Here is a 68,967-nt window from a genome sequence, read left to right on the forward strand (position 1 = left end):
GCTCCCCTGGACGTGGGGCTCTGCTGCCTTCCCACTCTGCTACAGAGCAGATCTCCTGGGAGCCTTCTCAGGGTTCCTCAGGATGGAGAGGAAGCTTCCTTTTGCAGGAAGCTGCAGGAGGGGCTAGCAGGATGTCTAACCCCTGTGAGATCCCCACCAAAGCCCTACACCCGTGGGGGCTGGTACGGAGCCTGGAGGAGTTCCTGTGTAATCTGGTGTAGGTGAGCCTTCTTTGGCAGGGGGGTTGGACTAGATGATCTTTTGGGGTCCCTTCCAGCCCCTGGAATTCTGTGATTCTCTGCAGCTCAGTGGACTTCACCTTATTGTAGAATGGCTGTGAAACTCTGCCCTTCTGGGGGGAGCAGTGGGCAAAAAGGAGGAGGCTGGGGCTGAGTTAAGACGATGCTGTTTCAGCCCCTTGCTTGTGGTCTTCAAGAAAGAAACCTCCCCAGGCAATTGCTAGGTTCTTTAACAGCACAGAAAGCCAGGGAGCAGGCTGATTTCTACCCCCCTCCTCTGCCCTTTTCCCATCCTCCAGGATTTTTCCCCTGTGTCCACACAGAAAGTGAGGGAAGAGTTCTGCAGGTGTCGCCTTCCCCTTGTCCCCATCGTGGAGCCCAGCCCCGAGTGACAGACATGCCTGGGAAGCCTGCAGACTGCATGGGGGCACGTTCAGGACCAGGTGTTGGATGAGCCACTGGCCAGGAGGGACTTGGAGCCAACGAGCTGTGCTATCTTTAGCAGGCAGAAGAGAAGTGAGGACGACTACGGAGAAAAGAGGGACATCGCATTTTGGGTTTCTCGAGCCAGAAATGTGACCAAGTCCTCTGCCCTTTCCTCCCCTCCACCATCACCACCCCCTCCACTCTCCTCCCAGTAACCTCCAGCAGCTGTGGCACCTTGTGAGCAAAGGCCCCAGGGTTAGTAAAGCCCTTAAGCACAAACTGAATTATTGGGACAAGCTTAAGGGCTTTGCTGAATTTGGCCTACAGAGCTAGAGGGAAACCTGCAGAGCCAGCCTGGGCCAGCCTGGCTGGGAGGACTTTGAGCTTGGCTCTACCATGGCTCCTTCTTTCCTGGGGATCATAGAATTGTTAGGGCTGGGAGGGACCTCAAGGCTCAGCCAGCTCCAACCCCCTGCCATGGGCAGGGACACCTCACACCACAGCAGGTTGCTCACAGCCACCTCCAGCCTGGCTGCAAACACCTCCAGGCAGGAGGCTTCCACCACCTCCCTGGGCAGCCTGTGCCAGGCTCTCACCACCCTCATGGGGAACAACTTCTTCCTCACAGCCAATCTCAATCTCCCCACTTCTAGTTTTGCTCCATCCCCCCCAGTCCTATCCCTCCCTGACACCCTCACAAGTCCCTCCCCAGCTTTCTTGGAGCTCCCTGCAGATCCTGGAAGGTCACAAGAAGGTCTCCTCAGAGCCTTCTCCTCTCCAGCCTGCAGAGCCCCAACTCCCTCAGTCTGTCCTCACAGCAGAGCAGCTCCAGCCCTCTGCTCATCCTCATGGCCCTTCTCTGGACACCTTCCAGCACTTCCAGATCCTTCCTGGCACAGAGGCTCCAGAACTGGACACAGAGCTGCAGCTGTGGTCTCACCAGAGTGGAGTGGAGTGGAGTGGAGAATCACCTCCCTTGACCTGCTGTCTCTGCTTCTCTTCAATCAGCCCAGGTGAGTGTCAAATAAAACCAGAGGCAACACTGCACTGGCATATGGCCTGGAGCATATGGCTTGGAGGAGTCTGGCCCAGTGGGAGGTGTCCCTGCCCGTGGTGGAGCTGTTGGAACTAGATGATCTCTAAGGTACCTTCCAACTCATGCCATTCTATGGGTTTTATGAGTCCATATTCAATTCCCAGCCCCTTAGCAGCCCAGCTGGGTTTGTAGGATCAAAGCCCTCTGTTCTGCCAGCCACATGCATCCTTCTGGCTCCTTGACATAGGACACCAGCTCCACTTTCCCTCTCCGCTCCCAACCTGTCTCCCAACCAGGCGCACAGGGCAGGGCGGCTGCGCCTCCCGTGGCTTTTTCTTTCCAAGCACCATCTGGAAGTCACTGGGAAATGTGATTCTGTGTGGAAAGTGGCTGGAAAGTATGACACTGTGAGAGCCTAGGGCTTGGGGTTTTTTTCCAAGGAAATAAATAGACCATGCACTGAAAGCACAGAGAGGAGAGGGTTCGTGCCGGGGCAGGCGCAGGTGAGGCTGTGCAGGGCCAGCCTGCAGCTTGTCTCAGTGGTAGTCACTGCCTCTTAGGAAGCTGTTGGGCAGTTAGCTGTCTTAGCTGTTGCTGGGCAGCATGTAGGACATCCTCTGGTGGTGCTACAAAGATGATGAGTGGACTGGAACATCGATTTGGTCTCTGTAGTCTGGAAGTGCAAAGTCTGAGGGGGGATCCCATTTAAAGCATAGGTGTCAGGAGGATGGGGCCAGGCTTCTTGTGTTGTGGCCAGTGACAGGACAAGGAGCAACTGGCACAAACTTGAACAAGTTCTATCTAAACATGAGGAAGAACTTCTTTAGCTTAAGGGTGCTGGAGCACTGGAACAGGCTGCCCAGAGAGATGGTGGAGTCTCCATCTCTGGAGAGATTTCAAACCCAGCTGGATGTGTTCCTGTGTGACCTTCTCTAGCTGATCCTGCTTTGACACAGGGTTTGGACTAGATGCTCTCCAGAGGTCACTTCCAACCCTACCATTCAATGGTTCTGTGACTCTGTGCCACTACAAAGGTGGCAGTGTGGGTGGCAGTGGTTTCACCCTGTCCATGCCAAGTATTTGTAAGGAGGCTGTGAGAAATGAGGGAGCAACAGGACCTACTCCATCCTGCACAGGAGCTCCTACACCTGCAGGTACTGGGGTTGGGGAGAGACTAACTCACCCCTGGCCTCTTGGCTGAGGAGGAAGGGGGCTTTAATGTCCTGGGTGCTGGCTTGGTGGGGGGTCAGGAGAGCTGGAGTTTGAGGCATGATTGTGGCCATGGCCTGGATTCAACTATTTCAGAGGGTACCAGCTGGTCAAACCAAGCCCCAAATTTACATTTGTTAAAATAACTTCTTGCAACACATTAGGCTCGAGAGAAATGTTTCCATGGTTTTGTTTTTAAATTCCAAGTGGGAAGAGTTTATTTTTTCACTAGGAAACTTTCCCTGTAGGATTCGTGAGGCTGGCTGGGAGACAAGAGCCAAGCAAGCTCCACTCCCAAACGGGGCTGACCCCGGGGCTGACCCTCTGCTGGTCACGTCTCCTCCTGCAGCCTCATTTACCCCCCCTTGGCAGACAAGAAAGGGAGGTGGCAACACAGATGGCCCCGTGGCTATCATGTCACTAGCCCCTGTGGCTCTCTGGATCCAAACCTGGACGAGAGGTATGGTCACATTTGCATGGCTGAAGGCAAACACAATGAAAACCTGGGGGGGGGGAATAACATCTTCCCCCCAGCCCCTCCAGCAGCTTTATTTCTCTGGTTATGCACAAGGGCCTTCTGTGGGGATGGTGATGGTCTGTCCTTCACCAGCATGTTGCTCCTGCGAGGTTGCTGCCAATTCATCAGGTACAAAGGAACTGCTGCTCGCTCTTGTTTGTCTTCTGCTGGTTTATAGAGACTCATAAAATGAACTAAAGAACCCCAGCAAAACCAAACCAAACAACCCAAAGCCATGAGGGCTCATCGGGCTTCCATCAGCTCAGCACCCTGGAAATCAGCTCACTGCAGATGAGAGTCCAAGTGTGGCTGCTTCTGCTCCCAGGTGAAGACAGAGTAAGTGAAGCAGGGGTCTGGGGAGCAGGTGAGATGAGGAAGGGCAAGCAGGGCAGGCTGGGCTCCACTTATCAGCACTGGCTGAGAACCAAAGGGGAAACAAAAGACAATCTGAAGTGCTTGCATCTTGATCCCATCAGTGGAGCAGGGGAGGGGCAGCGTGCCCTCCCTTTCTAAGGACCCTATTAACACACCAATGGTTAATCACAGGAAGAAATCCCGTGGTGGCTTCCAGCCAAAGTGAGCAATAAAAGCACCGGCCCCCAGGCCTCCCAGCGGGAACTGGCCAGCAGCAGGGTTGATCTTCTCACCAAGTCACCGGGAAGTGAACCACACCCTTGGCACAGTCACATCCCAGGGACTTTTGCTCATTCCTCCCTCCAAAAGGCTGTTCTCCAGGTAGAACCTCGACTTTATCTGCCTATGCCAGCTGGGGTGGCACGGCAGGCATCCAGAGGAGATGGGTGGATCTTAGCTGCTTTTTCTCAGCAGTGACTCTGGGAGCCATGGAGCTTGGACAGAGGGGAGAGTGAGCCCCAGTCCTGGTCCCTAGATCTCTTTCAGGGACTGAGGTGTATCAAGAATTAAACAAGGAAGGGAAATCCTTGGCCCTCAAGCCCTGCCAGGTGGAGGAAGACATTCAGAGAGACAGCTTGGTGTGCCTGGTGCAAGAGGCACTTGCCTGGTGGGCCACGTGGGCTCTCTCTGGCTTTTATTCTGTACGGCCAAGAGCAGGAAATCCAAATCCACAGCAAGTCTGAGGGAGTCAGGCAGGCTTGCCCTGGTGAAACCAGCCCAGCACACTGAGCTATGGGCACAGCTCCTGCCCTTTCAGCTGGGCAGCAGGGCACTTGGGGAAGGCTGCAACAGTTTGAAAGGACCTCATGCTATGGATCAGTGACACCTGAAGTGTCACCCTGCTTTCCCTCCTCCCAAAGCATCCTCCCAGACCCTCCACACACCACCAGGCATCGACTTTAGGCCATTCAGTTTCCCAAAAGCCTTAGGGCAGAAATCAGCACAGCCAGCAAGGGCAGGCACCTGTGTGCAGACAATGCCCCAGGGCATGGAACTGGTTTGGTTGGAAGAGACCTTTGAGGATGAGTGAGGTGATCCTGCCCCTCTGTTCTGCTCTCATGAGACCCCTGGAGTCCTGCATCCAGTTCTGTTGCCCCCCACCATAAGAAGGACATAAAACTGTTAGAGCAGGTCCAGAGGAGGGCCACAAAGATGATCAGAGGGCTGGAGCAGCTCCCCTATGGGGACAGGCTGAGGGAGTTATGGATGTTCAGCCTGGAGAAGGCTCTGGGGGAGACCTTACAGCAGCTTCCAGTACCTGAAGGGAGCTACAGGAAAGCTGGGCAGGGACTTTTTACAAGGGCTTGTAGTGATAGGATGAGGGACAAAGGCTTTGAGCTGGACAAAGGGAGATTTAGACTGGACATTAAGAGGAAATTCTTTGCAGTGAGGGTGGTGAGACACTGGAACAGGTTAGCCAGGGAGGTTGTGGATGCCCCCTCCATGGAGGTGTGCAAGGCCAGGTTGGACAAGCCCTTGAGCAGCCTGATTTAGTGGAAGGTGTCTCTGCTCATGGCAGGGGGCTTGGAACTGGATGATCTTCAAGGTCCCTCCCAACCCAAACCATTCTGTACATCTGTGAATCACTGAGTCCAACCTTCCACCACAGACCACCACGGCCATCAAACCACATCCCAAAGTGCCCTGTTGTGTCTTGAACACCTCCAGGGGTGGTCACTCCACCACTGCCCTGGGAAGCCTGTTCCAGTGCCTGACCAATCTTTGCAGTAAAGATCTTTTTTCCTAATGTCACAGAATCACAGAGTGTTAGGGTCTGGAAGGGACCTCAAGAGATCATCCAGTCCAACCCCGCTGCCAGAGCAGGGTCACCTGGAGCAGGTCACACAGGAACACAGCCAGGCAGGTTTGGAATATCTCCAGAGAGGGAGACTCCACAGCCCCCCTGGGCAGCCTGCTCCAGTGTTCTGTCACCTCACAGTGAATTTCTTTTCCCTGCTGTTTCCATGGAAGTTCCTATGCTTCAACTTCCACCCATTGCCCTTGTGCTGGCATTGGGCATCGCCAAGCAGAGCCTGGCTCCAGCCTCATGTCCCTGTGGCCAAGGGAGAGGAATGCAGGGGAGACATTTCCCCATCACTTTGGAGACTTGGTTGTCTTCATACCTTTCTCCCTGGCTCCAACCTCATTGTCAGGAGGCCAGGTGGGAGCAGGAGGGCTGTGTGCACTGAGTCCACCCTGGGAAGGTGGGAGCCTTACTGGTGGCCCTTTGCAACGAGCTCACCCTCCCCCACCTGAATTTCCACGCATCTGCAGGGGCTAGCTCAGCTCCTTCTGATTCATTTTAATCTGGCACAAAGCAGCAGCTCGCTGAAGCCTGCTGTAAAACACCCCCAGAGGCTCCCATTATATAATATGAATCTAAGAAGATTAAATTACCCGGTCTGAGGAAACACAGCACGTATGGATGGACACACTGACACAGTCTGGAGTGGAGCTGGGGGCAAAGCTTCCCTGCAGGAATGCTGAACCTGCCTTTGCTGGCACTTCAAGCACAGACATGGACATGAGGTGAGCAGCAACCACAGGTTCCATGCCAGAAGGTGCAGCACAGCGACTGCAGGACGAGTTTGTAGCTTTGTGGCAGTTGGTCAGCTTTGCTGGGAAAGCCACAGCAGCAAGGAATGGGAAAGGACCTCTGGAGATCGTGGAGCCCAACTGCCCTGCCAAAGCAAGATCACCCAGGAGAGGTCACACAGGAGTGCATCCAGACAGGTCCTGAAAGTCTCCAGAGAAGGAGTCCCCACAGCCTCTCTGGGCAGCCTGCTCCAGTGCTCCAGCACCCTCCCTGTAAAGAAGTTTCTCCTCATGCTGAGGTGGAGTTTCCTGTGCTCTAGCTTCTACCTTTTGCCCCTTGTCCTGTCACTGGGCACCACCAAAAGCAGTCTGGCATCTTCTTTTTGACACTCAGCCTTAAGGTCTTTGTAAACCTTGGTCAAATCCCTTCTCAGCTTTCTCTTCTGCAGGCTAAACAGCCCCAGGGCTCAGCCTGTCTGCCTAAGGCAGATGTTCCAGTCCCTTCCTCATCTTTGTAGCCCTCCCTTGGACTCTCTCCAGTAATTCCCTGTCCCTCTTGAGCTGGGGAGCCTAGAACTGGAAAATGATGTTGCAGATGAGGCCTCACCAGGGCACAGTAGAGGGGGAGGAGAACCTCTCTTGACCTGCTGGACACTTCTGGTGCACACCAGGATGCCATTGGCCTCCTTGGCCGAAAGGGCACATTGCTGTCCCCCAGGACTCCAGGGCCATTTTCCATGGAGCTGCTTTCCAGCAGGCCAGCCCCATACCTGTGCTGGTGCAGGGGGCTATTCTTGCCCAGGTGTAGGACTCTGCACTTGTTGAATTCGATTTGGATTTCCTCTGCCCAGCTCTCCAGTCTGTTCAAGTCTCACTGAGTGGCAGCACAGCCACTCCTCCCAGTTTGGTATCATCAGCAAACTTGCTGAGGATGTACTCTGTCCCTTCATCCAGGTCCTTGATGAAGATGTCCAAGAGGTCTGAGAGAAGCATGGAGCAAGAGGTGGCACAAACCCAGTCCCTGTGCTAAACTTTACCTGCCAGCATTCAGCAAGGCTCTGCTCTCTAGGTGAGAAAGGAGGGGAATGCAGTCCCCAAAGCCACCAAGCATCTCACAGCAGCCTTACTGGGCCTGGCTTATCCTGTGGCCAAGAGCAGTGCCCAGCAGGCACCTGCTTGGGGGGCACAGCCTCGTCCTTTGGAGGCTGCATAAGCACCAGCATGCAAGGCTTCAGCTGGGTTTGGGGTGCCCAGGCTTTCTCCAGTCATTCAGTGTTGGTGGGGGAGGCAGGAGAGTGGCTTCCCCTCCCTCTTCACAGCAAGTTCTTCACAGTGTGACTGGCCCCTGGAATGTGCTGCCCAGGGAGATGGTGGGGTCAGTGTTCCTGGAGGTGTTTAAGAAGAGCCTGGATGAGGCACTTGGGGCCATGGTCTAGTTGATTAGTTAGGGTTGGGTGATTGGTTGGACTTGGTGATGTTGGAGGTCTCCTCCAACCTGGTTGATTGTGTGATCTGCCCAGGCAGCATCTGGATTCACCTTCTCCTGTACCTCCCTATTACTGTTTCACAGCCACTTTGCTAAACACAGCTCAGCCTCTTGAGGCTCCTCACTCTGCTTCTACTCCAGTTACAACTGCTGGGCACAGAAGGGACTGGGAGGCCACTGCCCCTTCCCTGGGCCACCAGTGTGCGTGCCATGTGCGTGCCATGTGCGAGGCCTCGGGCAGGACCAGCCCCAGGCCTCCATCAGCAGCAGGCAGGCTGACAGCCAGCCCCGGGCCGGGGCAGATGCTCGGGGGCGAGACGGCCGGGCGGAAGGACACGAGTCCTGCCCGCGCACCGGGCGCGGCGAGCCGAGCGGAGCGGAGCCGAGCCCCAGGACGCGCACCCCCGAGCCCCGCGCACCCCCCCCCCCGCCGCCCCGCGCACCCCCCCCCCCCGCCGCCCCGCGCACCCCCCCCCCCCGCTCCCCCCCCTCCGCCCCGCGCACCCCCCCCCCCCGCAGGCGGCGCAGGACGAAGCCATTCATGAAAATGGTGACGTCAGGCGGGGGGGCGAGGCCGGAGCCCGGCGCCGCCTCCCGGGGCCATTTAAGCGGCGCGGCGGCGGCGGCAGGCTTAGAGCGGGAGGAGGCGGCACTCAGAGAGGGAGGGGTAGGCAGCTTGGGGCAGCATCGCGACCGCGTCCCGCAGCAGCAGCAGCAGCATCCCCTGGTGCCGCTCTCCCTCCAACCCCCGAGGGCGCGGGGCAGCCTCCGCCGCGACTTCATGTCTGTCCTGTGTCCCCTGCCCTGGTGAGTGGGCGCTGCCCTGTCGGGCTGGGGCTTGGCGGAGGGGTTGGGCTGGGGGGGTGGGGCGCGGAACGTGGCCCCCGGACCGCTGCCGTGGTCGTGGCGGGGCTGGAGCGGAGCTCCCGTGTTATCTGTTGGGCTTCCAGGCGCCCGGGTGTGTGCCCCGGGAGGGGAGCCTCGGGACGTGGTTATGGGGAAGCGTGGCAGCGGCGGTGCCCGCGATGGAGGAGCTGTGGGAATTGGCTTTTCCCGAACTGGAAGTGCCCCCAGAGGTTGCAAAAGCAGCGCTGGACCCCGTGCCCTGCGCTCCGCCGCTGTGGCAGTCCCGGAAGGTGGCGAACAAGCCGGCTGCAGCTGAAGCACAGCAGTCTCCACACACACACGCGAGAGAAAACAAAAGAGATAAGACCAGTATGAAAAGCAGTAGTTCCCCAGGAGCTCTGCGTTTGTTCAGTCTTGTTTTCAATTATTTTTCCACTTTCCCCCCCTCAGAGGGCAGAGCTGGGGGATACTTCAACGTGAACCGGAGCTGCCGGTGCCTGTGGAGGTGTTCCTGAGCTGCGTCCTCTTGGGGAGCAAGTCCGGGAGCTGCTCTTAGGGACAGGGATGCAGCGCTGCGTTAACGAGGGCTTTTTTCCCATCCCTTTCCAAAGGGGGAGGGGGCAGGAAGGAAGGGACTAGAAATAGACCGCCGACAGCCTCTCCTGCTGGCTCCTCTTTCCCGGTGCTGCTTCAGCCTTGCCCAGCCCTCCTTGATCCCCTCACATCAGTTGAATGCTGTCCTTTGTTTCTAGCTCTGATTACCTGAGGTCAGCTGAGATGACTGAAGTGATGATGAACACCCCAGCTATGGAGGAGATTGGGCTAAGCCCCCGCAAGGACGGGCTCTCATATCAGGTAAGCGCTCTTGCTGGCTGCTTAGGCTTAATCCCTGATGGAATTGCCCGGGCTGGACTGCAAACTCGGGCTGAGGTACCTCTCCATAAGCTTGACCTAATAGCAGGTCTTGCTGTAGTGAGAACTACTCAACAGACTGGAATGCTTGCTTGGCAGGAGCTGCTTGTCTAAAATATCCCTGGGTATCGGACCGACTTGGCAGAGGGCTTGCTGGTGGAGGACTGAGCCCCTCACTCAGCACTCATGGGGGCTTAGTGGGAGATAGGGAGCTGAAAGAAGGGTCTGCACCACTCCCCAGGCTGAGAGGGCTCTTGATCTCTGTCACACAACATACAAGTGCCCTACCTAGAGGAGGGAGCTATTTATACCTCTCTTAGATTCTTTTTGATCTATTGCTTGGGTTTTCCCGACCAAAGGACCGGCTTGAGAGGGTTAACAGCCTTCTGTAAGATAGAGTGAGGCAGAGACAGTCTAAGCAAGCCTTGAAATGTTGGTGGAGATACCTCTCTGAAGGCATGGGATGCACTCATTCTGAAAGTTCTGGAAAATATGATTGGCTGTTAAACTCCAGATCAATGCTGGGGCAACAAGGTGGTCTTAGAAACTGGCTTGAGCCTTAATCCTCTCGCCTCAATATCCCTTTAGTTTTCTGGCTTACAGTTAATCAAAGGGCAAGTTGTGCATCTTAGCCTGCTAGGTTCACAGTTACTTACTCTTCCAGGAGACTTGTTGATGGGATTTAACAAGGTGCTGAGTGCAGGCAGATGACTGGCATCTGGTCTGTGCATGGAGTCCCAGCAGCAGACCCTGGTGCAGGGCTCTTCCTTTGCAGATGTTACACAACCTGCACCGAGGCAGCTGTTCCGAGTGTGCCCTCAGAGGAGGTGTGCTGTTGTGTGCTTATGTACTTTCATCCAGAAAAGAGGAGCTACAAGGCAGTAAACGTGCACTGGAGCATGAAAGCTGCTCAACTTCAGGCCAGAGCCTAAAGCTGAGGAGAGGGGAAGGGGGTGTGTGGATGCATTGCTGCTTCTGGGGGTCAGAATCCTGCATCCGGTCGGTGCAAGATGTTTGGTTTACCACCTGTGTGTGGAAATAGCTGTGCTGTGCTTCAGTGCCTGAGTTAGTGGAAAGCATGTGGCCTCTCTTTCCCCTCCTGTGGAGGTGGTGTGCAGCAAATAAGAGCAGTGGTTAAACCTGAAGCAATCCAGCTAGCCTGCACGAGATGTCTTTTAAGGGTCACCCTGTGGGAAGACTTAACCCAGCCCGGTCCAAGGCCTCTATTTACATCCCCAGTTTGTCCAGGGAGAAGCAGGATCTAGGTGCCCTGCTTGTTCTAACTGTTGCTTCAAGGAGGTTTATCCTTTTTTCCCCAAGTGCTAATGACCTTGATCAGTCTTTTTGGGCCAAGTGGGGAACAGGCCTGTTCAGTTTTGAGTACATCATCTGAACCTGAAGGTGTGAGTCATAAATGCTGACGACTCATATCTATGCAGGGCTTTTGCATCCTGGATATCTTCTCTCTAGCCATCTAGTGATGACTTTTTTGTTCTAATGCCTCCCAGGGCTTCACCTTGATGTAAGCCAAACTGGGGGCAGCAAGGGCTGGGATGTTGAAATGGAAGATCCTCCTGGGGCACTAGTGGTGTGTGGGCTGTGTATGAGGTCTGCCTCTAAATCAGGTTAATGAAAAGAGGATTGAGGAGCAGGCTTCAGCCTTCTTCCTCTGGCTACGGGGCAAAGAATGTCACAGTCTAGGTCAAAGTAAGCTGAAAGCATCCTTGAAGGGTTGAAAACTCAAGTTTAGACCAGCAAGGAGAAATCTGATGTGAATCACACCATGAACTCTTTGTTCCACCTCAGACTGGCACTTTGTGCTTCCTCTTGCTGATGCTATGTGGGGAATTGCGTGCTGGCTTGAGGGCTGTAGTGCAGTAACTCAGAGGCAGACAGGGCTAATGGAGCATGACTGCTCCTACACTGAGGCTCATTGTTGTGAGCTTCAGCATCTTCCTCCACTCATCAGCAGAGCCGAGCAGTCATGATGTGAGTGTACCAGCCCTTGGCTGGCTGTGAGAGGCAAAAAGAAAAGGGGAACCAGAACTGGGAGAGACAATCTCTTAATTTCTCTTGTTCTAGTGATGGAACTTGATTTATTCTACTGCAGAGATGGCCTCAAACTGTTCCCTTCTGGCTGTGTAGAGCTGGGGCTGCCTGCTAATTGGTCCATGGGATGCTAGCTGTTAGCTTGGGGGCTGTGCCTGCCTCTCTATGTGGACATGAAGCTGTGTGGACCAGAGGAGGTGGTACAGCAGCATTGCTGGAACTGTACAGCACATCAGTATTTGCTGCAGACAAGTGTCCTACCAACAGGACTGCTTCAAAAGATTTCTGTCTTTACTCAGTTTGCTTCCAAGGAAGCAAATAAACTCATGACTGAGTGTAAACTTCAGCAGTCCGATTCCTCTGTGCCGTGGAGTTCACTGAACTTCAGGGCTGCTGCCTGCCTTGCTGGAGGGAACTTGGCTTGTCAGCTTTCTCCTGCTGCCTTCTCCACCCCCCGTGCCTCTGCTCACCCCCTGGGGTGTCTGTCTAGCCCCCAGCTGAAGGTGTGCACCCTCCTGGTGAAGCTTCCTGGCCTCTGGTGGGCAGGCTGCCTTTGGTGGGCAGGCCACCCCTGCTGCCCTTGAAGAGATGATGTGAAAGCTCGGACTGCAGAAGTTGTGTTGGTGGTAGGGGAGCTGCCTGTGCTGGGTGAGTGATTTGTGCAGTTTCCCTGGGCAATGTGCTCCCTCAGCACAGAGGTGCCCTTGCCCAGTTAAGCACAAGTAAGCTCATGTGCTCATTTCAAAACCTTTCTACGCAAAGCAGCTTTTTCCTCCCGTGCTTACGAGCCGGAGCTGCTCTGAGCCTCCTGAAGATGGCTCAGCTGACAGGCTTGTGTTTTTCTTAAAAGGCCTGAGCAGAAGTGGAGGGTGAAATTCAGGCATGAATCTCACAACAGGGTGGCACAGACAAAACAGAAGATGCAGCTGAAGGGATGATGTCATGCTGGGTCTTGTGCCTGCAGTGAAGAGCTATTTCTGGATCTTTAATAGATGTCCCATAATTCCCATGGGACTTACTAAACAAAAAACTCATTTAAATGCAGCTGATGGCTCAAGATACCCCTGCTATGAACAGATGTGCCTTTGGAGGGCTTCGTGTTGCTTCCTGCCTGGCAGTCTCCTGTGAGCCAGTCCCTTTTCCACTGCCGCTCAGAGCTGATGTACTGCTTGCTGCTTTCCAGCCCCTGCATGTACCTGTTCTCATCAGCACCTGGCCAGCTTGTCCTCTGATGCCATCTCACAGCAGCATGAATGGTGCTACTGAAACCAAGGCTGAAGTAATGATTTCATGGGGAGCTTTTGTCAAAACAGTTCCTTGACCTGAATCCTGCCTTGCTTCTTGGAAGTGGAGTGGGGGCCTGAGTGCAACTGAAAATGCTTTGATGCCTCAAGTGCTTGTTCTGAGCAGACAGTGTCCTGAGTTGAGCGTGCTGCCTGGCTGCAGACCAGCTCTCTGGCCAGCTTGCTGACCCTGGAGGACCTTGGGCTACCTTTTAGGAGATTTGGCTTGTGGAGGCTGAGCTTGCCTCATGCCATCAGCTGGAGTTTGGTTGTCATGGGGAGCTTGAGCTCTTTAAGTCATGATCGCATCATGCTGGGATCTGTCTAGGTTAATCACAGCCACAGCTAGCTGTGAATCATGTCAGGCAGGCTGAGCCTGGGCAAACAGGCTTAATGCTGCCTCCAGTGACTGTCACAATCACAGAGTGGCTTGAGTCTGAAGGGACCTTGAAGACCATCTAGTTCCAACCCCCTGCTGTAGGCACAGACACCTCCCACTAGACCAGGTTGTCAAAGCCTCATCCAGCCTGTTCTTAAACACTTCCAGGGATGGGGTGTCCGCACCTTCTCTGGGCAACCTGTTCCAGTGTCTCGCCATCCTCACAGTAAAGAGCTTCTGCCTAATGATTCACAGCATACAGCTGGCTGGAGGAGACCTCCAAGATCATCCAGTCCAACCCTCGACGCATCACTGAAGGGTCAACACTAAACCATGGCCCTAGTGTCCAGCCTAAATCTGCCTTGCTCTGGTTTATATCCACTGTCCCTTGTCCCACCACCACATGCAGTCCCATGGGTCAGTTGTCCTGTTGGGATGTGTTTTGGGGAATGCAACACCTTCACCAGCACCAAGGAGCTGTGGTGCTTGGTGCTGAGTGCTTTGGGCTGCATCTGCTGCATTCTGCCAACTAAACTGCCAGACCAATATGTTACTGACCTGGGGCTGAGGGCAAAGGATGGAAACTGAGCTTCCTCTGTAGCTGTCTTGCTTGCTTATGAGGTGCTTCATGTCCATACAGCCTGCATTTGTGCAAGGGAAGTCCTGTGTCAGACCTGGCTCTTGCTGCTGCAGATCTTGAGACTGCAGAATGGTGGGAAGCAAGTTTAGGGCAAGTTGTTCACACAGCACATCTGCTGGATGGTTAGTGGGCAAGATTGATATGCTGAGCTAATGTGCATTCCAGGGTCTGGGACCTCAAATGAAGGCAGAAGCAGGATATGGGATAAACAGAGCCCAAACTAATCGTGCTTGCAGCTCTGCTGTGCAAAAAGTGGCTTCCCCTGAACCAAACCCAAGGTAGCAGCTAACTGGAACATCTCAGTGCATATTTTCCCTCCCTACCTGATGCCTTCCTACTCTGAATGGAAAGCTGTTATCATGTATGAAGTTCCCTTGCCATCATCCCCCAAAATAGGGCAATCTGTCTGTGCTTGGGGAGTTGTCATAGTTCAGAAACCTGAGTCACAGGCTGCTGTGTGCCATCCTGGCTCGAGCTGGGTTCCCAGTCATGCCCTCTGTGAGCAAATGTGTTAGCACTGCTGCTTAAAGCTGGCAAACCTCTCCAAGAGGACACCAGGAGAGGACTGAAGTATTCCTAAATAGAGCTTCCCAAGCTTTGCCCTGGCAGTGAAGTTTTGCTTAAAGACTTTAAATGCTGGTTTGGGGGGGTTGGAATATTGCCTTGATCCCTCTGGTGTGGAAGGAGGAGCGATCCATGTACCTCTGGGGGAGGACCTTGCACCTGAAGTGGTACTGCTCTCAGAGCAGCCTTTCCAGCCGTGTTGGTATTACCAGAGTGAAGCAAAACTTTCCACCAAACCACTAACTTAATTTGGAAAGCTCTCGTGGCCTTGGTCTCCCTGTCATACAACTGAAATAGTTTTCAGCCCCATGGGAGAGGAGAGAGGCATTTTAACTATGGGTGTTGGTATGGAGTGCAGATGTGGAAGTTGTTTTGAATTTGCAAGTGTCACTTGGATTATGGCAGTGCTGAGCTAATCCTCCTAATGGTCTGACATTTCTCTTGCTTTTGGTGCTGCTCTCTGAATGCTGAGAGGGGCATGAGCCCTCCCCAGGGCAATGAAGACTTTCCATTCTTGTTGCCAAGGCTTCATCCCAGGATGGCAGGGCTAGAGCATCTGAAACAGAGGCAAAACATCATCTTTCTAGAACCATTTCAAGCTTTTGTTCCAAGTCCTGCTTTTCACTGCCATTTCCAGCTGCAAGGCAAGAGTTTGGTTGGTTTGTCTGTGACTTGGATCAGTGCTTGAGGAGAGCAGCTCTCAAAATATAATCTGGAGAGGCCTGTGAAAACCAGCTGTGCTGAGTAGTGCAAGGAGTGACATGTTCTCTGTGGGGGGTTGAATGTCTCTCTCTGGGCCAGGAGCTGGGGCTCTGTGGAGCCAGTTGCAGCCCCTTACACTGCAGCACAAGGGGGAGGAAGTTCCCTTTGCATGGCTACTGAATTTGCTTTTAGGTAGCTTTCAAAACCTGCTGGTGGCTGCCACTTGTCCCCCATCAACTGAGCAGACCAGGCAGAAGCAGGCATCTGTTTCAGCTGTGTGTAAGGTGGGTCCCTCTGATAAAGAGGGGAGAGGAGCCAACTCCCTGCTGCTGGGCTCTTTGGGCGGTGGGCAAAGCAGAGCCTTCCCACGTGCCTGAGCTGGGTGATGTGAGCAGAAGGGCTTGCAGCAGGTACTTGCCAGGCATGCTGTCCTGACTGCTGTGCAAAGGGGTCTGGGCTGAGTAGCTGCACTCCTAATGGGAACCTTGCTGCAGGTTCTTTTAGAGTCTGGGGGTTTGGGTTGGGTTTTTGTCTTCTTCCCATTGTCTAAATCTGGAGTGGGACCAGGCTTGGACAATGTATGGGTGCAGCAAATGCAGAGAGTGGCACTGCTGGTGTGGGGCAGCAGGAACCCGGTGCTTATCTTTCCCACGAAGAGTCTGGCAGTGGAGCTGATTTGGGAGTGAGTGAGGAGGCTGCTTGGGGTTAACTTTTCCACCTGGCTTCCCCAGATGTGCAAACAGCCTTACCCTGGAACTCCTTTTCCTCCTTCCTCGGGTGCCTGCTGTGTCACCCTGCTCGTCACATGTGAAGGAAATCTGCCTTTGTGTATTTTTTCCACTGACTGTCCACACCCCTTGAAAGTGCAGTTGCAACATCTTGCTTCATGCTGCCTCAACGATTAAAAAGCATGACTTAGTGGAAAAAATCCTGACCTTCTTGGGCTTGGCCTGTCCTGCAGCTGTTTGGAGATAAGATTGTGCTAGGGTGGATTTTTTTTGGGGTCATTACTCTATTATTATTTAAAGAAGAAAAGCTGCCCCCCACATCTCAGGGAGATTTGTTTGTAAGGAAATGACTGCTGCTTGGGTTCTGGAAAATAGCTTGGCAGGCTGTTTTCAGAGAAGTGGCTCCAATTTGACCTGATGTGCTTCCAGTGCTAGCAGCCAAAGGTTAGTTTAATTATTATGCTGCTATTTTTCTTGCACAGGAGGCTATTTCCATGAAATTATCAGCTTATGTAACCTCCTGAACCACACTGCCTGCTGCTTGCTTTTTCCCCTTGCAGCCTTCTAAACCATGTAATGCCAAGGGGGTATCTTGGGTGTTTTTTTCCCCCCTGTCATGGGTTTAGATAAGGAGCTGAGGCTGAGGAGCCACCAGCTCTACTTCCAGTAAAGCACCACGTGTCTGAAACTGCCATTGTTGGGCCATGCAGAAGCCACAAAAACTCCCAAGAAGCAGTTGCTGGGAGTGACTAATAGCAAACAGCTCACACTGCAGTGTCTGCCTGCAGGGATGTGCTCAAAGGCCTCGCTTGCTCTTCTGCACCACTGGCCCCAGCACCAGATGGATGAGTGCAAACAGCCCCTGCCTTGTTTGCCTTCAGTTGCTTTGCCTGGCTTAGCATGAAGTAGCGACAGTCTCAAGCTGTGCAGGGGGAAGTTTAGGCTTGGTCTTAGCAAGAAGTTCTTCCCAGCAAGAGAGACTGGCCATTGGGATGTGCTGCCTGGGGAGGTGGTGGGGTTGTGTCCCCCCCACCCCCGGGAGGTGTTTAAGAAAAGCCTGAATGAGGCACTTAGTGCCATGGTCGAGCTGATTAGACAGGGTTGGGTGATTGGTTGGACTGGATGATCTTGGAGGTCTCTTCCAACCTGATTCATTCTGTGCTTCTGTGGCTTTCTCGGGTTGGTGACCTGGCTGCCCCAAAGCTCTGGATGTGAGGGAGAAATCTCTTCAAATCACAGAATGCTTTGGATTGGAAGGGACCTTTAAAGCTTGTCTAGTCTAACTTCCCTGTGCTGGGCAGGGACATTGCAACTACATCAGGTTGCTCAAAGCCCAGTCCAGCCTTGGATGTTTCCAGGGATGGGGCTTCTACCACCTCCCTGGGTAACCTGCTCCCAGTGCTTCATCATGACCATTGTAAAACATTTCTTCCTTGTACCTGGCTTAATCTCTCCTCTTTCAGTTTAAAGCCCCCACCCCTTGTTCTATCACAACAGGCCCTGCTAAAGCTGTGCTCATCTTTCTTAGAGGCCCCATTACAAGGGCTTAATGCTGTAGTTAAGAGTTACTAGGCTGAAGAACAAGTTGGAAAGGTGTTCCACTTTGGCATTTGGGCCAGGGCTTCCCAGTGGGTTGGGTACCTGCATGATTGGCATGAGGAGAGTGATGCTTTTGAGCAACCTGGTCTAGTGGGAGGTGTCCTGGTCCATGGCAGGGGGGTTGAAACAAGATGGTCTTTAAATGTCCCTTCCAACTCAAGCCATTCTGTGGTTAATGCTCAGGGCTCCTGGGTGAGGAACCTGCTTCTGTGACTGGAACCACAAGTATCAAAGCAGATCAGATCTTGCTGTCAAACTGAGGCACCCATGGGCAGTGTGCCTCTTGGAGGCTGGCAGTGCTGCTCCCTGCAAGGATGCTCTCAGGGCCCCCTTGAGTGCAGCTGGTGTTCCAGAAGCAGTGCCTGGCTCCTCACCTCTTCCCCAGCCTTGAGGGGAAAATGCATCTCGTTGTTACCATCTTTGGGGTGTTTACATGCAACTGCCACGTGAGATGAGACACCCTGATAAGAGTGCTTGAAAGAAGCAAGTGGTAACTGTTTAATCTTCTGGTTACCAGCCAGGGGACCTGATGTGGCAACTGATTCTTGTCACCCAGCAGCTCTTGTCTGCATGAGCTGGGGTTCGATGCTCTTCCCCTAGCAGGGCATCCCTATAGGTGGCAGCAACCTGCTCACCTAGCAGTGGAGTCAGGCCAAGCTCCTGCTAACCCTGCACTGGCACCTTCCCCTGCAGCCATGCCTTTGCCTCAGCTGCCAGCAGGATCAAAGTGTGCATCCCAGTGGCCCCGGCCCTACTGTGGTGTGTGAGCTTGTGCATCCACAAGGCAAGCTAGGAGTGGGAGGGAAGGGGTGAGGAGCTGCTCTGAGCACCTTTAGGGGACTGGAGATAAGGAGTCCTCCTGTTCCTTGTGTGAGGGATATGATGAATAATTGCTGACTATGCCAGAGGTGTCTCCAGGCCCAAAGCAATAGAGCCTAGTGTCCAACCTTTCCATCAAATGAGTGTCCTCCTGCAGAGCTTTGCTGTTTGGGTATGGCAGCTGTAGCATGCAGAACACTGCCACAATGCTCCCTCAAGCACAGCTGAACTTCTCTTTCAGTCTGGTGCTGTGGCCCTGGAGCGACACCAGATGCAGACTCTTGCTGCAAGGACCTGGAGCACTCTAGCACTGGGTCACCATGTGCCTCCTCTCCTGTCTAGCAGCAGAGCCTGGAGCACAAGCCTGTGCTTGACCAGTAGCAGGAAATGAGATCTCAGATTCTCTGCTTGAGAGATGCTCACAGGTTTGCACACTGCACCCAATGCTAAGGTGGGGAAGGGGTGAGGTGTTTGGATGAACATCCAACAGGGCAGGTGCCTGCCTGCTGCGTGATGCCCAAGTGATCATGTGCTTTGGGAGCCTCTTGGGCAGAGTGCTCAGTTCCCGTACTGAGACATGGGAGAAGCTTATTTACAAGGTCAAGAGCCTTCCCATCACTCAGCAGTCCACTCTTGTGTCCAGACTAGTCTGCCTTAAAGACCCAAGTGCTTGGAGTGGGCTGTTTTGGCCAAGGCTGCTTGAAGTGTGCTTTACTGCATTACCATCACTCTCTACAGCTACCTGAGAGGAGCTTGTGGAGAGGCTGCTGCTGGTCTCTTCTCCCAGGTGATTAGTGACAGAACAGGAGGGAATGGCCTCAAGCTGGGACTGGGGAGGTTTAGACTGGACATGAGGAAAACTCTTCCCAGCAGGAGTGGTCAGGGACTGGAATGTGCTGCCCAGGGAGGTGGTGGAGTCCCCAAGCCTGGACGTGTTTGAAGGTGGTTTGGATGTGGTGCTTGGGGCTCTGGTTTAGGGGTGAGCCTTGCAGAGTAGAGTTATCAACTGGCCTTGGCGATCCCGAGGGTTTTTTCCAACCTGCATGTTTCTGTGAGCCTGTGAAGGCAGCTCCTCTGACAGGCTGTTCCTTGGCTCTTTCAGATCTTCCCCGATCCCTCGGACTTCGACCGCTACTGCAAGCTGAAGGACCGCCTGCCCTCCATCGTGGTGGAGCCGACGGAGGGCGACGTGGAGAGCGGTGAGCTGAGATGGCCACCCGAGGAGTTCCTCGTGCAAGAGGAGGAGGAGGAAGAGGAGGAAGAAAACTGTGAAGATGCAAAGAAGGACAACAAGGAGCAATAAATGGCATCTGAGGGAAAGGCAAGGGACTGCACCCTTCTGAAGGAAGAGCCACACTTCTTTTGAGAGTCTTTTTAAACACAAAAGACATGAGTTCAGTTTTGCACCTGCGAGATCGTAGTTTTTTTGTATCCTCTGTATCGAGAACTGAAGCCCTCCGCTGTCAGCAGACCTCCTGAGGAAGGAAGTACCGCAGAGAAATGTTTGCTGTTCTCAAGATCACTATCTGTACTTTTCCGAGGCGGAGGCAGCAGTGGAATTCCAAGCACATGGCAGAGGGTGGCCGCGCGAGGGACTCGCTGGAAGGGGAGCTCGGGGAGGGGAGGGAAAGTTGGGGGCAGTGAGCGGCAGCTGCCTCCGGCTGCGAGCGTGAGAACAGAGCTGTGATGGCTCAGCTTTGCCTGCCTTACAGCTTACGTGTTGTGTGCTGGGAGGTGGAGAGGTGTCTGCAGCAAAGCAAGGCTGAGTGCTCTGCTGGCCAGGGTCCTGTCGCTCTCCCCGGTTCGGCACCCCTAGGGTGATGCGCGTGTCCCTAGGAGCTAGCTGGGTTTCTCGCTCTTGCCCTCGAGCCTTGTTTGCCAGCCACTCTTCCCAGGCCTGTTTCCTTCCCCTCTGTTTGCCTTTAGACCCTTCAGTGCTGAACAGCTGTATTTGCAGGATGATGTTAGGCTGCTGCTTGTCATCTCTGCTGTCAGGCCCTCGTTTATCTTGCAGGTGGCTAGCGTGAGGTAGTGCCCATCAGATGTCAAGGCGCTTCTTGTCTGCAGCAAGAGCTCATGTAGGTTTGAGCACCTTTGGATTATTTCTCTCCTCTTTGCCAAGGCTGCTGTGGTTGGCCTTGTCTTATACAGCACTCAAACCCAGAGGGTGGAGGCTCCACCTCGTACCTTGGTGTACTTGAGGTGTTAGGGTTTGTGTCTTTGACTCGCTGGTCAATGGAGCTTTAGAGGGCTGGGGTGGGGGATCTCCTCCAGCTTTGCAGTGTGCATGGCAGGCAGGTTGGGGTTGTGTGTGCTGGGGAGTGCTGCCAGACCTGGAAGCAATTCAAAGATGAAATACCAGACCTAGTGTGGATCACCAGTGGCAAAGGAGTGTTTGGAGGAGGGAGAGGATGAGCCAGGTGTCCTGAGACAAGGTGTGTTTCTGCTTCCTAGCAAGGGTGAAACATTCATGGGTGTGTTTTAATGAGGTGCAGACTGGCTTGTGAAGCCTGTGATTGTCTTCTTCACCATATCCTGCTTCAAGGAGATGCCATCTGTCTCTGTTTGGGGAGGCCAGTCTGCTGCCAGACAGGGTTACCCGCTGCTTTCCTGGAGGGGGATCTCGCAACTTTGGGGACCAGCTTGGGAGCCAGTCGATCTTGGGATAGGATGAGAACAGTTACCACCTAAAACCAAAACTGGGATCATGGAAGAGAAAAAAGAAATGTCAAGGCCTTAACCAAACTTTCATAATCCCAATGCCACCCTCCCTCCCCCCCATTGGCTTAGAACTGGTTCCATTTCTTCAAACCAACTTGGACATGTGCGTGTTTGTGTTTTTAATACCTCATGAGTGGCTCAGCGCTGGTGGGGGGGGGGGCTGGGAACCGCTTTTAACATGTTGGCAAGGGTTGTTCCAGTCTTGTCTTGCTTGTGTTCCAACGTAAGGGCAATAACTCATCAGCTCTGCATCACAGTTACGGACAGGTTGGAGTTGGGGGAGAGGAGCTGTCGGCACAAAGCAGGAGAGCGTTCAGCGCTCCTCCGCTGCGGCTGCTCTCCAGTCCGGCAGCGCAGCCCTGGCTCTCCGCGCTCCCTGCCCGCCTTGGCAGGCAGCTGCTCACCCAACGGTGTCTTGGTGTGGTGATACCATTTTCTGTAGTGCTGGATCCAGCTGTTGTACCTGCACCACTTGTTCTAGTCTTGCTGTCTTACTGGAATGAGCTTGTACACCTGCATACCAGCCACTCATCTTCAAGTGTTACTCTCTCGGTCTGCGTCTGTACCACCAAGTCAAAGCTCTCTATCCAAGATATTACTGTGCGGGCAGCAACGAGATGGCAATCCTTGGACTTCAGACCTGCTGTCTTGCCCTAAAGACTTGCATATTTCTGTCTGTATCCTTGATTTTATTTGAATTATTCTCTTTTTTTGGGGGGGAGTATTGTGTATATTTCTTATTCGTTGTACCTGAAGAACAAAGCCCTCCAGTGAAGCCCAGACCAGAACTCCTCTTGTTGTATGATCTACATCCTCTACTTCTGTAATCCTTTTTTGAGCCTCAGGGAGAAGCTAGCATTTTTTTCAAACTACATTTTTGTCACTGTGACAGTTGTAAATAAAGTTTGAAAATGCTTTCCAAACTCCCTGGCCTTTTGTTCTTGCTGCCAAAGCAGGCTGGCACTGTCCTTGGGCTCTGTGTGTGTGTGGGGACCAGCTTGCAGGTGACACCAAGTTAGGTGGAGTGATGATCTTCGTGAGGGGAGGGAGGCTCTACAGAGGGGCTTGGGCAGATTGGGTCAAGGGACCAGTGTTAATGGGATGAGCTTCAACAAGGCCAAATGCCAGGTCCTGCACTCTTCACCCAGGACATGCCTAGGACTGGTGGTGGTGCCATGTGTGTGAGTGTGGTGAGAGCTGCTGTGAAAGTGAGGAAGGGCTCCATGGGTGGCTGTCAGCTAGGGGCAGGGAGGTCAGGAGGGTGGGGATGGAGTTGTGTGGTGTGACTGCAGGGGGCTGTGCTGCCAAAGGTCCTTTGTGGCTCCATGGGTTTGTGCCTGAAGGGCTGGACATGCAGCCAGAACACGCCCTGGGGATGCTGTTCCCCTCTGCAGCTCCTACCATTGACCTGGGGCAAGTTCACCTGGGAGAAGGAGCAAGTGGGGCTCAGCTTTGTCATGCTGTGCTGATGGCCATGGCACAAGCTGGAAACCTGGGGTAGCTGCTAGCAGTGTCCTGTGCCTGGGTAGGTTTAATCTGGACATTAGGAAGAATTTTTCCCCAGCCAGAGTGGTCAGGGACTGGAATGTGCTGCCCAGGGAGGTGGTGGAGTCCCCAAGCCTGGATGTGTTTGAAGGTGGTTTGGATGTGGTGCTTGGGGCTGTGGTTTAGGGGTGGCCCTTGCAGAGCAGGGTTATCAGTTGGACTTGGTGATGCTGAGGCTCTTTTCCAGCCTGAATGTCTCTGTGATTCTGTGACAACTGAGCCCAGGATTCAAGGTGTGGTCTCACCAGCGCTGAATGCAGGGGCACAATCACTTCCCTGCTGTTGCTGGCCATACTATTGCTGATGCAGGCCAGGATGCTGTTGGCCTTCTTGGCCACGTGAGCACATTGCTGGCTCATGTCCAGTTGTGCCAGGGGAGGTTTAGTTGGATTTTAGTCAGAAATCTCTTTACTGAACACTGGAACAGGCTGCTCAAGGAGCTGGTGGAGTCACCATCCCTGAAGATGTTCATGAAATGCATGGCCATGGCACTTTGGGACATGGCTCAATGGCCATGGTGATGTTGGGTTGATGGTTGGACTGGATGATCTGAGAGGTCTGTTGCAACTGAAGTGATTCTAGGGCTCTGTGATGGTAAGTCCTGCCCTGCTGGATGTTGTTGGATTCTCAGCAGAGCTACCCAGGGGGGTCTGCTTTGTCCACTTTGTCTCCAGAGGTCAATGCTTTATGACCACTTGTTCATATTTTGCCACACAGCAGTGGCTGTGTGCTGCAAGTCTCGGTGCTGCCAGAGGAAGACCTGAAAGGAAATGACCTATCTGAGAGTGACTCTGGAGCTGTTTGGTACCGAGGCAGTGTCCCGAGCGAGACTCTGCTCACGCCAGGATTCAATCACTCATGCTGTGTACAGAAGGTGATTAAATTTTCCACTGAAACCAGGTGGTGAGAAGGCAGTGCCCTGGAATAGCCCCATCCTCCAGATACATGGAGAGAAGTTGCTGTGCTTTGGCAGGCAGCAGAGTCTAATCTCACCTAGGCAAACAAGGCTGGGCTGCGGCTGGTGGTGTGTTTACATGGGGCTGGCCTGGATACACCAACCAATGACCCTCAGCTTCAGTGCTGGAGCTGAGGCCATGCTCAACCTCAGCCCCACAGTTCAGAGATGAATTAGGTCCTGCTCAGCCTTTGTGGATGTTTTATGCCACAGAAACATAAAAGCCATGACTGAAGCTTGACCCTCCTCTTCCTCCATCAGCCTCCTGCTAAGGAGCCTTGATTTCTTTCCCTGCTTAGCCATGGAGCTGTTTTCCTTGTGGAGGCTGCTGTAGCATTTCTAGGATGAAGTGCTGGTCTGAAATGGATGCAGGTAGAATAGATCAGAATAGAATGAACCAGGTTGGAAAAGACCTCCGAGATTCTGCCCCAGATCTTTTCTCCTTGAAGCACAGCAGGGGTCAGGGAAGCTGTCAATGAGCTGAACTTGTCTGCTGCTTCCCCATGCTTCACACAAACAGGTTTTGCAGGCTCATGGCAGAGTGAAGCCACTGGCTCCTGATGCACCTTGCTATTTTGGGGCCAGACCAGAGGGGCTGCCCTCTGAGTGGGGCTCACTCTGCCTGGGGGTCAGTCTTGGATCCCATCAGCCTGGAGCACTGCTGGCACCAGAGGGATTGTCCTTGGCTCAACATGGAGCTTGCATCAGAAAAGAAAATGGGTCTGCTGCACACTGGGTGTCTCTGAGTCACCCCAGGAGCCTGGTGTGTGGCATGGGGACCCCCTCCCTTTGCACCTTTGGCACTGCAAGTGGGGAGCAACCATCCCCTGGATACAAACTCCCTGAGTGCAGGGCCAAGTCCTGCTCTGGGCTAACCATGCTCATCCTTAGTGCAAGAACTAACACCACCTTTCAGCTGCCAGCCAACCTCTTGCCTTCCCATTTTAGTGCCTGGAAGAAGCTCCCAGCAGCCATGGAACTTCATCCCTGGGATGCTGATATGATTTGAGATGCTTTGAAGCCAAGACCCCCCCAAAGGATAGCCTAGTCCTAGAGGACAGCAAGGAGCAATGGCCTGGGATGCATGTGGGTTGGGCTCTCAAAAGGCAATCCTGGGCACCAAGCATCTCTTGCTTGATGCAAAAAGCTCTGAGTGTTTCATGGCTCAATGATGCAGAGATCTGGACCTGGGAGAGGCATTACAGTGTCTGTCCAATTCCCCTGCAGTGGAGAGCATCTGGTGAGGACACACCTTGAATATTGTGTCCAGTTTTGGGCACCTCAGCACAAGAGAGATGTGGAGGTGCTGGAGCCAGGGCAGAGGAGGGCAGGGAAGCTGGGAAGGGCCTGGAGAATAAATCTGATGAGGAGCAACTGAAGGAGCTGGGGATGGTCAGTGTGAAACAGAGGAGGCTGAGGGGAGACCTCATTGCTGTCCACAGCTACCTGGAAGGACCTTGTGAGAGGCTGCTGCTGGTCTCTTCTCCCAGGTGATTAGTGACAGAGCCAGAGGGAATGGCCTCAAGCTGGGACTGGGGAGGTTCAGACTGGACATTAGCCAGAGGGGTCAGGGACTGGAATGTGCTGCCCAGGGAGGTGGTGGAGTCCCCAAGCCTGGATGTGTTTAAGGTGGTTTGGAAGTGGTGCTTGGGGATTTAGGGGTGAGCCTTGCAGAGGAGGGCTCTGGGCTGGACTTGGTGATGCTGAGGCTCTTTTCCAACCTGGATGTTTCTGGGATTCTGTGATCTGTGCCAGTGCAGCTGTGCTTCCAGGAGTGTGTTGCAAGTGCCATGTCTGCTCCTGCTGCTGCTGTGTTCTGGGGTCTCCAGGTGAAAAGGTGGATTAGAAGGCAGGTGTGGGTGGGTTCCATTGTGTGTTCAGGGTTTCTTTGCCCAGGCATGCTGGCACTTGCATGAAGTGTCCCAGGGCTCCCTGCAGCAAATGGGCTGCTTGCTTCAAATCAGGCTTTATCCTGTCAGTGAGGAGGCTTTCTCCCTCAACCCTCATTATCAGTCATAGGAGATTTGTTCTGTGCTTTTTCCATGTTAAAGCAAGAAGCCCAGCCCTGTGCTTAGGGTCAGGGGCCTGGACTGTGCCCACTGAAGATAGCAACAGTACTTGTGCTGTTCAGCCTGGAGAGGAGAAGACTCCAAGGAGACCTTACAGCAGCCTTTCAGTATCTGAAGGGGGCTGCAGGACAGCTGGGGAAGGGCTTTATGTAAAGGCTTGTAGGGATAGGATGGGGAACAATGGATTGAAGCTTGAGGAGGGCAGGTTTAGACTGGAGATGAGGAAGAAGTTCTTTCCAGGGAGGGTGGTGAGACACTGGCACAGGTTGCCCAGGTAAGGTCGTGGAGGTGTTCAGCACCAGGTTGGATGAGGTCTTGAGCAACCTGATCTGGTGGAAGGTGTCCCTGCCAATGGCAGGGGGTTGGAACTAGATGGTCTTTAAAGTCCTTTCCAACCCAAACCATTCCATGAACCTATGAGAAGAATCATAGACTTGAAAAAGCCCTTTGGGATCATTCAGTGCAACCACTCCCTAGCTCTGCCAAGCCTGGTGCTAAACCATGCTCAACAGCACCCCATCACTGCAGCTCTGAACCTCCAGGGATGGGGCCTCAACCACCTTCCTGGGCAGCCCATCTCACTCTTTGAGACCCCTTTCAGTCAGGAAGTTTCTTCTCATCTCCAATCTAATCCTCCCCTGGAAGACAGGCAGTGGCCGGTGGGCCAAGCCAGCAGAGCCCCAGGGGTGAAGCCCTGCTCCTCGCAGCAGGCAGCTCACAACTAGAGGCACAACCAAGTCAAAGAGAGTGCTTTGAGAGCCCTGAGGGGTGGGAAGGCAGAGTGAGGAGGGAAGCCACAAAGGAAACAAGCACTGAGCCCTCCTTCACTGCCAGAGCTGTAACCACACCGGGTTGCCGTGGCAGCGACCGTCAGCTTCATCTGATAAAGACAAGCAAGGAAGTCAACTGTGTGAGAGGCAGAGGAGGTCAGAAGCCAAGCATGAGGATGGCACAGCACCTTTGCTTTTATCTGCAACATTGCCTTCATCCTGCACTCAGCCAGCTCAGAGGCAAGGGATTTCCTGCTCCAGCAGTCCCAGAGGGTGTCCTGCTGCTCAAAGCACCTCTCTCCCACACATCCTCCTGACCCAGGTGGCCTGGTGGCCGCAGGCTGCCCTGCTGGGAGCCACACCGCAGCCCACAGCTCTGCTGCGAGCTGCAGAGGGGGAGCAGCAGCCAGCTGGAAGCACTGCTGTGCTCACATCGTGGGGATCAATACCAAGGGAAACACAGGAATCAAACCCCAGAGTGGTCACTGCCACCCAACAGCCTGCTCCTGTTCTGCTCTGTGCTGGGAGAAGCTCAGCTGGAGCTCAGCTGGAGCTCAGCTGGCCAAGGGGGTCCTGGGCTGCATTCAGAGGAGTGTGCCCAGCAGAGCCAGGGAGGTTCTCCTCCCCCTCTGCTCTGCCCTGCTGAGACCTCACCTGGAATCTTGCATCCAGCTCTGGGCTGCCCAGCTCAGGAGGGACAGGGATCTGCTGGAGAGAGTCCAACAGAGAGCTGCCAGGATGCTGAAGGGACTGCAGCACTGCCCTGTGAGGAGAGGCTGAGAGCCCTGGGGCTGTGCAGTCTGCAGAGGAGAAGACTGAGAGGGGATCTGATCAATGGCTATCAATAGCTGAGGGCTGGGGGGCAGGAGGGAGGGCACAGGCTCTGCTCAGCTGCACCCTGGGATAGGACAAGGGGCAGTGGATGGAAACTGCAGCACAGGAGGTTCCAGCTCAGCATGAGGAGGAACTTCTGCCCTGGGAGGGTCCCAGAGCCCTGGAGCAGGCTGCCCAGAGAGGTTGTGGAGTCTCCTGCTCTGGAGCCTTTCCAGCCCCATCTGGATGTGTTCCTGTGTGCCCTGTGCTGGAGTCTGTCCTCCTGCTCTGGCAGGGGGGTTGGCCTCCATGATCCTTGAAGGCCCCTTCCAACCCCTAACCTCCTGTGATCTCCTGCTAGATCAGGTCCCTCAGGGCCCCCATCAGGTTTGACTTGAATGTCTCCAGGTGGTCCAGGGCTGCAGCTTTCTCCAGCAGTGCCAGGGTATGGAGAAGTGCAGCTGTAGCACAGGGCTTTCAAACTCTTCCCTGCAGGCTCTCCTGCAGGAGCATGAGCCAGGTAGGTTACAACCAGCTCAACAAATATTTGTCAAGCACAAGCCTTCCTGAGCCGTGCCTGACGACTCTTTTCCACTGTGGTTGTTGCCAGTGCTGTGGTTGTCAGGGTCACAGAATCATCACAGAGCCAACCAGGCTGGAAGAGACCTCCAAGATCATCAAGCCCAACCAATCACCCAGCCCTAGCTAATGAACCAGACCATGGCACTGAGTGCCTCATCCAGGCCTCTCTCAAACACCTCTAGGGACAGTGACTCCACCACCTCCCTGGGCAGCACACCCCCATGGCCAACCTCTCTTGCTGGGTAGAACTTCTTTCTAAGATCAAGCCTAAACCTCCCCTGGCACAGCTTGAGACTGTGTCCTCTTGTTCTGGTGCTGGTACCTAGGAGAAGAGACCAACCCCCAGCTGGCTCCAACCTCCCTTCAGGCAGCTGTGGATGGCAATAAGGTCTCTCCTGTTTGCTTGGGATGCTGCCTGCGAGGCTGAGGGCCAAGCCCTGTTTCAAGGAGAGCTGCAGTGGGATTTCCCCCACTTCAGATGGAGTCTGTTTGGTGGCCAGGGTTGCAACAGGCCTGAAATCCACAGGCTGGAGATGAGTTGGTTAAAGTGGGATGGTTGGGCAAGATGCAGAGGTGGAGCTGCTCACCATGCACCTTAGGTAGGGCATCTCAGCAAAACCCAGCCTGGTGGTGACTGGAAGGGCCCTGTGCCCTCTGTGTGCCCTCTGCACAGCCCTTTCATTGCCACTGCCTGACCACACTGGTGGCTTTCACTGGCTGATGCTCCAGCCAGGAGACCCTCCCAGGAGGGGAGGCAGAGGGGGCTTTGGAGCAGGGTGGTGTGTGCAGAGCTGCTCCCAGGAGGGGAGGCAGAGGGGGCTTTGGAGCAGGGTGGTGTGTGCAGAGCTGCTGCCAGGAGGGAGGCAGAGGGGGCTTTGGAGCAGGGTGGTGTGTGCAGAGCTGCTGCCAGGAGGGAGGCAGAGGGGGCTTTGGAGCAGGGTGGTGTGTGCAGAGCTGCTCCTAGGAGGGGAGGCAGAGGGGGCTTTGGAGCAGGGTGGTGTGTGCAGAGCTGCTCCTGAGAGGAGAGGCAGAGGAGGCTTTGGAGCAGGGTGGTGTGTGCAGAGCTGCTCCTGAGAGGAGAGGCAGAGGGGGCTTTGGAGCAGGGTGGTGTGTGCAGAGCTGCTCCTGAGAGGGAGGCAGAGGGGGCTTTGGAGCAGGGTGGTGTGTGCAGAGCTGCTCCTGAGAGGAGAGGCAGAGGGGGCTTTGGAGCAGGGTGGTGTGTGCAGAGCTGCTCCCAGGAGGGGAGGCAGAGGAGGCTTTGGAGCAGGGTGGTGTGTGCAGAGCTGATCCTAGGAGGGAGGCAGAGGGGGCTTTGGAGCAGGGTGGTGTGTGCAGAGCTGCTCCTAGGAGGGGAGGCAGAGGGGGCTTTGGAGCAGGGTGGTGTGTGCAGAGCTGCTCCTAGGAGGGAGGCAGAGGGGGCTTTGGAGCAGGGTGGTGTGTGCAGAGCTGCTCCCAGGAGGGAGGCAGAGAGGGCTTTGGAGCACAGTGGTGTGTGCAGAGCTGCTCCTGAGAGGGAGGCAGAGGGGGCTTTGGAGCAGGGTGGTGTGTGCAGAGCTGCTCCTAGGAGGGAGGCAGAAGAGGCTTTGGAGCAGGGTGGTGTGTGCAGAGCTGCTCCTGAGAGGAGAGGCAGAGGGGGCTTTGGAGCAGGGTGGTGTGTGCAGAGCTGCTCCTGAGAGGAGAGGCAGAGGGGGCTTTGGAGCAGGGTGGTGTGTGCAGAGCTGCTCCCAGGAGGGAGGCAGAGGGGGCTTTGGAGCAGGGTGGTGTGTGCAGAGCTGCTCCTGAGAGGGAGGCAGAGGGGGCTTTGGAGCAGGGTGGTGTGTGCAGAGCTGCTCCTAGGAGGGAGGCAGAAGAGGCTTTGGAGCAGGGTGGTGTGTGCAGAGCTGCTCCTGAGAGGAGAGGCAGAGGAGGCTTTGGAGCAGGGTGGTGTGTGCAGAGCTGCTCCTGAGAGGAGAGGCAGAGGGGGCTTTGGAGCAGGGTGGTGTGTGCAGAGCTGCTCCTGAGAGGAGAGGCAGAGGGGGCTTTGGAGCAGGGTGGTGTGTGCAGAGCTGCTCCCAGGAGGGAGGCAGAGGGGGCTTTGGAGCAGGGTGGTGTGTGCAGAGCTGCTCCCAGGAGGGAGGCAGAGAGGGCTTTGGAGCAGGGTGGTGTGTGCAGAGCTGCTGCCAGGAGGGGAGGCAGAAGAGGCTTTGGAGCAGGGTGGTGTGTGCAGAGCTGCTCCCAGGAGGGAGGCAGAGAGGGCTTTGGAGCAGGGTGGTGTGTGCAGAGCTGCTGCCAGGAGGGGAGGCAGAGGGGGCTTTGGAGCAGGGTGGTGTGTGCAGAGCTGCTGCCAGGAGGAGAGGCAGAGGGGGCTTTGGAGCAGGGTGGTGTGTGCAGAGCTGCTGCCAGGAGGGGAGGCAGAAGAGGCTTTGGAGCAGGGTGGTGTGTGCAGAGCTGCTCCTAGGAGGGGAGGCAGAGGAGGCTTTGGAGCAGGGTGGTGTGTGCAGAGCTGCTGCCAGGAGGGAGGCAGAGGAGGCTTTGGAGCAGGGTGGTGTGTGCAGAGCTGCTGCCAGGAGGGAGGCAGAGGAGGCTTTGGAGCAGGGTGGTGTGTGCAGAGCTGCTGCCAGGAGGGGAGGCAGAGGAGGCTTTGGAGCAGGGTGGTGTGTGCAGAGCTGCTGCCAGGAGGGGAGGCAGAGAGGGCTTTGGAGCAGGGTGGTGTGTGCAGAGCTGCTGCCAGGAGGGGAGGCAGAGGAGGCTTTGGAGCAGGGTGGTGTGTGCAGAGCTGCTGCCAGGAGGGGAGGCAGAGGAGGCTTTGGAGCAGGGTGGTGTGTGCAGAGCTGCTGCCAGGAGGGGAGGCTTTGTAGGGGCTCCTCAGCCCCACCAGGCTCAGCTGCTCCATGCTGGGGCTCCTATCCCCTGCACCCAAGGACAAAGGGACTCTGTAGTGTTGGGTCTCATGACCTCTCTACCCATGGGTGCTCAGCTGAGCTGAAAGGGGATTGGCCCAAATCTGCAGCCCTTGGATGCCAAATCCTCCCTGGGTCTGCTTCTAGGTGCCTGTGTGCAGCAGAGGGCAGAGCTTGTGGCTGCTCATCCATGGGGGGCAGGCAAAGGCCACGCTGCAGCCACCCCACTGCACAGCTCAGCCATGCTCCTGGATGGACTCTGGCTGTCCTGGCCCACTCCAGGGCCTTCCTGAGCCATCCAACACTGCAGTGCTTCACAGATCACATCCTGCCCATGTCACCTCACCATGCAGCACCCTCTCCAGTTTTCCCCAGTGACAGTCCAAGAGATATCTGAGGGCTTCCTCCCTTCTCTGCCTTGCTTAACCTGAGCAGATAAAGCTCTGTCACCATGACTGACCACTGCAAAATGTGACTGGTCACAGGCTCCATAACTATAATGCTTCTGTGAGGGTTTAGTGCCTTACAGGGACTTCATAGTGCACCCTCATCAAGCTTGCAGACTGACACCAAGCTGAGTGGTGAGGTTGATGTACCAGGACAGGATGTCATCCAGAGGGACCTGTAGAAGCTGCATAATTGGGCCCAGGTGAGCCTCATGAGCTTCAACAAGGCTGAATGCCAGCTCCTGCACCTGGAGCAATCCTCCACTCCATAGCTGTACAGGTTGGAGATGGTGAAGGTGAGAGCAGTCCTGCAGGAAAGGACTTGGGGGTGCTGGTGGGGGAGAAGCTGTGCAGGAGCCAGCAATGGGCACTGGCAGCCCAGAAGGCCAAGGGCAGCCTGGGCTGCATCCAAAGCAGCCTGGCCAGAGATGGAGAGAAGAGATTCTGCCCCTCTGCTCTGCTGATGCCTCACTTGGAGTACTGCATCCAGCTGTGGGACGCCTCACACAAGAGAGACACGTTCCTGCTGGAGCCAGTCCAGAGGAGAGGGTCACCCAGCTGATCAGAGGGCTGGAGCACCTCTCCTAGGAGGGCAGGCTGAGAGGACTGGGATTGTTCAGCCTGGAGAAGAGAAGGCTTCAGGGAGACCTCAGAGCAGCCTCCAGGACCTGAAGGGGACCTCCAGGTAAGGTGAAGAACGTTTCTACAGGGGCTTGTGCTGGTAGGATAAGGGGCAATGGATTTAAACCAGAGCAGGGTAGATTCAGATTGGACATGAGGGAGTTCTCTGCCATGCCCAGGGACACCTCACACCACAGCAGGTTGCTCACAGCCACCTCCAGCCTGGCTGCAAACACCTCCAGGCAGGAGGCTTCCACCACCTCCCTGGGCAGCCTGTGCCAGGCTCTCACCACCCTCCTGGGGAACAACTTCTTCCTCACAGCCAATCTCAACCTCCCCACTTCTAGTTTGGGGCTTGGAGGTTTAGGACCTTTTCCTCACTTGGCTGCCTGGCTCCTCTGGACACAAGCAAGCCTTGGGCAGTGACTGCCAAAGCTTTGCCTGTGGAGGACTGGCAGGGGGATGGGTTACAGAGAGGAGCTGATAACAAGCTGACTTTGCTAATTACTGCTTTAAAAGTCCAAAGGCACTGGAAAAAATGAGCACAGTCCCACTCTGCGCAGTGAGGAGAAGAAGAAAGTGTGCTGGAATGTCTGAGTCACTGCTCTGAGGGCTCCTGGTTACACAGAGAGATTCTGTGTGCTGCCTTCTGGGTTACACATGTGCAGGGATACCTGGGGAAGCCTGGTGCCTGCCGTTGCCTGTGCTGTCTACCAGGAGGGCTGAGGCTGGGGCAGATGACCCAGTGGGCTGTAGCTGGGGGGTTGGTGGTTGTTGTTGATGACTTCTGGGGGTTGGGTTTCTTTCTTTCTTTCTTTTGTTGGTGATTTTCTTCATTTCACAGCAAAGGCTGAACCAAGCAGAGGGCAATGGTAGGGAGAGGTTTTCTGCTGCAGACACAGAACATGTGAGCTCACATCAGAGAACAGATTTAGATGGGATGTTAGGAGCAAGCTCTGATAAATCAAGGCAGTGGAACACAGGTTGCCCAGGGAGGCAGTTGGGGATATTCAAGGTGAGGCTCAGCAGGGCTCTGGAGAACCTGATCTAGTGGAGGATGTCCCTGCTGACTGCAGAGGGGCTTGAGCTAGATGACCTGTGGGGGTCCCTTCCAACCCAGACCACTCTATGGTTACATTCTCCCCCTGCTTTCTTTAGCACTTGAGGTCCCATCCAGCTCAAACCACTCCATGATTCCATGAAAGCTGCCTTTGCTGTGCTGCACAGAGCCAACAGAACAGGCTTCCCATAACAGGCTACCCTGGTGTGATCCCTGCAGGCAAGAGAGCCAAGGGATATCTGCAGTGCCAGGGTCCTTCCCAAGCCTTGCCCACCCCAGATCTCTGCCACTGGTGTGTCCCAGCAGATCCCCAGGCCCTGTCAGTCTGCAGGGGTGACTGAGCAGGAGGGAAAGGCCTCAGGCTGCACCAAGGGAGGTTTAGGCTGGGCATTAGGAAAACCTTTTTCACTGCAAGGGCTCTGAGGCATTGGAACAGGCCGTGCAGGGAGGTGGATGTGGTGCTGAGGGACGTGGTTTGGTGGCAGCAGCTTAGCAGCAGTGGTGGAATTGTGGGTTGCAGGTGAGCAGCTGGATGTGATGATCTCAGAGGTCTCTTCCAGCCTCAGTGATTCCATGGTTCCATGATTCCCAGACCCAGTTCAGGTGGCTGCAGCAGTCAGAGTGTGGCTGGTCCCTGCTGATGGTGAGCTTTGGGGAGGGCTGGCAGACCACAGGAGGTCTGACTGGCACTCTGGTGCATCTGGGTAGTGCATGCTGGAGGTATGGCCACCTCTGCAAGAGGCTGCTGCTCTGGCAGGACCTGGTCCATATCTGCCAGCCCTCAGAGTGCTGTAGGCACCTAGGCACAGGCTCCCATGTACCTCCAGGGACTTCCTGGGCAATTCCAGGGTGACAATCAAGTGGACTCTGCTGTGAGTTTCCTGGCAGGCACGTGGAACAGTCTGCACTGTGAGGTGCAAAAATGTCTTTCAGCAGGTGACCTCCCAGGATGCTGGTCCTGGGGCTGGGGGCAGAGGTCAGTAGCAGAGGCAGTGCCAGCCCCCATAATTAGGCAGGCTGACAGCACTTTCCCTGGCTTACCCTTTGCACCCTTGTGAATGAGCTTTCCCTACAAAGCACCCAGAGCAATTAAGGAGCTGAGGCCTCATTAGGCACAAGGAGCACAGCACAGGGCTCGTGACAGGGAGCTGCTGTCTCCAGCAGTCACCTGCTCAGTGTGAGGCTCTGGAAAAATCCAGCGTGGAAGGAGTCAGCAGCTGGGTTGTGTAACTCCTCTAACAACTTGTTTTGTCATGAGCCATGTCATAAACAGGCAGCAGCAGGGGAAGGAGGAGGAGGAGGATGGCAGGCTCCTCGTCACCTCTGCAGGCTGAGGAGGCTGTAGGTCATTTGCTGGGTGGTGACTAATGTGGGTATCTATTTTTTCCCCCTTGAAGTGGTAATGTTTCATCTGTGCTTTGGCCTCTCATCCTCTCCTTCAGATCGTGCCTGTTTGCCTCTTCCCTCACATCCTGCACCCCCTGAGCTGGGAGGGTGGCATGGGGCAGCTCCCACGCTGCCCAAGGGTGTTTCTCTCACAGAAATCACCTGCCTGGCAAAGACCTGAAGATCATTGAGTCCAGCCATAACCTAACATCTCCCTGCACACAGCTGCTAGACCATGACCCTGAGCTCCTCATCCAAACACCTTTTAAACACCTCTGGGGTGGTGACTCCCTGGGCAGAGGATGTGCAGCCCCCAGGGGTGAGGGGAGATATCCCTCTGGAAGAAAAGGGCACTTTGTGAGCTTGGGGCTCCAGGTTTGTATCCTCTCCAGCAAAGCTGCATCTGCAGCAGGGCCCTCCAGCCCCTCCACCAAAGCACCCCCAGCCCCCAGGCAGGCACGTCCAGAGAGGCCACTGCTGCCCTGCTGAAGGGCTTGGGTCTGTTTGACATCCCCTGTGAAAATCAGTCTGTTGGATGGACTGCCTTCTGCTGCCCAGGGCCCCAGCACACACAGCAGTGAGCACCCTGTGGCTCTCCAGCTCCTGGAGCAGAGGGTGGCTGGTGATCAGAGCTGCAGGGGGCTGAGGAGACAGGCAACTAATGGCCTGTGCTCTGCCCAGGCCCTCTCCAGCCTGTTGGGCAAACTGCTGTCCTAGGGTGCTTGGTCAGGGACTGGAATGTGCTGCCCAGGGAGGTGGTGCAGTCCCCAAGCCTGGATGTGGTGCCTGGGGCTCTGGGTTAGGGGTGGCCCTTGCAGAGTAGGGCTGTTGGTTGGAAGTGGTGATGCTGAGGGTCTCTTCCAACCTGCATTTCTCTGTGATTCTGTGTGTTCAGACCCCCTGGGCCTGGCTCCCCACTGCACCAGGGTGGTTTTTTCAGAACATCCTTGTTTTCCATCCTGTGGTGCAGAGGGTAGCTGCTTATTAGTGTCACTGTCACCCTGAGAAGAAGAGATGCACTCAGGCATGGGTGACATCAGCAGGAGGGCTGATGATGCCTTGAATGAGCTGCTGCTTTCCAACCAAGCCCTAGGAGAGCAAGGGTCAAGGGGAGGGCAGCTTCACCCAGTGGCAGTTACACGTGCAGGGACCTGCCCGTGCATGTAGGAGCAGCTCTGCTGTCTGCACACAGCTCTGCCTGGGCATGGGTACCTGGGCAAGTTCAGTCAGCCCCCTGCAAGCCCTGGCGTGTCAGCCCCTGCTGCAGGGCCACTGGGTCTTCCTTCCTCCTCCTCCCCAGGGTGTAGCAGAGCAAGGCAGGCCTGGTTCCTCGTGGGAGAAAAGCATCTAACCAGTCTGAATCTCATTAGAAACTACCTGAGCTGCAGGAGCTGATGCACAGCTGAGCATCAAACTAAAACAGTTAAGAGCTTTCTGGAAGTGGCAGCCTGGGGCCGTTTGGCAGAGCAGTGGCATGAGACAAGAGAGGGAAGGGGGCTCCTCTCCCACCTCTCCCACCCCTCCCCTGCTTCTTCCCTTTTGGGGAAGCAGTGGTTTTTATATTTCCCATCCCAACACTTGTCTCAGCTGCCACTCCAAGCTCTGAGCTTCTTACTCCTCGCTCTGTGAGCCTGGATGCAAAGCAGTGCTGAGGACACTGAAGGAGCTGCAGCCCCTCCTGCTTCTGGGGGGATAAGGAATCACAGAATCATAGAACTGTCAGGGCTGGAAGGGACCTCAAAGCTCAGCCAGTTCCAAGCCCCCTCTCACACCACAGCAGGTTGCTCACAGCCACATCCAGCCTGGCTGCAAACACCTCCAGGCAGGAGGCTTCCACCACCTCCCTGGGCAGCCTGTGCCAGGCTCTCACCACCCTCCTGGGCAACAACTTCTTCCTCACAGCCAATCTCAATCTCCCCACTTCTAGTTGTGCTCCATCCCCCCCAGTCCTATCCCTCCCTGACACCCTCACAAGTCCCTCCCCAGCTTTCTTGCAGCCCCCTGCAGATCCTGGAAGGCCACAATGAGGTCTCCTGGGAGCCTTCTCCTCTCCAGCCTGCACAACCCCAACTCCCTCAGGCTGTGCTCACAGCAGAGCAGCTCCAGCCCTCTGCTCATCCTCCTGGCCCTGCTCTGGACACCTTCCAGCACCTCCAGGTCCTTCCTGTGATAGGAGCAATCCCAAGGGGTGGCTGCTGCCTGCTGCTTTGGGGAATTAGTTTGCAAGTCAAGGGGTAGAGCACTAAGGACCATCTGTGAGAGGTGGGTGAGGATGCAGGAAGGGAGGAAGACTTCATTTTAAACGAGCATTTGAGGCTTGGGGCTGTGCCTGTGGGAGGGGAGTGGAAGTGTGTGAGAATGTCATTTTTATGCAAGTGCCATCCCACCTCTGCCTTGTGGCACTCTCCTGCACCCCTCAGTAACAGCCTGCTTACTCCAAAGCAGAAGGGGAAGGGGGGTGAGGGGTGGGGGGAAGAAAGAATCAGAAGAGCTGTGGGAAATTCCCGAGATTCTTTCCGATGGAAAAAATGTCTGCAGCTATCACCCAGTGTCAACAGCAGCAGCAGGCACCTGTGCCGGAGCACCCAGCGAGCAAAGGTAGCACGGGCTCTGCTGCCCCCTCCCCGCACGGGCACGGCCCCTCTGCAGCACCCCGGGGCAGGGGGCGGCCCAGCTCAGAGGCGGCAGAGCTGGCAGCACCCAGCGGTCCGGCGGTGCCCGCAGCCTGGCTGCCCTGCGGCCGCCCTTGCCTCGGGTACACTGCCACCTGCTTGCCCCTCCTGCCGAGTCGCAGCACGGTGGGGATTGGGAGGCACCTCCAGCTAGTCCAACCTGCCCCACCAGAGCAGGGGCACCTACAGCAGGTTGCACAGGATGGGGCCCAGGGGGGCTTTGGATGACTCCAGAGATGGAGATTGCACCACTGCCCTGGGCAGCCTGTTCCAGTGCTCCACCACTGCCCTGGGCAGCCTGTTCCAGGGCTCCACCACTGCCCTGGGCAGCCTGTTCCAGGGCTCCACCACTGCCCTGGGCAGCCTGTTCCAGTGCTCCACCACAGCTCCACCACTGCCCTGGGCAGCCTGTTCCAGGGCTCCACCACTGCCCTGGGCAGCCTGTTCCAGGGCTCCATCACAGCTCCACCACTGCCCTGGGCAGCCTGTTCCAGGGCTCCACCACCCTTGCAATAAGGAAGTTCCTACTCATGTTTACATTGAACTTCCTATGTTCAAGGTGTCTCCATTATGTCTTCTCCTGCCCCTGGGCACCACTGAAAAGACTGGTCCCATCCTCTCAACACCCACCCTTGAAGTGCTGATAAGCATTGATAGGATCCCCCTCTCAAGTCTTCTCCTGGCCAAGGATCCTCAGGTGGCTCAGCCTTTCCTCACAAGAGAGGTGTTCTGGTCCCCTAACCATCTTGGTAGCCCTTTGCTGTATTCTCTCAAGCAGTTCCCTCTCCTTCTTGAACTGGGCACAATAATGCAGATGAGGCCTCCCCAGGGCAGAGCAGAGGGGCAGGAGAGCCTCCCTCGACCTGCTGGACACATTCTTCTTCATGCACTGCAGGATGCCACTGACCTCCTCCCCATCCTTCCTCAAACTCTTGCTTCCCCACCTGCAGTGGCAAACTGTGGCACTGGCTCTTCCCCCAGCTGGCCAGCCTGCGGGGGAAGGTCAGGCAGGAGGGTGAAGGATGTGGTGGGCAAGCACTGGGAGCCCTTGCAGACTGGGGGTGCATGGAGTCTGTGCTCTGACAGTGGCAGGCGATGTGCTCCTGTGGTGCCACATGGTGACCCCTCCCTCTGGCACACTTAAGCCTTGTGCTGCCCATCTTCACCTGCTGGGCATGCCAGGCACTTGCTGTACTTGCTGCATGGGGACTTCTTGGCTGACACAGCAAAGCTCCTGCTCTTCCCACTGGAGGGGGCCAAGCTCTTTTGGGTGGTGTGCACTTAAGTGGCAAGGAACAGCAGGTTCCAGCTTGAACAGGGAAGCTTTCAGCTCAACATGAGGAGAAACTTCTTTGCAGTGAAGGTGACAGAGCCCTGGAACAGGCTGCCCAGGGGGGTTGTGGAGTCTCCTTCTCTGGAGCCTTTCCAACCCCACCTGGATGCCTTCCTGTGCAGCCTGCCCTGGGTGATGCTGCTCTGGCAGGGGGGTTGGGCTGGGTGATCTCTGGAGGTCCCTTCCAGCCTGTAGTGCACTGTGATACTGTGATCCACCCCTGTCTCTGTGAAGCTGTACCCATGAAGCAGAGATGAGGACCTAAGCTGACTTTCTCCCATTGCCTTCCCTCCTCTCAAGTTGCTGCCCAAGAACAATAGCAGCGCTTCTGGGGAAGAGGACCTGCAAACACTACAGGAGCCTTGTGTTTCCCAGGTCCTGTGCACTGCCAAGGAGCTGGGAGGAAGCTGCTACCCCCTGACAGCCTGGGCAGGGCAACACCTACTTCCCATCCTTGGGTCCTCACCCATTTCCTGTGTGATCATCAGCAAGCTGCTCCCCTGCTACAGTAACTGCTTAATTAATGCTTCATTTCAGCTCAGTTCCTGCATGTGGGGAGTGGAAAGGGTAATAATAGCAGTAATAATAATAATAATAGTGATGATAAAGTAGCCAGGAGGGAGCTGGTCTCTCCTCTCAGGCACCCAGCACCAGAACAAGAGGACACAGTCTCAAGCTGTGCCAGGGGAAGTTCAGGCTGGAGGTGAGGAGAAAGTTCTTCACTGAGAGAGTTGTTGGCCACTGGGATGTGCTGCCCAGGGAGGTGGTGGAGTCCCCATCCCTGGAGGTGTTCCAGAGGGGATTGGATGTGGCACTTGGAGCCATGGTCATGAGGTCTGTGGTGACAGCTTGGACTCAATGATCTTTGAGGTCTCTTCCAACCTTGGTGATTCTGTGACCTGTGCTGGATTCTATGCTCCTGCTCTGGCAGGGGGGGTTGGAGTCCATGATCTCTGTAGGTCCCTTCCAACCCCTAACCTCCTGTGATCCTGTAATGATGATGATGATGATGATGATAACAATCACAAAACCAACAGTAATAATAAGTATCAATAACAAGGAAGCAGCCTGGTCCTCTGGTGCAGCAGCTCCCTGCACATTGGCACACAGCTGGTCAGAGGTCAGTGAGCACCAGTCACAGGAAGGTTTGGGGTGTAAGGGCCCTTCAGAGGTCATCTTGCTCGACCTTGGACGTGCACCAGCTGGCGCCATGCCCGTCGTGTTTGCTGCAGTGGTTCTGTAGCTGCTGGTTGGCTCCTGGCTTTGTTGGTGATGATGATATTCAGAGGTCTTCTGAGGAGTTTTTAATCAAAAAATGATAAATCCACCCCTTGCCTGTAGCCAAATTTACCATGCTGGGAAGATGCATCTTGGTTGAGATCCCACAGCAGCTGAGCCACCAGAATGGAAAGCTTTGGCTTCCCCCTGCCTCCAAGACCTTGTTCAGCCTGGATGATGCTTGTTAGCTCAAGGGTTTGGGTTTGATGTGGTGTGGTCATTCTCAGAACCTCTTGGAGCAATGCAGGGGGTCCAGAGGGGGAAGGACAAATGTGGTGGGTTGAAGGGTCTGGAGGACAGGTCTTGTGAGGAGCAGCTGCGGGAAGTGGGATCATTTAGTCTGGAGGAGAGGAGGCTGAGGGGAGACCTCCTTGCTCTCTACAACTCCCTGCAAGGAGGTTGCAGTGACATGGGGGTTGGTCTCTGCTCCCTATGATCAGAACAAGAGCAAATGGCCTGCCACTGTGCCAGGAGAGGTTTAGGTTGGAGGTTAGGAACAACTGGTCAGGGGTTGGAACAGGCTGCCCAGGGGGGCACCCTAGAGGTGTTCAAAACCAACCTGTGGAGATGGCCCTTCTGGCCATGCTTTAATGACCCTGGTGGTGTGAGGTTGATGGCTGGATTCAGTGGTCTCAGAGGTCTTTTCCAACCCAAACAACTCTCTGATATGTTCTCTAAAAGGAGAAGTCCTTTCCCAGCACAGGTTTCACTGTGGAAAATGGAATTGCTTTGGTCCAGCCTCCCCAGGCAGATGCAGGAGTCCTGTTTTTGTCAGCAATAGCTTTAGCTGTGTCCTTTAGGGAAGAGGGGTTTGTTGCTGTTGTTTTCCCACATTATCCAACATTTCCCCCCCCCAGTCACTCCACTAAACAGCATCCTCTAAGCACTGCCTAATTCAGCATCATTTGGTGCCTGTAATGCTACAATTACTCTTCAAGGCTCATTTGCTTCAAGGTCTTCAGGCTGTAAAGTTCTGGGAGTGTGGTTAGTTGACTTTCAGGAATGTCTGCTCCCTGGCAGGGGCTGGAGAAGGAAGGAACCCCAGAGAAATGCATGCAAATGCAGGGGCAGAGCAGCAGCTTGAGAGGTGTTTCAGCACAGAGGTAGCCACAGGCTAAGGAATCACAATTGTTCAGGGCAACCATGGCCTTGCCAGCAACGATGATTTTATCAGGAGTCTCATCACTTCCAGAGTGTCCTTAAAAGCCCAGCTGCTGGAGCCAGTGGCAGGGACTCTCAGCTCTCTTTGGAATGAGAGGAACATTTCCAGCCTTTTTGTTTGTTTTCTTTGGTTTTTCTTTTCTCCTCCCCAGATTAAACCTTGAGAAAGTGAAGTGTGCTGAAGGTTCATAACTGCAAAGAAAAGAGAACCCAAGTTGTGCTAAAGCTGGGCAGAAAACCAACACACGCACACACACACAGAGGTATAGAATGGTTTGGGGTGGAAGGGACCTCAAAGGTCATCTAGTTCCAACCCCACCACCATGGGCAGAGACACCTCACACCAGGCCAAAAGATGCTCACTCAGTGCATCCTTTGGAAAAACCTCAGTGTCAGAACCAGACCTCAGCTCTGCAGGGCAGGGATGGAGCTGCAGCATTTGCAATGTGAGGAGAAAGAGGTTGAGTTGCCTGAACGTGTCCAGAGAAGGGCAACAAAGCTGGGGAGGGGTCTGGAGCACAGCCCTGTGAGGAGAGGCTGAGAACCCTGGGGCTGCTTACCCTGGAGAAGAGGAGGCTCAGGGGAGACTTCTTGCTGTCTACAGCTACCTGAAGGGAAATTGTAGACAGGCAGAGGTTGGTCTCTTCTCCCAGGCACCCAGCCCCAGAACAAGAGGACACAGTCTCAAGCTGTGCCAGGGGAGGTTTAGGCTGGAGGGAAGGAGAAAGTTCTTCCCAGACAGAGAGATTGGCCATTGGGATGTGCTGCCCAGGGAGGTGTGGGGTTGACACCCCTGGAGGTGTTTCAGAGAAGCCTGGCTGAGGCACTCAGAGCCAGGGTCTGGTTGGTTAGTTAGGGCTGGGGGATCGATTGGACTTGCTGATCTTGCAGGTGTCTCCCAGCCTGGCTGATTCTGTGCTGTTGAACATGAAAGCAAAGTTCTGCAGCCTGGGCCCTTTTCTGAGCTGCCAGGAGCTCTTTGGAACACTGAATGCTGTGTGGGAAGGACTCCTGTGCCCTTCATGCAGCTCTGAGCTTTGACCCTCTTTGGGTTTTCATATTTCAGCGAGGTCTCTCTTTCTGCCTGACTGCCTGCACCGTTCTGCCTAGGGTTTGGATTCTCAGTGCTGCCAGACTGTCCTGCTGCAAGCAGAGAGCAGAAGGAGTCCTCCTTCCAAAAGGATGCACGTTGCTGCTGACGAGGGCTGAGCTCTTTCTTTCCACAGACGAACCCCTCCCCACCCCCCACTGCCAGCCCCTGCTCTGGCTCCAAGCAGATATTAGCCTCAGCCTAAGGAAAAGCAGCACCAAGCCAGGAAAGCAAGGGCTTCCTGCAGAAAGCTCAGTGTTTGTCTGAGTGCTCATTCCAGGAATAAACCAGCTGCTATCCTTGCACACAGGCAGTTGTCTTGGAATTTGGAGAGGAAATGAAATGGGGAAAGGAAACAGCAACCCAACCCCCCCTAATTCAGTAAGTAAATGAAAAGATCAGGCAGGAACCCATGCCAAGGAGTGCAGAGAAGCAGAAGTCTCAGTCAACAATGTGAGTGCTCCCTGGGTCAGCAAGTAGTGCAGGTCAAATTCTGGGTCCTCTGAAGTTGATTGCCAGTGTTTGGGGGCTGAATGCTTCTCAGACCAAGCTGTGCATTGCCTGCCTACCTCATCTGGCCTAGAATGCTCAGTCTGCTTCCCTGCTGCTCACGGGAGAGACTGAGACCCAGTCTGTGCACAGAGTGCCTGGAGGCAGCCAGCACTAAGTCCAGGTGGTCTCACAAAGACAAAGGCAGAGAGATTCAAAATGCAGGGGAAAATGTGGGCACCAAGACCTTTCCCACCCCCAAGAGAGCTGAACCAGGAACTTGCACAGCCCTCAATGCTTCATCATCTGTATGGGGTTCATTCTGGTGCAGCCCTAGGAAATGCAGGGCTCCCCTCCTGCCACAGGTGAAGAGCATAATCAAGGAGATTTACTGACACCCCTTGGCCTGGCTGGGCTTGCCTATAAAAGGCTTTAGTCATCAGCTGTGGCTTAGACCTCCTGCTGCTGAGGGCATCGTGGCTGTCTCTGTGTTCAGTAGGGCTGCTGGGCAACGCTGGAGGGTAGCACCCAGAGGTAAGCCCCAAAATGCCTTTGGTTCCTCTTGTGCCTCTTGCTGAGAGCTCTTGTGTGTGCAGCAGCTGTTCCTGGCTTCCCTTTGCCCCATCTGTTTTACCTTCCAATCCAACACTTGCCTCTCCCTCCCCAAACTCCCTCTGTGAAACTTGGGGTTTCTTCCTTCCTCTGGCCTCTGCTGTGGTGGTTTTGGGCTGTGCCTAGAAAAATCTCTGCAGAGCTTGAACAGAAAGTGAGAGAAGGCAAATAAGTGACCATGGGTTGTGAAAGGGAAAATAGTGATAAGGTCTAAATAATCCCCTGGGACAGAAAGGACACTGAGACACTTGAAGGTGTCCAGAGAAGGGCAGCGAGGCTGGGGAGGGGTCTGGGGCACAGCCCTGTGAGGAGAGGCTGAGGGAGCTGGGGTTGCTTAGCCTGGAGAAGAGGAGGCTCAGGGGAGACCTTCTTGCTCTCTACAACTCCCTGAAGGGAGGTTGCAGCCAGCTGGGGGTTGGTCTCTTCTCCCAGGCAGCCAGCACCAGAACAAGAGGACACAGTTTCAAGCTGCACCAGGGGAGGTTCAGGCTGGAGGTGAGGAGAAAGTTCTTCACAGAGAGAGTTGTTGGCCACTGAGATGTGCTGCCCAGGGAGGTGGTGGAGTCCCCATCCCTGCAGGTGTTCCAGAGGGGATTGGATGTGGCACTGGGAGCCATGGTTTGGTTGCCAGGAGGGGTTGGGTGGTACTGTGGACTTGATGATCTCTGAGGACTTTTCCAACCTGGCTGATTCTGATTCATTTGCTTTCCAGCTGAGCTGGTCTGGTGATTTTGTGTTGGGAGAGGGTGAGGGGAATTTCAACCCAGCACAGCTGTGCATCCACTCCTGTGTGCATGCCCTGGGTAGGGTAGGCTGAAGGGGTGCACTCTCTGCCCCTGGGCTGCTTGTGGCCCTGCTGGCATGCTCTCCTCTGGCAGGGGCAAGCTGGCATGCCTTTAGCTGGTGCCATCAGACACCGCAGTGGCTCTGGAGGAGGGCTTGCTTTGGGCTGCCTGAGAAGCTGCCATCTCTTGAAACGTTTTACAGCTCCTCTCTCTTGGTCTCCCATGACTTTGGAGTGCACTCACATCTGAGGAAGAAACTCTTTACCATGAGGGTGGTGAGACACTGGAAGGGGCTGCCCAGGGAAGTTGTGGACACCTCATCCCTGGAGGTGTTTAAGACCAGGAGGGGTGAGGCTCTGAGTGATGTGTCCCTGTCTGTGGCAGGGAGATTGGAACTAGATGATCTTTAAGGTCCCTCCTGACCCAAACCATTCTGTGATTCTAGATTGTGAGAGGGTAAAAAAAGCCTTCCCCTGTCCCTCCTGCCTTTTCCATGGGCAGAGGATGCCTGGGCAGGAGGAAGCTGTGCTCCCAGCTGCCTGCCTGCCCCTTCCTTCACGGCTCCCATGGCAGGAGGTGGGAAATCACCAACCTCCCTGTGCCCTTTGCTTTGTGCCCTTTGCTTTGCCCCCTCAAAGTGCCACCGCTGGCAGGGGGCCAGGCTTGGGGCAGCCTGCTGGGAGGGTTTGCTCTCTCTTCCTCTCTCCCAACAGCCCTCCTGGCTGTAGGGGAACAATGGGATGACGTGACCAGAGTCCTGTAAATACTCCTTGCCCTTTGAGGCTGTCCCACCAAACAGGAAGCACAAACAGCCCCAGAATAGGAAACCAGTAGTGCTCTGGTGGGTTTGCTCCCAATTGTGTTGCAACCCAAGTGTCTGTGCTGGACATCTCTTGAGAATTCTTATTAATTATTAGGAGCTCAAGGGTGAAAAACCCCAAAGGCCTCAGCAGTGGGGGGTGTCACAGGGAGCCAAAAGCTGCACTCACCGAACACTGAGAAGCTTTCTGCTTCTCTTCCTTTAAAGAAAACCACAACAGCTGCTAGCAGACTTTCTGCAGGGGTATGTGCAACACAGTCTTGCTGCCCACAGTCATCTGTGCCAAATTCTTTGGCCATTCAGTGTAGTCTGAGAAGCTACAAAATCATTCAGTGGCTTCAGGTCTGCTGAGAAAAAGCTCAAATAAATTTATCCATGGGACAGCAATGTGCCCTGGGGGCCAGGGAGGCCAAGGGGATCCTGGGCTGCATTCAGAGGAGTGTGCCCAGCAGAGCCAGGGAGGTTCTCCTCCTCCTCCTCTGCCCTGGTGAGACATCATCTTGAGTACTGAGTTCAGCTTTGGGCTGCCCAGCTCAATGGGGACAGGGATCTGCTGGAGAGAGTCCAAGAGAGAGCTGCCAGGATGCTGAAGGGACTGCAGCACTGCCCTGTGAGGAGAGGCTGAGAGCCCTGGGGCTGCTTAGTGCCCCCAAGATGGAGATCTTCCTAGCTGAAGGCTGAGTTGAAGCTGAAGCTGGGTTGAAGTTCAGAAAGGGAGCAGAATAAGAATCATTTCCTCTTCAGGAGGGCTCTGGGGCAGTGCTGAGAAGGTGGCATATGCTTTGGGTGGACTTTGCAAGCATCAGCAGTGACAGGGTGTAAACCACCCTGGGGAAGGTTGCAGTCGATTGGAGGTGGCAAGAAAGCTAACAGGTTGGTGCAGAAGTGTGACAGCACCAGTGGCTGCAGCAAGGCAGTAAATAACTGGCCTGACCTCAGGGTAGGTGTCAGCCAGGCTCGTGGTGGAACACCAGCTGGTTTCTAGAGGTGCTGGAACAAAGATGTTCAAAAGAACCACTGATGGAACAGCTCCAGCAGGCAGCTCTGTAGCCCCTGGAGGATGGGGGAGTTGTGACCTGTGTGGTTCGTGGGTGAGAGTGGCCTGAGCTGACCTTTGCAGGAAGGCTGATGAAAATACATAGGAAAGAGGCTCAGGAAGAAGACATGTGTGCTCTGGGGAGCTAAGGTGGAAAAAGAGAGAGTGGTGGAGACCCAGCTTGGAAAAATCTCTCCCTGTGCAGATCTTGAGAGGCTGCAGTGCTTGACCTTTCCTAGGGACATTACCTTTCCAAGCCTGGAGCCCTCAATACAGGAAGGACACGGACCTGGTGGAGTGGGTCCAGAGGAGGGCCATAAAAATGACCAGGGGGTTGGAACAGCTCTGCTACATGGACAGGCTGAGGGAGCTGGGGGTGCTCAGCCTGGAGAAGAGAAGGCTTTGGAGGGACCTACTGGTGCCTGAAGCAGGTGAACGAGGGCTGAAGGCTGGAGACAGACTGTTTCCAAAGGCCTGCAGGGATAGGATGAGAGGCAATGGCTTCAAACTGGAGAGGATTAGCTTTAGATTGAGTATTAGGAACAAGTTCTGCACCATGAGGGCTGTGGAACACTGGCACAGGCTGCCCAGGGAGGTGGTTGGGGCCCCATCCCTGGAGATACTCAAGGTGAGGCTGGACAGGGCTCTGGGCAGCCTGCTCTAGCTGAGGATGTCCCTGCTGACTGCAGGGGGACTTGGACTGGATGAGCTTTGGAGGTCCCTTCCAACCCAGCCCATTCTGGGTTGCAATGCAGGGATGAGGAACTTCAAGCCCTGCCTCAGAAGCTGGTGGCAAGGTGGCCAGGTGAGAGTGCCCTGGCTCAACCTGCCTGCTTTGAGACCAGCTCACCATGCTCCACTGCAGTGTAACATCACACTGGTGGTGCTTGGTTCGGGGTCCTTGCACTGCCTGTGAGACAGGCATGGAGCAAACCTGGCACACACAAGCTGTCTGAAGGGGGAAGAGAAGAGCTGGCAAAGCATTAAGCCCATGCAAAGCTTTCTGCCTGGAAAGGAGAAGACTGAGAAGGGAGTTTCTCAGTGCTGATCATTGTCTAAAGGGTGGAGGCCATGGGGATGGGGATGGGCTTCTTTCAGTGGTTCCCAGGCTTGGGATGAGGGACAATGGGCACGACCTTGAACAGAGGAAGTTCCATCTAAACATGAGGAGGAACTTTATGTTGAGGGTGGTGGAGCACTGGAACAGGCTGCCCAGAGAGTCTCCTTCCCTGGAGACACTGAAAACCTCCCTGGGCTTGTTCCTGTGCCACCTGCTCCAGGCAAACAAGCATTAGCAGGGGGATTGGATTAGATCCCTGGAGGTCCCCTCCAACCCCTACCTTCCTGTGACTCTAAGGCTGCAGCCTACACCCACAGCACCAGCAGTGGTGTCAGACCTCAGGCTGTGAGGGGGTGCAGCCAGGGTGGGACTGGCAGCTGCTGAGCAGGGCACCCTGGCAGAGCTGTGAGCTGGCTGGAGAGCCTGGAAGCACACAGAGGTGCTGGAGGATGGGGGGAGATGGCTGGCAAGTGGCTTTGATGTGTGCATGGGTGACTGGAGGTGTTGGCACCTGGCAGTGCTGCACAGCATAAAGGAAGGAGGGGAGGGGTGGAGTGGGGGTCCCCACCTGGCATGGGGTGCAGGAGGGGGTGGAATGCCCCACCTGCTGTGTGGGGGCAGGCAGCAGTTTCACCTCCTGCTCTGGGGCTGGGGGAGCTGCTGTCAGAGACCAAACCCCTTCTGTCAGGGGTCAGAGGGCTCTAAGGCTGTGCTCTTTACCTTCACATGCCAGCTCCCCAGAGCTCCTGGGGGCTTTCTGAGCTTATGCAGCACATTATTGCAGTGACCTTTCTGAAGCTGCTTTGGGCTCAGGAGCAGCACAGTCTACCTCTGTCTATATTTAAAATAGGATTACTTTCTACTTCCCACCTCGGGAGGCAAGTTAGGTGTCCACAGAGCAGGATCTGAGCCCCCAAGGCATTCCTGTTGATGACCATCCATCCCAGCAAGCTCCTGGGAGTGGAAAAGGCAGAGAGGTAAGAGGCAAAGCTGCTCATCTCTGGGGTGCACTCTGCAGAGTTGTTGGGGTTTTGCTTGTGGTTTGGTGGCTCCCCCACCACCACCCCCCAAGTTTATTCTGTTCTGAGGTAAGGGAGCACACTGATGTCCCATGGGGGAGAGCAAGGGTGGCAAACAAAGCCCTGTGAAAAGGGAGAGCCAGAAATAGAACGGCTGTGAATATAGAAGCCCCCAGGCAGCATCTTCCTCCGCCTGGAAGAAGCTTCCCTTGGTACAAAAGCCACTCTCTGATGGCCCCAAGCCCAAGCAAGGCTATCAGAGGCAATTTTCCCCCCCAAGGCACGGTAAAGACCTATTCATAAGAGAAGCAGCAGGATGGAAGGTGGGGAAGGGAGCAGGAGGGAAACAAAGGGAAGTTGCAAGCAGACCTCCTTTCATTCAGTGAAGAGAGTCTTGGTATTAACCCTTTAACAGTGCTCTGAGCATCCTCCTGCCCTGAACATCTGCTCACCAATCCCCAGGCAGAGCCTTTCTTTGGTGAAACCTAGTTCCAGTTGGACCCTGTGCAGTTCCACTCTAATCACTGGAAGAATCCCTTTCAGTGAGGACTCCTGGGCCAGAGTGGGGAGTTCAACCACTTGGGCAAGTTTCTCATTGAGCACAAATCTCAGACAGAGTTTTCAGTCTCCATGAAACAGCTTTGAAGTCTCCCTTGGCAGGAGACCTGCCCTTTGCAGGCATATCCCTGCTGGGAACCACATTACTCCATGCCAGGATGGCTAAGGAAGGATGAGGTGGTGATGGAGAAACCCACCCAAACCCCCAGGGGTCAGTTCCTATCTGCCTGTTACCCTTGCACATGCCTTGGGCTTCCTCCCCATGCTGTAGTGATCCTGGCTGGGTGAGACAGAGCTTGTTGTGCTTTTAGCAGCAGAGGGAATCTGCCAAACACTGTTAAAGCTGGGATGCATTCTGCTTGTTCTGTCACTGTGAGTAGGTGGTGGTGAGACACTCAGGGGCTGCCTGGAGATGCTTAAGGAAAGTAAACAGGGATAGGAAGTCCCTACCCAAACAGAGCTGTGAGCAGAGACCTGATCTGCAGCTGTAGGATGAGCAAGCAGAGAAAAGTCTTTGTGGTACTCCAAGAACATTGAAGTCTTGGTTTCATTGCTGTTGAAGATTCTTGTGGCTGTCTGTAGGGAAAGGGAGCTGAAGGTCTGGAACCAGAATGTCCAGCAGGACTGGAGAGTGCTCACATCCTGCAGAGCTCCTAAACCTTGTGTGCCCTCTCAACTGGAGCAAGCAACCTGCTGCAGCAGAATTACTGCAGAGCTTAAGCCTGGCAGGAGAGCAGCAGCATCTTCTTTGGCCTCTCCTGCAGAGCAGGGCTTGGTGATCCTGAGGGGCTTTTCCAGCCTGAATGTTTCTGTGACTCTGAAAACTGACTCCAGCAGGATGGGAAGTCAGCTAAACAGTTCAAAGCTTCCTGTACCCTTGGTGGCTCCTCACAGGAGGTTGACTTAGGTTGTTGGACCTGAGGTCTGCACAAGCTGATGTCTCTGATGCTGGGCAGCAGTGAGGGGCTGGGCAGGAGGACCCCGAGGCCATGGCTCATGTAGGACAATCACTTCCTAATTTGTTTTACATAGTGTGCTTGTTATCATCTCAGCAAATCCAGCACTGAGTCTCTCTGTTCTCTCTGCCCCTTCCTGGGGGTCTTTTGGTGCTGGTGAGCATCACTTCAGCTGAAGCAAGGCCAACACACCGTCTCAAGCCTCTTCCCCTCTGCCTACCACCCAGCCTAGTGAGCAGCATTCACAGCTCCAGAGAAGAGCCTTCCTCAGGCTTTGATTCAGAGGCTTTGGGAAGCTTCCTCCCTCCCCAGCCCAGAGTCCCTGGGAGTGTTTAAAGCAGCACCCAGGAGGCTTGGGGCTTTTTTCTGCTCTGCACTGACATTCCTGTGTTATCACCCCCCAGAGCTGGTTGCTTGCATCGGAAGGAGAGCTGTGAGGGGTCCAGGCATGCGATGTTCCACTCAATCCTGAGTCTTATCAGCACACACAAGGCTGCTGTGTCTTGTGGAGAACTTTTCCATTGCCATTAGCAGCTTGTTTCTGTTGCTCTTCCTTGTACATAGAGTCACAGAGCTGTCAGGGCTGGAAGGGAGCTCAAGGCTCAGCCAGCTCCAACCCCCTGCCATGGGCAGGGACACCTCACACCACAGCAGGTTGCTCACAGCCACCTCCAGCCTGGCTGCAAACACCTCCAGGCAGGAGGCTGCCACCACCTCCCTGGGCAGCCTGTGCCAGGCTCTCACCACCCTCCTGGGCAACAACTTCTTCCTCACAGCCAATCTCAATCTCCCTACTTCTAGTTTTGCTCCATCCCCCCCAGTCCTGTCCCTCCCTGACACCCTCAGAAGTCCCTCCCCAGCTTTCTTGCAGCCCCCTGCAGATCCCGGAAGGCCACTGGAAAGCCTTTTCTTCTCCAAACTGGACAAGCCCAAGTCTGCCTCCAGAGAGGGGCAGTGGCTTGAAACTGGAGCAGGGCAGGTTTAGGTTGGACTTTAGGAGGAAGCTCTTCATGATGAGGGCAGTGAAATACTGCAACAGGTTGTCCAAGGCTGTGGTTAGGACCCCAACCCTGGAGCCATTCAAGATCAGCCTTGCTGCATCCCTGGGCAGCCTGATCTAGTTGGAGGTGTCCCTGCTGAGTGCAGGGAGGTTGGGCAAGATGACCTTTGAGGGTGCCTTCCACCCTGAGAGGATCTGTGATTCTGTGACTGGGGAAGGCAAGGAGGCCACAATAATCAAATCAAACATCCAAACAGCAACAACAGACAAATGAAGCCCAGCAAGTTTGGTCCTTGAGTGATTAGATAAGCTGACAGAAATGCAGGAGAGAATTTACAGATGCACATACAGCAGGAAGAAAATTCTCTTCCCAAAATAGCCACTTCTTATTTATAGCTTGCTTTGCTCTTTATCCCCCCCCCCACTTGTGAGATGAAGCAGAACATTTACATGAGGGGCAAGGAGGTCTGATGATGAATAATCAGTTCTTGTGCAGGCTGAAGTCCTCATTAGACCTGGCAGCAGGGATAGAAGTCTGAGCCTGGTGGAGCAGCAGAATTAGCAAGTATCATTTAACTGCCTGAAGCCTTCAGCTAACAGCAGACAATCTCCTGGAGGTTCAGTGGGGGTTTCTCAAAGCACCTGAGTTATAACAGGCCTGATTTATTCTGCTCAAGGTTCACAGGAGGGAATCAAAGGCTTAGCTTGTGCCTGAGCTGCTGCTCTTCATTGTGGTTCCTGCTCCTATCCCCTTGAGCACCTCCTGGCCAGCAAGACCTGCAGGATGCTGCCTTTGAGGGGAGTAGGTAGGGGTAGGGCTGTGCTGGCATCTGAATGTGCTACAGGGTGGAACTAAGGCTCACTGACTTCTGATCTTTGGCTGCTTCCTGAAGCCTTCCCTCTGTGGATCTGTTTGGCTGCCCAGGGAGCTGGTGGAGCCTCTGTCCCTGGAGGTGTGGACATGGCAGTCTGGGACAGGGTTTAGTGGCCGTGGTGGTGTTAGGTCAATGCTTTGACTCTATCCTGGAGGTCTTCTCCAACCAGGCCACTTCTATGATTCTCGACCCTGAGAGAAGGTTGGAGTGAGCTGGGGGTCAGCCTCTTTTCCCCAGTGTCAGGTGAAAGAATGAGAGTAAATGTCTTGAAGTTGTGGCAGGGGAGGTTTTGGTTGGAGAGCAGGAAAGCTTTCTTTGCTGCAGCAGTGGTCAGGCATTGGAGCAGGCTGCCCAGGGGGGTGCTGCAGCCAGCACTGATCACTGATGGGGATGTTCAAGAGATGTGTGGAGATGGCACTTTGGGATGTGGCTTAATGGCCATGGTGGTGCTGTGTTGATGGTTGGACTCGGTGATCCTAGAGGTTTTTCCCAACCAAAGCAAGTCTGTGGTTCTCTGCCTGCCTGGCAGATGCCCCTCCCGGGCAGGGGATGCTGAGAGAAAGGGCATGGCTGGTTAACGAGGTTTGGGAACGTGTTCCTCAGCTTTGTGTGCCTGTATTTTTAGTAGAGCACAGACCTAAACTTTGAACAAAAATAGCTGTCTGCTTGCATAACATCCCTGCTTACACTGCCCCAGCCGAAGCTCCCGGCGGCTTCCGGAGCGCAGCTCTGCCAGTCACTTGGAAGCCGTGACTCAGGAGCCCAGCAGTGCAGAGTCAAGCTCTGCAGAGTTCACACAGCACAAGGCATGTGGCTGTGGGGGCAGAGCAGCATCCTGGCCCCACTGGCTCACAGGCTGAGGCTGACCACAGCAGAGAGATGAAGACAGGGCAGTGCTACCCCCTCTCTTCCTACCTGCCCCGGGCTGGGCAGGGCTAAGAAAGAAGGACAAAAGGGTTTCCATTCCTATGGGTTCCTGGTTCACAGGAGGTTAGGGGTTGGAAGGGACCTCCAAAGATCATGGAGTCCAACCCCCTGCCAGAGCAGGAGCATGGAATCCAGCACAGGGCACACAGGAACACATCCAGATGGAGCTTGAGAGTCTCCAGAGCAGGAGACTCCACAACCTCTCTGGGCAGCCTGCTCCAGGGCTCTGGGAGCCTCACAGTGCAGAAGTTCCTCCTCATGCTGAGCTGGAACCTGCTGTGCTGCAGTTGCCATCCACTGCCCCTTGTCCTGTCCCAGGGTGCAACAGTTCTTGTTGTGTTTAGGTCTTTGTGAACAGCAGGCAGTCCAGACACTGAGCTCTGTTGCCTCACAGTGGGGGCTGTTGGTCACCTGGTACAGCCCAGGCTTAGTGTCCCTGCAGCCCTGCCACTGCTCTGCTTAGCAGTCCTAGCCAAGAGGCCACAGAGCTGATGAGGCTTAGAGTCACAGCTCTCTCCCTGCCCTTCTGCCTAGCACAGAGGTATGCTCATGCCATGGGCAAGGCTAGCTGGTCACAGCCAGGGCTTCGCTTGCCCTGGTGATCAAGGGGTGAGTGGTCTCAAGGGTCTTCATTCTTTGAGCCTGTGGGGTCAGAAGTTAGGCATGTGTCATCCTGTGCTCCCCTGGCAGCCAGGCTGTACATGGATGAGCCTGGGCAAGCAGGTACAGGTTTGTTTGCCAGAAGTCCCCTGAGGTTGTGATAGCACACCTGGACTCTGCTGAACAGGCTTGTTTGTCTGAGACACCGGGGTGGAAAGGGTTTTGGTTCCAATCACCAACCTCCCCAGGCTGAACCTGAGCTTTCCTTCCTGGGAAGCCTGTTTTGAACCACAGGAACAGGCTGTCCAGAGAGGTGGTGGAGTCTCCTGCTGTGGGCATTCAAAACTCATCTGGATGCATTCCTGTGAGGACTACCCTGAGTGATCCTGCTCTGGCAGGGGGGTTAGGTCTCAATGATCTCTGGAGGTCCCTTCCAACCTCTAATGCCCTGTGGTAGTGTGAAACCACAGATGGTCAGCAGGTGCAGGATGTCATGGTGTCATAGAACTGTCAGGGCTGGAAGGGAGCTCAAGGCTCAGCCAGCTCCAACCCCCTGCCATGGGCAGGGACACCTCACACCACAGCAGGTTGCTCACAGCCACCTCCAGCCTGGCTGCAAACACCTCCAGGCAGGAGGCTTCCACCACCTCCCTGGGCAGCCTGTGCCAGGCTCTCACCACCCTCATAGGCAACAACTTCTTCCTCACATCCAATCTCAATCTCCCCAATTCTAGTGCTGCTCCATCCCCCCCAGTCCTATCCCTCCCTGACACCCTCACAAGTCCCTCCCCAGCTTTCTTGGAGCCCCCTGCAGATCCTGGAAGGCCACAATGAGGTCTCCTGGGAGCCTTCTCCTCTCCAGACTGAACAAAGGTGCAAGCCCACCACAGGGATGAGTTTGAATCCTTTCCTTCTGTTACCAGACCTTCTCAAGTGGAACACCTTGGCCCTCAGCTGGTGTGAGGGCAAGTGTCTGTTTTTGGGGGGGAAGGAGGAGCATCTGTTTTTTTTGGGGGGGAACCATGTGGGAACCATCAGGTCAGCAAGAGACGTGCAGTGGAGAGTGTACCAGAGCCTGCTGAGGAACAAACATTTACTGGGAAGCTGCTGGGTTCTGAGAAAGGGCTGTCCAGCAGCTCTCAAAATAGCCTCTGACAACAGGCAGCCCCTCTGCTGCCTCCATGCTCCGTGGAGAAGGATGTGCAGCTCTGAAGCCTCATTTGTTATGCAATTTAGCCAAAGAGTTATTCTCCAGGGGCTTTAGAGCCCCAGTGAGGAGAGAGAGGGGAAAGGGAAAACTAGGGAGGTTATTTTCTGAGTGCCTCAGAGGGCTTTTGCTGGGAGTCTTCTTTGACCTCAGCATACAGTGGTGCATTTATAGAAGGGTTATTTTTAGCTTAGCTATGTGGAGGGTGGTGCTTAAGCATCCATACTGTTAGTGGCTGTGAAGAGAGTGTCTTCCAGGGCCCCCTCCTTTCAACAGCATCAGCTCTGGGGGCTGTGGGTAGCTCAGGTCTCTTCTGTCTCTCCCAGAAGCACACACACTCACAGAATCACAGCAAACAGACCTCCAACCTCCTCCAGGCTGACCCTCAACCCAGCACTGCAGGGTCAACACTAAGCCATGTCCCTGAGCACTGCTTGAACACCTCCAGGGATGGTGACTCCACCTCTGCCCTGGGCAGAACATTCCCAGGTTTGAGAACCCTCTCTGTGAAGAAATCTTTCCTAGCATCCAGCCTGAACCTCCCCTGGCACAGCTTGAAACCATTTCCTCTGCTCCTGTCCCTTGCCACCAAGGAGCAGAGGCTGTCCCCTCCTCCCTCCAACCTCCTTCCAGGTAGCTGTAGGGAGCAGTGAGGTCTCTCCTCAGCCTCCTCATCTCCAGGCTGATCATCCCCAGCTCCCTCAGATCCTTCTTGTAGGCCTTGTGCTCCAGACCCTTCACCAGCCTCGTTGCCCTTCTCTGGACACTCTGCAGCCCTTCAATGTCCCTCTTGCAGTGAGGGGCTCAGAACTGAACACTGCACTCGAGGTGTGGCCTCACCAGTGCTGAGCAGCACAGGGAGATGGATGATCACCTCCCAGCTGTGCTAACACAGGCCAGGATGCCAGTCCTCCCCTGGAAGGGTGCAGAGGCAGTCTGCAGTCACCAGTGCTGGGCAGAAGGCACAGCCCAGCAGGTTGGGCACTGCAGATTTTTCAGCATGACTTTTCTCCACTGCCTCAGGTGAGGTGTGCTGCTTGCCCATGGACCCAATGCTCTGACACCAAAGGGTGGGGAGCCCTTCCCTGTGTCTAGGGGTGCAGTAATGACAGGATCCTCTACTGCTTTGGAGGTGACATCAGGTGCCTCTATCTCTTGTACAGCAAGGACTCTCATGGGGCTGTGAGCTCTAGCTGAGTGGTCAGACTTGATCTCCCTGGTATCAAGTGACAGAATGAGAGGAAGTGGCCTGAACTTGTGCCAGGGAAGGCTTTGGTTGGAGATGAGGAGAATTTTCCTTCCTGTAAGAGTGGCCAGGGATTGGCAGAGGCTGCCCAGAGAGGTGATGGAGTCACCATGCCTGGAAGAGTTCAAGGAGCCTGAGGCCATGGCGCTTGGGGATGTGGTTTAAAGGCTGTGGTGGTGTTAGTTCGAAGGTTGGACTGGATCTCAGAGATCTCTTCCAACTGAAATAACTCTGTGATTGTATCTCAAAGGTCTCTTGCAGTCTCAAGAGCTCTATGGTTTGTGGCCAGCTGTGCCTGCTTCCTGCAGCAGGGCTTTGGGTCAAGGTCCCTTGCAGCCCAAAGCATTCTGTGATTCAAAGGCAGAGCTGCACTGCATGCAGACACCTTCCTTTGCTTCCCACCTGCTTTGGGCTGAGCCCAGCAGCCTGCCATCCCTCACATGGCTTTGCCTTCCTCCAGCTGGATTCTTCTTTATTCAGTTACTTGTAGTTTAAAGGAGTTCAGACATGTCTTTAAAGGCATCTTTATTTTTGTTAATGGTGCTTTTCCACAGCTAAACTCCTGGCAAGCTGCTTCTGGAGGAGCCCTAACATTAATGCTGCTGGGAGTTAGGAAATTAGCTGGGGCCTGGCCCCTTTGCCAGCCTGGTACCTCTAGGTTGTGCCATGCCAAAGCCTGAGGTGGTGAGGAGGAAGAAGAGATTTGCATAGCTCTCATGGCTTTGACTGAGAAATTCCCAGCAGTTTCTATGTGCTTTGAGCAAGCCCAAGCCAGGGACTGAGCTAAGGCTTTGGCAGTTGCCAGGTCTGTGTCCAGACACCTGAGGTGAGGCAAGGTGACTCTCCTCTTGGTTGTTTTTCTTGCTGGGTTTGGGGTGGGTGGGTGGAGGTTTGGTAGTGTTGTTAGTATTCAGGCTGTCAATAGGCAAAGATCAACCCAAAATCCTGGGGGATATTACCAGCCCTCTCTGCAGAGTCTGAACAGGGCACCACCTAACACTGCCAGCAGAGGAGCAGGAAAGGCAATCCTAAGCTCTCATTCAGCCAGTGATCACGATCCTGAAGAGGAGCTGAATGGAGGAGGAGGAGGGAATAGTCTGCTGCAGTCATGTAGCTGATTATGTGGTGCTACCTACACAGGGGGGTTCACAACAGGAGCTGGGTGTCAGTGTGGGCTGCCATGAGTAAGGAGGCAAGCACGCAGCACCCCAGGGATGTGTGCCACAGGCCAGAGTGGCTCCTGCACATCAGTGGATGTGGGCACCTGCACACAGGCAGGTGTGGAGGTCTTGGGCTGTGCCTTGGAAGATGTCTCACAGATCTTGAGCAGAAAAGTAGTGAAATGTTGATAAATCTCCACTGGGTGTGAAATAGTGGTCTTGGGCTGCAGCAAGAGCAGCACAGCCAGCAGGGCAGGGAGGGGATCCTCTCCCTCTGCTCTGCTTTGCTGAAACCTCTCCTGAAGTACTGCATCCAGTTCTGGAGCTTCTGTTCCAGCAAGGCTCTGGAGGTGCTGGAAGGTGTCCAGAGCAGGGCCAGGAGGAGGAGCAGAGGGCTGGAGCTGCTCTGCTGTGAGCACAGACTGAGGGAGTTGGGGTTGTGCAGGCTGGAGAGGAGAAGGCTCCCAGGAGACCTCATTGTGGCCTTCCAGGATCTGCAGGGGGCTGCAAGAAAGCTGGGGAGGGACTTGTGAGGGTGTCAGGGAGGGATAGGACTGGGGGGGATGGAGCACAACTAGAAGTGGGGAGATTGAGATTGGCTGTGAGGAAGAAGTTGTTGCCCATGAGGGTGGTGAGAGCCTGGCACAGGCTGCCCAGGGAGGTGGTGGAAGCCTCCTGCCTGGAGGTGTTTGCAGCCAGGCTGGAGGTGGCTGTGAGCAACCTGCTGTGGTGTGAGGTGTCCCTGCCCGTGGCAGGGGGTTGGAGCTGGCTGAGCCTTGGGGTCCCTTGCAGCCCTGACAGCTCTGTGGTTCTATGAGAAAGGAAAACAAAGCATTCTGAACAGCCCCTGTGGGAGAGATAAGAGACCAAACCCAGTTGTCCCAAAACAATTTCTCTTCTCCCTTCTTCACTCTGGGAGAGATGCTAACTCCTGCTGCACCTTGGCTGCATTGTTTTAGCCAAGTCTGACATTCCTCTCCTTTCTTCCATCCCTTCTGCACAGGGCTATGGCAGGGCAGAGAGGAAGAAGCCAGTAGCTTCCCCTGGCGCTTGGCCAGGGAGGGGCTCCTGTGCTGGTGATCAATTGTAAGCACCTGCAGGTACTGTAACTCCTGTGCTTTGTGCACATCCATTGGAGGTTGCAGTTCTGCTTGTAAACACAGCTCCAATTGGCCTCCAGCTGTGCTGCTCTGGCAAACTCAGGGTTAGGGGGGAAACTGCAACCCACCACAGCAGGGCTCTGTGTGTGTGTGCTCAGAAAAGCCAGCCCTGCCAGGGTGTGGGGTGGGAAGAGGGTCTGAGTGGGGTTGTGCCTCCCCAGAGATCAATGCCCCGTCCCTGTACACGTGGTCCCTGATGCTGTGTTTGATCTTTATGAACCATGGCATCAGAGAATGGCAGGGCTGAGGTGGGAGCTCTGGAAATCAGCATTTAGGAGCAAGGTGTTTGCCATGAGGGCAGTGGAGCACTGGAGCAGGCTGCCCAGGGAGGTGGTTGAGGCCCCACCCCTGGAGATATTTAAGGTCAGGCTCTGCAAGGCTCTGGGCAGCCTGCTCTGGTGGAGGATGTCCCTGCTGAGTGCAGAGGGGGGTGGACTGGATGACCTTTGGAGGTCCCTTCCAACCCAGCCCATTCCATTATCTAGCCCACCCCCCCTCACCAGAGCAGGATCCCCTAGGGCAGGTCCCAAGGGAATGTGTCCAGGTGGGTTTGAAAGTCTCTGGAGGAGGAGGCTCCACAACCTCTCTGGGCAGCCTGCTTGGGCAGCCTCCCAGGAAAGAGGTTTGTCCTTGTGTTGAGGTGGAACTCACAACTGGCTGTGGAGAATCACAGAGCTGGCAGGGCTGGAAGGGAGCTCAAGGCTCAGCCAGCTCCAACCCCCTGCCATGGGCAGGGACACCTCACACCACAGCAGGTTGCTCACAGCCACCTCCAGCCTGGCTGCAAACACCTCCAGGCAGGAGGCTTCCACCACCTCCCTGGGCAGCCTGTGCCAGCTTACAAGACAGCTGGGTTTCTTCCACTCTTACCCACGAATGTGCATGTTTTAATCCAGTGCCAAGTTTCCTCCTCCCTTAAGTCCTCACAGCATCACTTTCCAGGCTGGGTGCTGTGGGAGCAGCAACAAGCCAAGCTGTCATGTTTTCCACTGCATATTTAACTCTGTATGCAATGAGTGTCTCTGCCAGAGCTTTCATCTGCACTCCTGTGGCCTGAGAGATGTGGTGCATGAGGTACAGCTGTGGTGAGGGAACCCAGTCCAGCTCTGGAGCCCCTGTTACAGGAAGGATCTGGATAAGCTGGAACATGTCCAGAGCAGGGCCAGGAGGAGGAGCAGAGGGCTGGAGCTGCTCTGCTGTGAGCACAGACTGAGGGAGTTGGGGTTGTGCAGGCTGGAGAGGAGAAGGCTCCCAGGAGACCTCATTGTGGCCTTCCAGGATCTGCAGGGGGCTGCAAGAAAGCTGGGGAGGGACTTCTGAGGGTGTCAGGGAGGGATAGGACTGGGGGGGATGGAGCAAAACTAGAAGTGGGGAGATTGAGATTGGATGTGAGGAAGAAGTTGTTGCCCATGAGGGTGGTGAGAGCCTGGCACAGGCTGCCCAGGGAGGTGGTGGAAGCCTCCTGCCTGGAGGTGTTTGCAGCCAGGCTGGAGGTGGCTGTGAGCAACCTGCTGTGGTGTGAGGTGTCCCTGCCCATGGCAGGGGGGTGGAGCTGGCTGAGCCTTGAGGGTCCTTCCAATGCTGCTGATTCTGTGACTCAAAGGGAGACCTTCTGCACTCCAGTCTGCAAGATCAGCACATAATCAAACTGCTGTCTCCCTACAGCAGTGAAAGCCTGCTGTGGTGGGATCCACGTCTTCCAGCCAGATCCCAGCCTCTCCCCTTCCTTTTCCCTCAGTCTGTGCCAAATCAGCAAATGCTCAGGGAAACAGGATAGGCCACAGCTGTAAAGCAGTGCTGGCATCCTGTGTGCTGGGCTGGGTGCTTGTACTTTTTTTGCCTAGTTGTGCAATGCTGGGATTGCATTGGCTGAGATGATAAATGGATCAGACAAATATAGCTGGGCAGATGCTGACTGTGGCTGTGGGGGGTTTAATTTCCCTCCTTCAAACCTCAGATCTATAATAAGATGTTTCCTTGCTTGTGTGTTTTTATAGCTCCATTCTTCTTGTTGTTGTTGTTGGTCCTTGCTGGATGCTTCTGGCTGTGGCTGCAGCAGCCCAGCCCTGCACAGTAGCTACAGTGAATATTGGTTCACAGCTCTGAGATTACAGTGGGGGCCATAAACTATCTGCCAGCCCACCCTGGCAGCACTGAGCACGTCAGCAGCCTTTGTTAGCAAACCGAAGCAGCATCAGAGGTGGCAGAGGAGAGGTTTTGTCTGCAGCAGAAGAGCATCTTTCCCCACTGCTGGGTGGTGGCTGTGGAAGAAAAGGAGGGAGTGCTTGCATCTGATCTGCCTCTGCAGTCGGCACAGGGAGTGGGGGTTGCTCCTTGATCCCCCTTCTCCCTTGCCAGTCCCAAATCTGCAGAGCCAGGGATTCACAGCATGCTCCAGGTTGGAAGGGGCCCTTGAAGGTCGTTGTGGTGGGTTGAAAATCCCCCCCAGCACTGAATTGCCAGCCCAGCCCTTCTGGAAGCAAGGGAAGCTGTGTTTACAAGCAAAACCACAGTCTCCAGTGAAATGCAACGAGTGTGTACAAAAGACACAGGCACTGCAATGTTTACAGGCACTTACCATGACAAACAGCACAAGGACCTCCCCTGGCCAAACGCCAGGGGGGCTAACAGCTTCCCCCTTCCCTGCTCCCCTCCTTGCCCCCCTGGACACAAAGGGACGAGAGGAAGAGCAGAGAATGGTTTTGTTAGGCTTAGCCAAGACAAAGCAATGCAGCCAGGGTCAGCAAAGAGCCAGCAGAAGCTCCAGCCAGAGTGGGGAAGAGAAAAGAGGGAAAGGTAGCATGAGCAACCCCTCTTTGTGGTAGTGTGCCCAAGGGGAGGGTTTAGGACTTCCCATCATCTTCCCTTGTACACCCAGTGGTGATTCAGTGACCTTCTTCCCCTTTCTGTTCATGGGATGTGGCACTTGGAGCCATGGTTTGGTTGTCAGGAGGTGTTGGGGGTTAGGTGACAGGTTGGACTTGATGAGCTCTGAGGTCTTTTCCAACCTGGCTGATCTGTGATAAGATCTGTGGAAAACTTTCAGGTACATCTCCAATGAGATCAGGTTGCTCAGGACCCCATCAGGCTTAGTCCTGAGTGTTTCCAGAGATGGAGCCTCAGCCACATCTCTGACAAACCTGTTCCTGGATGTCCCCACTCTCCTTGCAGAGAACTTCCTCCTGGTGTCCAACCTAAATCCAGCCTGGTCTGGCTCCCAGCTCTTCTCTGGGCACAGCAACATCCCATGGCTGTGAAGGCAAGAGGAGGTGGTGCAGGATGATAGTTTCATAGTTTCATAGTTTCATTCAGGGTTGGAAGGGACCACAAGGATCATCTAGTTCCAACCCCCCTGCCATGGGCAGGGACACCCCACACTAGATCAGGCTGGACAGAGCCTCATCCAGCCTGCTCTTAAACACCCCCAGGGACGGGGCCTCGACCACCTCCCTGGACAACCCATTCCAGGGTTTCACCACTCTCATGGGGAAGAACCTCCTCCTCACATCTAGCCTGAATCTCCCCACCTCCAGCTTCATTCCATTCCCCCTAGTCCTATCACTACCTGATATCCTGATATATGATGGGGCAAGAGGAGCTGCTAGGCAGAGAGCCTCACACAGCACCATGCACACCTATGCCAGCAGCAGCCAGGGCAATCAGCTTGCTCCAAACCACCCTTCACACAGAGTAATAGAATGGTCTGGGTGGGAAGGACCTTTAAAGGTTATCCAGACCGATGCACCTGCAGTCAGCTGGGACATCTTCAACTACATCAGGTCCTTTAGAGCCACAGAATCACAGAGCTGTCAGGGTTGGAAGGGGCCTCAAGGCTCAGCCAGTCCCACCCCCCTGCCATGGGCAGGGACACCTCACACCACAGCAGGTTGCTCACAGCCACCTCCAGCCTGGCTGCAAACACCTCCAGGGCTGAGGCTGCCACCACCTCCCTGGGTGGTCCAACCTGAGCCTGAATGTTTCCAGTGATGAGGCATCCATCACCTCTCTGGGCAGCCTGTTCCAGTGTTCCATCACTGAGGCAATTCTGTGTCCTTTGTCTCCTCAGAGGAGCTAATTCAGGTTTTGATTCACAGTGCCTGTCCCACAAGCCAGGACACCCCCCAGGGGCATGCTGTGAGGCAGCACAGAGGCCTGGCTGATGCTGGCAAGGTTTCTCCATTGTTGCAGCAGCTAACACCTCAGCTATGGGTAAAGTAAGACCTTGGTGCTGGAGTGAGTCACTGCATGTGGCCATTCCTTGTGCTGCCTCCCCCTGTCAGTGGAGGCAGCTTGCTGGAAGCCCTGTGAAATGTGTGTGCTGGCTGCAAATCCCATCCCCAGGTGCCAGGGGAATGATGGATCTCAGTTTCCACTTAAACAGGATGATCACTGAGGCAGCCTTAGCAGCTTGCACACGGGTGACTCACAAGCCTGAAGGTCTGTCCAAGGTGTGCTCTCGTTTTAACCCACAAGATTTGTCCTTAAAGGCAGCCCCATGGCTGGGAGAGGCCTGGATGGCAGCTGCCTTCAGGCTGCAGCCAGTTCCTCTCGCTCAGGTAGGAGCTCTCTGAGCCTCCTAAACAATGCTTTAGTCTGAGGTGAGTCAGTGTCCTGATGATAGGGAAAAAGGCAAACACTGTGCTAGGAGTGCAGCCTGCAAGGGAAGGTCAAACCAGCCAGGCTTAGGGAGACTGAGAGAAGATACAGCCCAGGGAAGGAGTTGTCTCCAAGGCATGACAGGACATCCTGCCTTACCAAGACACCTACATCCCACCACCCTGTGATCAAGCAGGGAGACATCCCTTGACGAGGGCCTGGAGCACCTCTCCTATGAGGACAGGCTGAGGGAGTTGGGGTTGTGCAGGCTGGAGAGGAGAAGGCTCCCAGGAGACCTCATTGTGGCCTGCCAGGATCTGCAGGGGACTACAAGAAAGCTGGGGAGGGACTTGTGAGGGTGTCAGGGAGGGATAGGACTGGGGGGGATGGAGCACAACTAGAAATGGGGAGATTGAGATTGGCTGTGAGGAAGAAGTAGTTGCCCATGAGGGTGGTGAGAGCCTGGCACAGGCTGCCCAGGGAGGTGGTGGCAGCCTCCTGCCTGGAGGTGTTTGCAGCCAGGCTGGAGGTGGCTGTGAGCAGCCTGCTGCAGTGGATGATCCTTGAGGTCCTTTCCAACCCTAACAGTTCTGTGGTTCTATGATGGAGCAGTGCAGAGGGGCTGGACAAGGCAAGCCTTGAGGGTCCCTTCCAACCTGATGCAGTCTGTGGTGGAGCAGTAGCCCCTCCTCTGACAAAGACTTCAGGGGGGGAATACTTTGCTTCCATGTTTGTGCTCCTCAAATTCCTGCCCCTCAGGAATGGGAGCATCAGCCCTGCTCTGGGGACAGACCAAGTGCTCTGATGTTGGTACCCCAGGGGCTATAGAGTCAGGAGGCAGAAGTGGCTTTAGGAAGGGCTGAGCAGGAGTGTGGGCTCTCTATGGGTGGAGGAGGACACCACCCTGGGCAGCTGCAGCTGTTGGCTTCTGCAGGCAGAAATGCACAGTCCCTGAAGAAGTTAAGAGGGGAAAAGGGAGGAAAATGGGACCCAAAGCAAGCATTTCTGCAGGGACACTATTCACTCCTGTATCTTAAATACCAGCTCCCACTGCACTCTTGCCCTCCTATCCCCAGTGTGAGCCCAGCTTTGATGAGCTGAGCCTTGAAAAGGCCTCTTTGCAGGGCAGCATGTCTGGAATCAGCTTCACAATGAGAGTCTGTCTCTGCCTTCCCTCTGTGTCCATCCTGGCCATGCTCAGCTGCTGGGCTAGGAGAGCTGGGAGCAACTGCAGGGGCAGCTGTGCCACCAAGGAGCACAGCCCCTCTGCTCAGCTGTGGCTGGGGCTACTCCCAGGACAAGGGGCAGTGGGTGGAAGCTGAGGCAGAAGAAGCTCCATGGAAAAAGGAGGAAGAATTATTTCCCTGTGAGGGTGCCAGAGCCCTGGAGCAGGCTGCCCAGAGAGGTTGTGGAGTCTCCTGCTCTGGAGCCTTTCCAGCCCCATCTGGATGTGTTCTGTGTGCCCTGTGCTGGATTCCATGCTCCTGCTCTGGCAGGGGGGTTGGACTCCATGATCTCCAGAGGTCCCTTCCAACCCCTAAGCTCCTGTGATCCTTTGGTGTTTGTCCCTGACTCTCAAGCTTGCACTGCTGATGTATTTCTGACTCAGTTTGTCCAGCTTCTGCCTGCAGCTTTTGCTTTGAGATCTCCCTTTTCCTGAGAGCCTTTTAGTGATGCCCTGTAACAGAATCCACCATCTCCACACGATGGATGGCTCTCCAGGTGCCTCCTTATAGGCCATCTTCTCCAGCTCTGGGCTGCTCTTGTGACCTGGCTCTGCCCATCTCTCAAGGTTACCACAGGCACCAGGACCCAGCTGCTGTGGTTTAGCTCCTGCTCAACAACTCTTGTGTGTAAGGGTCTTGGTTCCACTTTGTGCTACAGCATCACTTGCCCTTCAGTCTCCTCACCTGCATTCTGTGTCCAGCTCTGAAGCCCCCAACACAAGAAGGGTATGGACCTGCTGGAGAGGGTGCAGAGCAGGATCACAAAGATGGTCAGAGGGCTGCAGCACTACCCCTGTGGGGGCAGGCTGAGAGAGCTTGGGTTGTTCAGCCTGGAGAAGGGAAGGCTGCAGGGAGAGCTTTCAGTACCTGAAGGGGGCTACAGGAAGGCTTGGAGGGGACTCTGTACAAGGGCTTGTCGTGATAAGATGAAGGGGAATGGCTTTAAACTAAAGCAGGGCAGATTTAGATTGGACAGCAGAAAGAAATGACTGAGGGTGGTGAGGCACTGGCACAGGTTGCCCAGGGAGGTGGTGGATGCTCCCCCAGGGGTGTTCCAGGCCAGGCTGGATGAGACCTTCAGCAACCTGGCTCTGGGGGAGGTGTCCCTGCCCACGGCAGGGAGGTTGGAACTTGATGATCTTGAAGTTCCCTTCCAGCCCAGCCCATTCTGTGACTTTCCCTCCCTCTCCTTCCATGCTTTCCTCTCCCTCCTGTGTCTCACTGAACTCTTGAACACTGAAAGGGGCAGAAAAGGCATCATTCCAAAACTCACTTAAAGAAACCACTGGGGGCTTCCCCCCCTGCCCAATTTATGTAGACCTCCCTGCCAAAAGTGAAGTGAGGGCAAACTGTCCACAACCAACCAAGGCATCTACAGGAGCAACAGGCTTGGGGGGGATGCTGTTAAAGAGCTTGCTGAACTCTCTGGCAGTCATGGGGGCTTCAGAGAAGCTCTGCCTTGAGGAGGTTGTTCAGGGGGGGTTGTGGGGTGACACATCTGGCAGTGCTGATTGCCAGGCCAAGGAGGTAGGGAAGGAAGGGGACCCCCAGGCAAAGCTCAGTGTCTGTGCTAGCTGTCGTGTCCCTGGGAGGGAGCTGTGTGACCTTCCAGAGAATGGAAATCTCTCTTCCCCAGCTGACCCAGTTTGTGTTCACACATCATTTAGCAAGGCCTTGTAACATTTTACAGTCTCATTTCTCTAACTCAGCACTCAGCTATTATTTAATGCAATGATCCCCAGTGGGGACCTTAGGAGAGCTAATTGTAGCTAAAAGCTGTGGAGGTAGGGCAGTGGGAAGCATCCTCAAGTGCTTTAAACACTGGGTTTTGCTTCTCTGGCTCTGTTCTGTACTTGGTTAATGATTTTTAGCCTCCATTCTGCCTGCAGTCCTGCAGGTAGCCCTCAGCAGTGATACTGATGAACTCCCTGGGGCTAGAGCGAGCCAGTGTGAGAACTGGGCCCAGGGAAGTGGGACTGTCACTTTGCTGTGGCCATGCAGGCAGCTGGGACCTTATTTTAATGGCACTGGTAAATGCACAAACCCCCTCAGCTTCCAGGAAGCCAACTGTCATGACTGTGTACTGGGGAGTGAGTGGGCAAGTCTTGCTCTCCAGGACCTGGAGGATAAAGAAACTCAAGGAGCACCTGAGTGCTGTTGGTGGCATGAAGTCCCAGAGGACATAGACAGGCTGAGAGAGTTGGGGTTGTTCAGTTTGGAGTAGAGAAGGCTCCCAGGAGACCTCATTGTGGCCTTCCAGGATCTGCAGGGGGCTGCAAGAAAGCTGGGGAGGGACTTGTGAGGGTGTCAGGGAGGGATAGGACTGGGGGGGATGGAGCAGCACTAGAAGTGGGGAGATTGAGATTGGCTGTGAGGAAGAAGTTGTTCCCCACAGGGTGGTGAGAGCCTGGCACAGGCTGCCCAGGGAGGTGGTGGAAGCCTCCTGCCTGGAGGTGTTTGCAGCCAGGCTGGATGTGGCTATGAGCAACCTGCTGTGGTGTGAGGTGTCCCTGCCCATGGCAGGGGGTTGGAGCTGGCTGAGCCTTGAGCTCCCTTCCAGCCCTGACAGTCCTCTGATTCTATGGGATCTCTGTTTCCTACCCCAGGCAGTCTGTTTGTTATGCCAATCCCCATGAAATGAAGGCAGCTTGCAGTGCAGGCTGAGGAGTGGTTACTTCTCTTGCAGCTGCTGGAGCCACTGGAGGAACCTGACTGATCCAGGCTAGCACGTCAGAGCCTAATTCCCCTTCCTGCAAGCACCCATGTGCTCCTGCTCAGTGCCTAACAAAAGGTAAGCTCAGTCAAAGGGAAAATGTGCTTAAGAGCTTTGTTTGTGCTCTTAAGTGCTCTGTTGGGTCCTGCCCCACGCATGTGCCAACCACTCTGTACTCATCTTCTGTCACTGCAATCCTAGAAAGGTCAGGGTTGGAAGGGGCCTCTGAAGATCCAACCCCTCTGCAGTCAGCAGGGACATCCTCAGCTACAGCAGGTTGCCCAGAGCCTCTTGAGCCTCACCTTGAGTATTTCCTGGGATTTGGCCTCAACTCCCTCCCTGGGCAGCCTGTGCCACTGCTCCAGCCCTTGGCAACAACCCTTGCAACACAAGGTGGGCTCCTGTTTCACAGAGGGGAAACCACCCTGTGCATACACCTCAGGCCAAGAGAGATGTGGAGGTGCTGGAGCCAGGGCAGAGCAGGGAAGCTGGGAAGGGCCTGGAGAACAAATCTGATGAGGAGCAACTGAAGGAGCTGGGGATGGTCAGTGTGAAACAGAGGAGGCTGAGGGGAGACCTCATTGCTGTCCACAGCTACCTGGAAGGAGCTTGTGGAGAGGCTGCTGCTGGTCTCTTCTCCCAGGTGATTAGTGACAGAGCCAGAGGGAATGGCCTCAAGCTGGGACTGGGGAGGTCTACACTGGAGAGTAGGAAGAATTTTTCCCCAGCCAGAGTGGTCAGGGACTGGAATGTGCTGCCCGGGGAGGTGGTGGAGTCCCCAAGCCTGGATGTGTTTGAAGGAGGTTTGGATGTGGTGCTTGGGGGTGAGCCTTGCAGAGGAGGGCTCTGGGCTGGACTTGGTGATGCTGAGGCTCTTTCCAACCTGAGTGTTTCTGTGATTCTGTGCTGTCCACCTGCTAACCCCACCAGGAGCTTGGGTGATGCTCTGCCTTTTTCTGCTCCAAGGAAAGAAAGGGAGGCAAACACACTGGTGCTGGAGCAGGGTACGAAGCTTTCAGCTGTCTGGCTCGGGATGGAGCTGCAGGAAGGAGTTCTCTTTGTGCTGCAGGGCCTGGCAGCCCAGAGAGATAATGAAGGCAAAGGGAGTGACAAAGGGAGCTGCCGAGCTCCTGGGTGATGAGAGGCGGTGCAAGGCGGGGCATGGCTCCCCAGGATTGTTAATACACTCACGTTTGCATTACATAAAGGGTAATTAACATGCAGGCTGCTCAGCGCTGATTACACCCTCAGCCAGGCACTCACAGCAGAGGGTGCACAGCCTGGCTGCAGAGGCAGCTCAGGAGGCAGTGACTGCCAGCAGGAGAGGCTGCAGGGGGGCAGGGTGCTCGAGACCGTGGGACCACCACTGTGCTGTGGCTTTGGCCAGGTGGCCAAGCAAGCCAAAGGCATCCTGGCTGGGATCAGCACTGCTGTGTCCAGCAGGAGCAGGGAGGGGATTGTCCCCTGGGACTCAGCTCTGGGGAGGCCACACCTTGAGTATTGTGTCCAGTTTTGGGCAGCTCAGCACAAGAGAGATGTGGAGGTGCTGGAGCCAGGGCAGAGGAGGGCAGGGAAGCTGGGAAGGGCCTGGAGAAGAAATCTGATGAAGGGCAACTGAAGGAGCTGGGGATGGTCAGTGTGAAACAGAGGAGGCTGAGGGGAGACCTCATTGCTGTCCACAGCTACCTGAAAGGAGCTTGTGGAGAGGCTGCTGCTGGTCTCTTCTCCCAGGTGATTAGTGACAGAGCCAGAGGGAATGGCCTCAAGCTGGGGCTGGGGAGGTCTAGACTGGACATTAGCCAGAGTGGTCAGGGACTGGAATGTGCTGCCCAGGGAGGTGGTGGAGTCCCCAAGCCTGGCTGTGTTTGAAGGTGGTTTGGATGTGGTGCTTGGGGATTTAGGGTTGAGCCTTGCAGAGGAGGGCTCTGGGCTGGACTTGGTGATGCTGAGGCTCTGTTCCAGCCTGTTTCTGTGATTGTGTGAAACCACAGGAGGTAGGGTTTGGAAGGGACCTCTGGAGATTGAGTCCAACCTCTCTCCAGAGCAGCATCACCCAGGGCAGGACACAGAGGAGCACATCCAGGTGGAGTTTGAAAGGCTCCAGAGAAGGAGACTCCACAGCCCCCCTGGGCAGCCTGCTGCAGGGCTTTTGGCACCCTCAGGTCATGTTGGTGGAGCTTCCTGTGTCCCAGCTTGTACCCACTGGCCCTTGCCCTATCACTGGGCACCCCTGAAAACAGACTGGCACCTTCTTGGCAGCCACCCTTCAGATATTTATAGGTATTGATCAGTTTCCCTCTCAGCCTTCTTTTCCCCAAGCTAAACAGCCCCAGGTCTCTCAGCCCTTCCTCATCAGACAGATGTTCCAGGGCCTTCATCACCCTCATAGTCCTCCCTTAGACTCTTTCCAGTAGTTCCTCATCCCTCCTGAGCTGGGGGAGCCCAGAACTGGACACAATACTCCAGAGGAGGCCTCATCAGGGCAGAATCTTGTGTTGCAGACTCTGCCCTCTCCCTGTTGGCATGGGCTGGAGGTTGCCTGCTCCTGCCAGCACGCCACAGCACCTGCAGCTTACCTGCAAGAGCCTTTGCTGTCTGGGGGGTGTGGGGAGCAGTGGGGTCAGAAGGGGCTCTCAATGGGAAGTGAAGCTGGCAGTGTGTTACAGAAGGAGCTTTGCCAGGGTAGCCTAAGGAAGCTGGGAGGTGAGGGATGTCTGACCTGGCAGGAGGTCACTGGCCACAGTGCCAGCCCTGCTCCGTGGGGAGAGGCAGCTGAGCCCTGTGGGTACCACATCCTGCTCTGAGGAGCACAGGGTGGCAGAGGGCAGTGAGGAGCAGCTTCCTGAGTCAGTGCAGGGCAGACCCAGGCTGCAGATGCCAGCCAGCTGTGTCCTGGTTCCCAAAGCCCAGCTGCATTAGCAGTGAGGCATGAGCTGGGGGGCAGCTTCACTCCTGTGATGCTGCACAGGAGAAGTGCAGGCCAGGAGGGGTCTGCTCTCTCTGTGGAGGGTGCAGGGAGCATTTTCCACTGGTTCCCACAGCAAGCAGAGGTGAGGTACCCAGGCCTGGGAAAAGAAGGACAAACTCCCTGATGTCAGCTCTTGCCAGCCCTTGGACACCTGGCTTGCATTTTCCATTGCTTGAGGTAACCTTTTGGC

General features: G+C 55.1%; 1 protein-coding gene across 1 annotated transcript; it reads left to right on the forward strand.

Moving 5' to 3' along the window:
* The first annotated feature begins 8,491 nt into the window (after positions 1-8,491).
* LBH (LBH regulator of WNT signaling pathway) lies at positions 8,492-22,027 on the forward strand. Its single transcript, XM_068153704.1, has 3 exons — positions 8,492-8,669; positions 9,461-9,563; positions 19,486-22,027. The coding sequence occupies exons 1-3, from the start codon at positions 8,644-8,646 to the stop codon at positions 19,684-19,686; spliced, it is 330 nt and encodes a 109-aa protein (XP_068009805.1). The 5' UTR covers positions 8,492-8,643; the 3' UTR covers positions 19,687-22,027.
* The last annotated feature ends 46,940 nt before the right edge of the window (positions 22,028-68,967 follow it).

The sequence above is a fragment of the Melanerpes formicivorus genome, unplaced genomic scaffold (genome assembly GCF_026170545.1).
Source record: "Melanerpes formicivorus ecotype bairdi unplaced genomic scaffold, bMelFor1.0.p_v2 SCAF_26, whole genome shotgun sequence".
Taxonomy (NCBI): Eukaryota; Metazoa; Chordata; class Aves; order Piciformes; family Picidae; genus Melanerpes; species Melanerpes formicivorus.

Excerpts from the sequence above, each read along its gene's own strand:
- LBH (XM_068153704.1), top strand. The coding sequence starts at position 8,644 with ATGTCTGTCCTGTGTCCCCTGCCCTG. Across the intron at positions 8,670-9,460 it reads GTCCTGTGTCCCCTGCCCTG|CTCTGATTACCTGAGGTCAG; the intron begins GTGAGTGGGCGC and ends CTTTGTTTCTAG. Across the intron at positions 9,564-19,485 it reads AGGACGGGCTCTCATATCAG|ATCTTCCCCGATCCCTCGGA; the intron begins GTAAGCGCTCTT and ends TGGCTCTTTCAG.